Raw genomic sequence first — 72,089 nt, forward strand, 5'->3', positions numbered from 1 at the left:
TGTTTAGACTTATACACCATGTAATAGTGTGTTTAGACTTATACACATGTAATAGTGTGTTTAGACTTATACACATGTAATAGTGTGTTCAGACTTATACACATGTAATAGTGTGTTTAGACTTATACACCATGTAATAGTGTGTTTAGACTTATACACCATGTAATAGTGTGTTTAGACTTATACACCATGTAATAGTGTGTTTAGACTTATACACATGTAATAGTGTGTTTAGACTTATACACATGTAATAGTGTGTTTAGACTTATACACATGTAATAGTGTGTTTAGACTTATACACCATGTAATAGTATGTTTAGACTTATACACCATGTAATAGTGTGTTTAGACTTATACACATGTAATAGTGTGTTTAGACTTATACACCATGTAATAGTGTGTTTAGACTTATACACCATGTAATAGTATGTTTAGACTTATACACCATGTAATAGTGTGTTTAGACTTATACACCATGTAATAGTGTGTTTAGACTTATACACCATGTAATAGTATGTTTAGACTTAATAGTGTGTTTAGACTTATACACATGTAATAGTATGTTTAGACTTATACACATGTAATAGTGTGTTTAGACTTATACACCATGTAATAGTATGTTTAGACTTATACACCATGTAATAGTATGTTTAGACTTATACACCATGTAATAGTGTGTTTAGACTTATACACCATGTAATAGTATGTTTAGACTTAATAGTGTGTTTAGACTTATACACATGTAATAGTATGTTTAGACTTATACACATGTAATAGTGTGTTTAGACTTATACACCATGTAATAGTATGTTTAGACTTATACACCATGTAATAGTATGTTTAGACTTATACACATGTAATAGTGTGTTTAGACTTATACACCATGTAATAGTATGTTTAGACTTATACACATGTAGTGTGTTTAGGCTTGTACACATGTAATAGTATGTTTAGGTCTACAACATATAAACAACAAACTGCAATTGTGCCGTTTTATTTTGTTTTAAAAACGTTTTAACAACAACACGTTATACATTTGAGGAACAGGACTGTGCTTTTGTGAACACTGAGTTTAACACTATTTACATGTTTATATTTCATTGAGTCATGTGAAGAACACAATTCAAAAACAGATCAATCTGGCGTGAACCGGGTTATGAGTCCAATAAACCACGCCACAAATCATGTCCATTTATGACAAGACATTTGATTCCAGGAGGGGGAAGTCGGACTCTGATATGCGCTATTTACTTCAACTTCCGGTAGTTGTCCGAGGCTATTGTTGCTGAGACACGTACGCGCTTGAAACACGTATATTTTAAATAAGCAGCAATAAATGTGTAAAATAATAGTAGAAAAACTCTCAGTAATTCACTTCACATCCAGCCGAGCCGATAAAAATAGTTTATTTCATTTGTGTTGTTGTTTTAGGTTTGTAGCGTTAGCCGACAAGCTAACGTCACAAACAAGTTAAAACGTTGACCTAAACGCTGGATATAAGTGAATGAAACACATTCCTGTACAAATATAATGTCATTCTCCTCTTACCTTCGGCTGTGTTGAGTTGGAGCCGTTGTAGGTCTTGTGTTTAATCAGAGCAAAGCGATGAAGCTGAGAGAGTCCAGCAGCAGACTCCGTGTGGAGGAGGTTTGCTTCCGAAGTAGGTGGAGCTACACTCCGTCACATCCGGTGAGAAAATCAAACTATTTTAAAACGAGGATAAATTATTAATTCACGATATCTATATATATCTATCCAGATATATATATATGCATGGATAGAGATAAATATTTGAAATTTTATTTTTCATTTTGACTTATATATGTTGTTTTATCATTGTTCATTGTTTTATGTTGCACCGAATCACCAAAGTAAGTTTTTATGTTTGTGAATTCTGTTCATTGACAATGGTAATAAACCTTTTCAGATTCTGATCGGAGCAACTCTATGATAAACTGTACAAAGTAAACCGCAAACAATTAAATAATACATTATAAATAATACATCCATGTTACAGGTAGAAATAAGTGTAATCCTCATTCCCACAGGACCAGACTGAGGAAGACACCACCTACAGGAAAGGACCAAGCAGACGCCTGAACACATCTGCAAACTACTAGACATCTGCCTGAACACCACATACTTTCAGTTCCGGCGACATTTTGACGGATTCACGGCTGTGCCATGGGCTCGCCCGTCTCTCCCATCGTGGCCAACTTGTACTTGGAGCTTGAGAAGAAGACGCTGACCTCCTTTTCAGGCTCTACTCCAAGTCTTTGGTGCGGCGTCGTGGATGACACATTTGTGACATCAAGAAACAAGTGCGGTCAGCACCATGGTCAGCACTAGCAGATGCCGGAATGAAACATGCATAAACCATAAAACAACTTGAGAAGACGGAGGAGAAGTTGAAATAAATCCGAATTATGTCAAATGACTGTTGAAGTTAAATGATCTGCTGCTGCTGAAATACAGAGTGAAAGAGCTTCCACTTAGTCAGAATATTTAATGTCTTTCACTTGCATCTCTCCGACACAAAAACACGTTCAAACAGCGCCCCCGTGTGGCTCAGTGGCGCAATGGCATGAACACGACCGCAGACGCTGAGATCCTGCAGCAGAAAGAATCATGTCGACCTTTTGTCAGCGAAACGTATTTGATAAAGAAGATCAACAGAAGGACAATAATCTACTCCACAATCATCCACACGCTTCAATAGGAGTAAATAAAGACGTAAAACACTCCATACATTATGAGATCAAATAAATAGTAATAATAATATAATAATAATTATAATAATAACAACAACACTACTGCTAAGAATAATAATATAATTATCATAATAGCAACAACAACAATAATAATAAGAGTAACATTAATAACAAAAACACATAATGCCGAAGGACACAACGACAGGGACAAATCGAACCTCTGATCGTTGGGTTGCTGGGCAAGCGCTATACCGGGTCTGGACAGGTGTAAGGAGCACGTTGTTTCAGGAGCTCGTTCACACATTAAAACTACCACGTTAACCATGAGGCTGATATTATTATACTTCACATTCGACTCATTTCTCACTGTGCAGGGGTGATGACTGGCTCGCGTCAGAGGAGTCGGGGCTCCGGCAGTACTGAGCCGCGAGGCCGACGATTGCCAGGGCAGAGTTAAGACGCAGTTGAAGCTCCAGCACAGGTAGATTTGACCGCAGGGGTCCAACTCAGCGTCGGACGAGGAGTTCCCAGGGACGTACATCCTGCCGCGTCTGAAACAGAGAGTGAGATTGCAACGAGATGAGCGTTAGAACTGAAAACTGGCGGAGGGCGTCAGGGAATTAGACATACACCGATGCTATTCCTTAACACATAGAGAACACCATTCAACTTAGAATATGAAACGACACAGAAATATCAGACATTTGTGTGGCATGCATGGGAGAAAACGCGGGGACTGATCACGCAAGCTGTGGTAAGCAGCCTGCGTGATCCTCCTGCGTCTCACCCCGTTTTTTCCCATGCTGGTTGGTTTTATTAGATATTCTGGAATAGGCGGGTCACATTTCTCATTGGTCAGCCTCACATCAAGGCACTTGCTATTTTTCTGTAGAGATCAAGCCTGCAAGGGGGGGTGCAACTCCCCCCCCTGGGGCAAACATCCTTTGGCCCATCTTTACGATCCCTTCACAAATGCAGTTTGTCACACACCCGTTCTTCTCTTAGACTAATGATGCAGATAAAATATCACTATTATGCAGATAAAATACATCACAGAAATATAATCCTATATTCACATTTTATCACAGAGGGTTTGTCACCTTCAAAAGTTGAGATTATTTCTTTACATATATACATTAATACATATTAAGATGATTTTATTATTTTAACCCCGTTTGAACACTGCTCCTCGTCAAAAACACAAGCTCGTCTTCTCTGAGCCTCAAAAAAACGTTCAAATCTTAAGTTTGAAGTGTTAAAACATGTGACGCCAAAGGAACAAGAGCGAGTTCAAAAGGACAAAGAACGACACAAATACAATGCAGAACTTGCATTGCAACCCAGTTTCTTTAAGTCTTCAAATGGGTAAAAAAAAAAACATCCAATTGTCTCGACTTAGTTTTGACATAAAGTTTGAACATTTGAATGATCTAATCGCTGAAGATTTAAGTAACGTGGAAGAATCCAAGCGCTCACACTCACCTGTCTTGCTTCTCCTCGCTCTGCTTTTGCCCGCTCTGCTTCTGCCCGCTCTGCCTCAGCCCGCTCTGCTTCTGCCCGCACTCCAAAGACCTGCTGTGGAAGCCTTGTTCCCTGATTGGCTTCTGGTTCCTGTGGCTCGTCTCTCTTGCCAATCAAGCTCCGCCTCCTGCTGCCATTTAGCCAACGTCTGCGTCCGAGTCCCATGTCCTTCAGTCCGATTCCACAGCATGTTTCCCCCTTCCGAGTCCTTCCGAGTGGTGAAGGAATGTTGTTGACACTCTTTATTATTTCCACAGGTTTTAGGTTCATGTGGGACTTTCATGGTTTTGGTGGCTCCTTTAACTTGACATGGAGTGAACTCAGTGACTGTAAACGGGGAAAAAAGTGAATTCGTGTTGGCGTTGGGGTCGGACAGTCACTCGCTCTGCTTTGGGCTGATAACGTGTCGCGGTGCAAAGAAAACTCCAGCTGCACAGACATAATCTACTCTCACTACACAGAACGGATTAATCGTTCTTCTCGGGTTTGGTTGAGAACTCTTCAAAGACTTGTTAGATTTCAAGTAAGAAGCTTGTAGTCTCCTCTGTGCACATACTTAAACATCTCACATGGCCAATATATCAAAAAGGGCCAGGGTTTCTCAGAAGAGTTTTCTTTGTGACAATGTCGTGTTGCAAGGCCGGTTTATTGCCCAGAAAACACCCTGAAAATACATATTTAAGAATCACAGGGTTTTACAAAGACGTATAATCAGGTCAAAATGTCACAAAGAGCATTTTATTCTCTGTGAAACCAGAAGTGCGCCGTTAGCATGCTAGCTGTCGTTAGTTTTTACTGTGGCGGTAAATTCTGTTCAGAAAGGGGTGACTAGCACTTAAACACTCATCTGGGTGAATCATTAGGACGCTCTACTGACCTAGGTAAGTGAGCAATAACAGTTTCTAATGAACTGTCCCTGTTTTTAAGATGTATACATCAGGTACAGCCCGTCTAATTCTTTATTTTAACACAAACATAACAACAACACTGTTTTCAACACATTTGAAACTGGATTTTTCCGCATTTGGAGATTCATTAATTAAAGGCGTAATGGACGATTTTTCGGCGTTTTGAGAATGCAGGCGGAAGTGCGCATGCCACTCCCCCGTGTGGACTGATACAACACACACGTGTGTTTGTTTATTAGCGCAACGGAGCGCATCGCATCTCTCGTCTCCTGTAGATTTCTGTCCACTTCTGACTCAGCTCGAACTGTCTTTCTCCGTCTTCATTTTGCCCCGTACACTGAGGGAACTATATTATGATAGATCCATGCGCTTAGGCACGCGGAAACGTGGGGACGAGCCTGACGCGGCTGCAGGTGAGCGATAGGTGCGTTTTATGATTGATACGTGGCAGGACAAATGATTTATCCACGCCACGAGGAAATATGATTAAAAAAAATTGCTGAAAAAAATCGTCCATTCCACCTTTAACATATTATGACACACACTGAGCATTTTTTGATAATTTTAAGGTTTTACTGGGCAAAAACTCACGATGTGTTGAACACTTTCATCTACAGATATACAACAAACTATACTTTTTTGTGACACTCGACTATAATTTGATTTAATTAATAACGTAACATTTGGTTGTGTCATGTGTTGATGGATCATATTTTCTTCCGATAAAAGACATTGCTGCTTTTATTGTAAAATTATCCTTGAATCTAGTTTCGATTCCGTGTAAACGCTGAGCCTGAGTGTTCATCTAAGGCTCAGTGAACAAAGAGCTGTCATCTATAGACCAGGTCATCCACACAAACACGAGCTGCAGTCCAGAGCACTCCAAAGACCTGCTGTGGAAGCCCTGTTCCCTGATTGGCTTCTTTTTCCTGTGGCTCGTCTCTCTTGCCAATCAAGCTCCGCCTCCTGCTGCCATTTAGCCAACGTCTGCGTCCGAATCCCATATCCTTCAGTCCGATTCCACAGCATGTTTCCCCCTTCCGAGTCCTTCCGAGTGGTGAAGGAATCTTGTTGACAGTCTTTATTATTTCCACAGGTTTTAGGATCATGTGGGACTTTCATGGTTTTGGTGGCTCCTTTAACTTGACATGGAGTGAACTCAGTGACTGTAAATGGGGAAAATAGTGAATTCATGTTGGCTTTGGGGTTGGACAGTCACTCGCTCTGCTTTGGGCTGATAACAACGTGTCGCGGTGCAAAGAAAACTCCAGCTGCACAGACATAATCTACTCTCACTACACAGAACGGATTAATCGTTCTTCTCGGGTTTGGTTAAGAACTCTTCAAAGACTTGTTAGATTTCAAGTAAGAAGCTTGTAGTCTCTTCTGTGCACATACTTAAACATCTCACATGGCCAATATATCAAAAAGGGCCAGGGTTTCTCAGAAGAGTTTTCTTTGTGACAATGTTGTGTTGCAAGGCCGGTTTATTGCCCAGAAAACACCCTGAAAATACATATTTAAGAATCACAGGGTTTTACAAGGACGTATAATCAGGTCAAAATGTCACAAAGAGCATTTTATTCTCTGTGAAACCAGAAGTGCGCCGTTAGCATGTTAGCTGTCGTTAGTTTTTACTGTGGCGGTAAATTCTGCTCGGAAAAACTCATCTGGGTGAATCATTAGGACGCTCTACTGACCCAGGTAAGTGAGCAATAACAGTTTCTAATGAACTGTCTCTGTTTATAAGATGTAAACATCAGGTACAGCTCGTCTGAGCCTGAGCGTTCATTCGGTGTAAACACTGAGCCTGAGCGTTCATCTGAGGCTCAGTGAACAAAGAGCTGTCATCTATTGTGATAAAATGTAAATATATGATTATATTTGTGTGTTAAAAGTTATCTGCATCATTAGCCTGGGGGGAGGGAAAGGCATGTATTTCTAATAACATGTGTGAAGATGTTGTAGAAGCAGCCGTGAGGAATGTTCCTCCCATCCTGGGGACCAGATGGGTAGAACATTCACCAAGGTTTTTATCTCTAAAGATAATACCAAAGAGTCGTAAAAGACAAGTGCCTTAATGTGAAGCTGACCAATGAGAAATGTGACCCGCCTCCTTTTTATGTGTGATTTTAATAAAATGACTTGTAAGAGGGAGGAACGCTGAGAGTGATTTTGGAAAGTCGTTCAGGTTGCTTACAACATCTTGACTCGGCTAAGCCTTCCTCTCCCTTGCAAGCCACACAAAAGACTGACGTTTCTGTGTCGTTTAATATTCTAAGTTGAATTATGTTCTCTGACTGTTAAGTAATAGCATTGATTCATGTGTAATTTCTTGACATTTTAGTGGTCCTTCGAGCCGGATGACAAGCTGTTCTTCGTGGAGAGTGAACTGCAAATCGGTGAAGTCTGTGCACAGCTAAAGGAAGTCCACTTTTCCCGTGGCCACCCATCAGCGCCTCATTCTCCGCGAGGACAGCCCGTCGTTTCGAGTCAGCGGAGAACAGACGACAAAGAGGTCAGACAAATTTTGTGTGTGAAAAAGAGTTAGCCATAAAACGTTTTATGCATTTAGTTTGATATTTACTGGAAAAATATTGTAGGCAGTTAGGTATTACTGAGGAAATACCCAGTTTCATATTACTGAGGAAATATTGTAGGCAGTTAGGTATTACTGAGGAAATACCCAGTTTCATATTACTGAGGAAATATTGTAAGCTTATGGACGAGATAAGTTTCTCACATAAGCAGGGAGTTTAAATTGCTCACCACGAGATAAGTTTCTCACCGAAAGTGATTTAATGTATGCTTTGTGTACGAGTTTGTTACTGACATAAAGACGAGTGAATGTAAGCGCTGTGCACGGGCGTGGTAAGTAAGGAAGTGTGAATGTGTGAATGAGGATTAATAAGTGATTCACTAACGAGTGTGAGAATCACAATTAATCATACAAGGGTCACAAGGCGTTATTCTGAGAGATCTAAAATTTGCAGTCACGGGTGAATCTTAAACACCACGTTTATGTCCGGAGAAATCTAATAAGGAATTTCTCTAGAAGCTTGACATTAACCGTGACTGTAAAGCAAGTAGCATCTCTCTCAGACGACCGAGACCAAATAATGATGGAGCTAGAATTGTCACCCCAAACTGTAAGACCAAAAGACAAAAGAAAGGTCAAAAGAGATGAGGATCTGACAGATGCTGAATGGATGCGCAAGTATAATCCAGAAACTGTAAAATTTCTCCAAAAAATGGAGGAAGAAATACGGGTTTAATGGGACTTTAGGAGTAGAAGCGACAGAAAGATTAATGGGAGGGTTGATAACTCATGATGGCATGAAGGGAAGAACTAAACAAAACCCTGGAAAACAGATAATAGCCGCTCAGGCCTGGTTAAAAGAATCCAGATCACGAGCAGAAAGAAAGGAAATACTGGAAAAAAGAACCGGTATTTTTGCAGTTGCTAGAAAAGAAGATAATATTGGGGAAAATTGGCCGCAGCGACGACCCCCACTGCTGGTGCCGGGGGAGGAGGCGGGACCAGGACCAGGGGAAATCCAGGAAGCAGTAGAGGCACATTCACATGACGAAGAGAGTGTGTCAACTTTTAGACAACAGAAAAGAGCTCAAAATTGGGAAGCAAAATTACCGGTAGAACAAAGTCCTCCTCCATATAATACTTACCCAAAGCCAGTATCAAAATTGTATCCAGCACTACCTACGTTAAGTGTTCCCGTAGATTATGCCCCAGAGGGAGCAAAATTAGTGCAGGCTGATCCATTTAAGGAAGGATCGAGCAGAGTGTTGCGGGATCGTAAAAGTTTAAAGAAACCTCAAAGATACTGTGAGGAATATTCAACAGCAGAGGCATATCCAGCAATTGAAGTCCCAGACGGGGCGGGAGGGACGACATACGTGTATAGGTCATGGACTTTAGGTGACGTTAAGGCCGCTCTAGAGGGAGTAACGAAACCAAATGTACACATTGATAGATGTCTTAATGAATTATCACTCCTGATAACACAGTACAGACTAAATGAGGCAGAAATACAACAGGTCCTAATGCAACTTCTGGGCCTTCATTGGATACAATTAAAGGGGAATTGGGATCCGTTCAATGCAGGAGTAGCTAGACCATATAATGATGTACCGGGGGATGGGGCTACGACAATGGCCAGATTGCAAGAAGGAGCAGGAGGGGGAGTTTGGGGCAGGGCAAGGGCACATTTTACGAGGCCGGCGGATTACCTGAAGATGGCGCAAACTAAACAGGGGGATGGAGAAACAGTTCAAGAGTTTAGATGCAGGCTTACGGGGATATTTAAATATAACAGTGGAATCCCAGAAGACGCAGCGGCTGATAGCGTTTATCAGCAGCAGTTGAAAAGAGCAGTAATGGACGGACTTAAGCCCCAAATCCAATGGTGGCTGAAGAAAAATTATGTACATATGGCAACAGGAACACTCGAACAGTTCACAGAACAAGCAGTGCATGCAGAATCAGTGGAAAAAGAAAAACAGAAAAAAAGTAAATTAACAGAGGCGTATGTTATGGTGCCATTAGAAGAATGCGTTCAGACAAGCGTAGGAAAGAGGGGAGCAAGGGGAAAAACAGGTTACAGAGGGGGATATAGAGATAAGAAAAGAGAGGAACAAAGAGAGGAGGATTGGAAATTGGGAAAGTGTTTTCTCTGTCACAAAACTGGACATGTGGCGAATAAATGCCACAAAAAGAGGGACAGGAGAAGAACTGAGGAGGATAGTGAAGAAGAGGAAGAGGCATGACTAGATAGGAAAAGTGAGTGCAGGACAAAGGAGGGTGGCTTGGACAAGAAACAGACAAAGAATGAGGGGGACGAAGAGACAGAAATGTTTTTAAATTTAGAATATGTCAACTATAAACACAGGCCTGAAGTGACGATATGGGTAAATGGGAAATTACTGATATTCTTAGTCGACACAGGAGCAGAACGGACAGTGTTGCGAGACGTAGGTGTGACTGCACCAGGGGAGGCTGTAGTAAAGATGATATCAGCAAATGGACAAACAAAAAGAAATCCACTGAGTGTACCTACTAAATTTAGGTGGGAAGAGACAGGGGAAGAAATTTTAGCAACAGCTGTGATGGATTCAAAGTGTCCTCATAATCTTTTAGGAAGAGACCTAACAACAGCACTAGAAATGGCAATAGTGCCTCTGACAGACGGGACAATGACCGTTATAAAACACCCGTTACATGAACCCATCAGCGGAGCATATGTCACAGAAGGGACAGGATTGCCATACTATTCATGGACACTAGATTTACCTACAGGTGACTCAGGAGAAATAGTAACCACACTGTTGACATTGGCAAAAGAAAACACAACCAGCCCCCGTGACATTAGAAAGCGAGATCAGTTACAAATGACGTTGCGTTACAAAGCCACACCAGGACCAGACATGACTTACGACGAAGCTGTGAATAAACTAGGTCCGCAGATTATTACAATAACTAATCTGTATTATCATGAGGGAACCTCGTATTGCGATGTAGACGTGAGTGAAAACGTAACATTGCTAATGTCCTCCCAGGAAAAACGGCATCTGCCATTAACTAAAGCAAACAATGCCAGGTGGGAGGATATGGGACAGATAGTCAAAGATAACAGACGAGCTAATGGCTGGGAAAACACAGGAGAAGGGAGAAAGCAGATTAGCAAGAGGACAGGATGGACAAGATGTCCGTTATCTTTACGTATCACAGTGACAATTAACAGCAACACCACCTCAGGGGGGGGTTGACGTGATGGGTAATAGGAAAAGTTAAAATTAACAGGGAAAGAATTTGACATTCTAATGTAAATACCTGAAGGATTGTTGAGATTCAATCAAGAATTGAATAGATTTAAATTAGACAATATCATCTAAATTTAGACGTTATAGAAGTTATGAAAACCAGTGATAATAGGACTTAAACATTATAGGACTCAGGACGGAGGCAAGAGATGGTTAGACTGATAAAATGATGTGCCTTATGGACAAGGGGAAGGTTTATGATCGTTTTGATTTGTTAATACACATATAGACTTGTTAGAACAAACTAATACACAATGTTTGTAAAGCACCACATGAGCAGGTGTGAGAGATTGAGTTTGGAACTCACCTGAAGCACATATAGAAGATTAGCACATATTACATTAGATGTGTGACTTTATGCAGGCCACACAAACAGAGGAGATGTGAAATTGTTAATTCTGATGAAGAATTCTAAGTTGTGAACTGACCCTTATGGCCAGCTCAACGGGGGAATTATTGAGATAATTATTATTGTTTGATGTATTTGTATTGCACATACATACATACATACATACATACGCGCGCACACGTGGAGACCAAACATTTAGAGTTTGAAACTTTTAGAATTTGAAACATTTAGAGTTTGAAACATTTAGATTTTTGAACATTTGGAGTTTGAAACAAATGGTGGTAAAACAGATTTACAAGTTACAGATCGCAGAGGCAGTGTCGGATTACAGACACACAGGGTGGGAGCCCAGCGCCGTGGAGGGGGGGGCTCAGCCAGGGATGTGACCGCTGAACTGTGAAAGGTCAAGAGGTGACATTGCGGAGTTGGAGTGACAGACGCAATTCCATCTCTTCCTTGATTACATCCTGGATTGGTGAACGTTGTAAACTATCTGGATTATTTAATTTTGTTTAAATGTAGTAGTTTGAGAAATGGGAATTCCATATCTCAAAAAGGGGGGATATGTACGTGTAAACAAATATTACGAATCAATAATTACTAAAAAAAAAAAATTGTAAAACAAGAAAACTGTTTGTAATACACTGAATTGTCGAAAAGACTTTGTTTATTACCGCAGCAGAACGTGTTGGAGATGTGGTGTTTACAGAGACGATCCAAGTGGGACAGCCAGTGGACGGAGCCACACCGTGTCATCCTCACACCGACCATTGGAGGGACGAGAACATGGGTGCTCTCATGGGAAAGTGAGAGAAATGTCTGGACAACACAGCGCCGGACAACACAGCGCCGGACAACACAGCGCCGGACAACACAGCGCCGGACAACACAGCGGCAGATCCATAAGATCTACAAGACGCAGGACTTCGGTGTATTCTTCATTTTTGTATGCAGTGAACACAGAGGCCACAGCGCGTAAAGTGCTACACTCTGCTACAATGAACGGGAGCCAGAGACAGCAAAAAGACGTACGTGTTATCATCATCGCAGCGACGGCGGTAATATGGGTGCTGACACCTGTATTATGCATCGGACAGTCGGGACCACGTGAGAGAACAAACAGCAAGCCAAAGGTACTCTGGGCACCCAACCCATGTTCTAATAGATCAGCATCCACTTGGATGCCACAATTGTGTATACCTGTGAATGAAACATACATTTTTGAAATTCCATACGCAGATCTGAAATACAGGGGGAAGAAAATAACTGATCAAATTGATGTAGAAGAGTATGAAATGTATATGATGGTGGGGCAGCAAGATAGTAGCTGGGAAAACACAATGGCATATTCAGGAAAATCATGGGAGCCATACGCTACTACAGCCGCCGCACAAAGATGGAAAGGTAAAATAGAAATGGCTCAGACTAGTGGTAATGTGTTAATAACGGTAAATCTACACAATCATCAAAATAAGACAGAATGTGAAGTATTCAGACTGTATTGGTGGGTTCCAGGACCAGCTCTGGATCCATTCTGTCATATTCTTGTATGTGTTGTAGCGATCTCAAGCAATCAGGCCCAGGCTCAGACACTAGACACAGTAGGAAGGGCAATGCGGGGATCCATAATAGTTACCAATAAAAAGCAATTAACGCCAGACACCTTTCTATACATGGCAACGGGTGCACATATTGCAACAAATATGTGGATACAAGAAGCATTAGCAGTGGCAAGACCTCTGCGAAAGGATTGCATAATATGCATGACAGTACGACCACAGTTATTATTAGTAGATGCGATAATAGTAAACACGACATGCGTCCAACACCTAGCCAACAGAACCATGAATAATAAACTATGTGCCAATTATGACAGAGCATTTCCAAAATTGACAAATAATATGCAACCGCCATTGTTTACATTACCTAAAAGCGCCTTTTTTGTCTGCTACAACATAACTACATGCAAAGTTAATGAAATATGCCTTAAGATGGGAAATGTACCAGTTCATATGTGTAACCTAACTGTGCAGATAGCGGGAGGAGGTCTCTTGGATACCCAACGCCAGGATGTATGGTGGTGGTGTGGGGACACCGTGCTGAGAGGACACTTGGAAGCAAAGGGAGTAGGACTCTGAGCCTATGTATCGCTCTTGTGGCCAGCCGCAGTCATAACAAGCATCACCCAGAACCATACTGAAAGGTCAAGGCGAGACGTTAGTGGACAATCTGGTATGCTCCCAGTAGCACCTGATACTACGTATATAGATCCTATTGGGGTACCCAGAGGAGTCCCTGATGAGTATAAGCTGGCTGACCAAATAGCAGCAGGGTTTGAGGGCCTTCCGCTTGTCTCTGCGATATTTCCCATCACGCCGCACAAAAATGTGGACAGAATTAATTATCTGTCTTTCCAATTACAAAGGTTGACTAATCTGACTCACAATTTAGGACTTGCTCTCGGGTCACAGTTGCATCACACCGCTTTAATGGCGTGGCAAACTCGAATGGCAGTAGACATGTTATTAGCTGAAAAGAAAGGAGTTTGTTCGATTTTCAAAGGTCAATGTTGTACATTCATTCCTAATAATACAGGTAAAAACACTCCGTCACAATTGAGAACTATGTCTAGAAAAATGAAAGAACACACTGGAATAGACAATAAAATCTCAGAATAGTTAGAAAGCTGGTTCGGCAGGTGGACTGGTATCGTGGTTCCGGTACTGACCTCACTGTTGGTAATAATTGCCTGTTTTGTGTTTTGTGGATGTTGTTGCATACCAATGTGTAGACACACTATAGAACGTACAGTGGAAGAAGCGATCACAAGCCGAGGGCATCATAGTTATGCCTTAGTAGCTATAGAAGAAGATGAAACTGACAAGTATTAATGTGCATGACCCTTTGAGTGTAAAATGTATTATGTTCACACCAATATGAAAAACATGTTGAAAACTGAAAAGAGTGATGTGTTCGGATATGAGAAAGTGGGCTAATGCTTTGATAAACAGGAGGGAAATGTGATAAAATGTAAATATATGATTATATTTGTGTGTTAAAAGTTATCTGCATCATTAGCCTGGGGGGAGGGAAAGGCATGTATTTCTAATAACATGTGTGAAGATGTTGTAGAAGCAGCCGTGAGGAATGTTCCTCCCATCCTGGGGACCAGATGGGTAGAACATTCACCAAGGTTTTTTATCTCTAAAGATAATACCAAAGAGTCGTAAAAGACAAGTGCCTTAATGTGAAGCTGACCAATGAGAAATGTGACCCGCCTCCTTTTTATGTGTGATTTTAATAAAATGACTTGTAAGAGGGAGGAACGCTGAGAGTGATTTTGGAAAGTCGTTCAGGTTGCTTACAACATCTTGACTCGGCTAAGCCTTCCTCTCCCTTGCAAGCCACACAAAAGACTGACGTTTCTGTGTCGTTTAATATTCTAAGTTGAATTATGTTCTCTGACTGTTAAGTAATAGCATTGATTCATGTGTAATTTCTTGACATCTATAGACCAGGTCATCCACACAAACACGAGCTGCAGTCCAGAGCACTCCAAAGACCTGCTGTGGAAGCCCTGTTCCCTGATTGGCTTCTGCTTCCTGTGGCTTGTCTCTCTTGCTAACCAAGCTCCGCCTCCTGCTGCCATTTAGCCAACGCCTGCGTCCGAATGGCCACCCGAGTCCCATATCCTTCAGTCAGATTTCACGGCATGTTTCCCCCTTCCCAGTCCTTCCAAGTCGTGCTCTCACTGCACAGAACGGATTAATCGTTCTTCCCGGGTTTGGTCGAGAACTGTTTAAAGACTTGTTAGATTTCAAGTAGGAAGCTTTTAGTCCCCTCTGTGCACATACTTAAACATCTCACATGGCCAATATATCAAAAAGGGCCAGGGTTTCTCAGAAGAGTTTTCTTTGTGACAATGTCGTGTTGCAAGGCTGGTTTACCGCCCAGAAAACACCCTGAAAATACATATTTAAGAATCACAGGGTTTTACAAGGCCAAAAGGGCCAGGGTTTCTCAGAAGAGTTTTCTTTGTGGGCGTTCCCTCACATGAGTGACTGTTTACTTCCTTCACGCCCCTCACAATCCTGTCTTCATCAGACCATTCTACACACAACTACACACTAATGCCCGCTCTAGGTCACTGCAAACAATATCTCAAAACAGACAAATGCAAGAAAAGGTTCGGAGTGGCTCTAGTGCCCTCTCGCAGTTGGAAACACTGGACATGGTTTCCTCTATTATGCCAATTATAACTATGACAAATCACAAATATAAATATTCCATCCGTGAAACTATTAATCAGAGACATTTCATTCATGTCCCACGTGGGAAGACGATGTGTTGTTCTTCAGAAACCAAAGTGAAACTTGCTGTGCTAAAGGTCAGGTCTTTATGTAACAAATCATTTCTAATCAATAATTTTATTTCTTCTCATAATCTTGATTTTATGTTTTCAACAGAAACATGGCTTGACGAAAACACAGGTAATCTATTTCTTATAGAATCTGCTCCACTCATATAATTATTATAGCTGTGATCTTGGTCCTGTTTTCTTGTGTACTTCAGTGTTTATTCAAAGTCATTGGTAAGATGGTATATATGTGTGTGTTCAAGTGACAGGGCCAGATACAGACGCCTTGAGCAGGACACAGACTGCACATTAGAGAAATAAAACCTTAGGCCATTCGAGGCATAAAAGAGAATGGAGGCAAATTTAACCATTTTATCTATTTTATAGATTGTTTAGAATTTACTGATTAAAAGGGGGGAAAGTATAATAAATTTAATTGGGCAAAATAGACACTAAAGCTTAGCCTATGGCATCTGCCTGTCCGTCAGAGGGAGTCAGATCTCTCCTTCACTCTGGAACTCCTCCAGGTTTATACTTTTTCCCCAAAGAGGTTTAGTAAGTTTTCCTGGCCGAGAAGGAGGGTCTAAGGACAGAGGACGCTGGGACATTTGTCTAAGGACAGACTGGGAAATTGCCAAGTCCCTACGAACGTTGATTAACCTTTTTTTTTTCACTGTGGCCCCTCGAGGAAACTGCTGTTTAAAAATAGATACATGGAATTGAATTGGATTAGCTTTACATTCGGGTGTTGAGATCCATAGAACAGCAGCATGAGCACACTTGATTATTTGTATTATTTATTTGTATTATTAATTTTGTATTATTCATTGTTAATATATTATTCATTGTTATTATTTATGTTTATTATTCATGTTTAATATATACATTTACTATTTTTTCACAAGAGCAGAGATGGATACAAATATGACGGATGGAACAGAATTTTAAAGCAAAACGTGAGAGGAACAAAAAGACGACGACATTGAATTATGCTCATGCTGTAGTAGACACAACACCGAGGGTAAAAAGGAGTTGATGCTTTGATGATCGAGCCGAGGTGGGTTTTGAATTTGTGTGGTCAGTTTTATGGACGCAGTAGTTCACCAGGCTTGGGCCCGTTTCACCAAAGCTTCAGTTTCACACGTTTCAGGTTCTAGATGTGTGAAAAAAGTCAACATATTTACTCTAAAACACCATGCACAAGACCAATGTGGCCACTGCACGCGCACGTTTGTGACATGGACTGGCCACTAGAGGGAAACAAAAGCTCATGCAATTCTATTCACAAACGTTTCTGAAATTGACCATGAAAGAATAGTTCATGGAATAGTTCATAGAATAGTTTTTATTCTGATTTTTAATGGCAAAAACACAATTCTTTTATTTCTAAAATCCACGGACACAATTCACCCACAGCCACTGAGATTATTAAGAATTTAACACACAAACGCCATTCATTCACTTTCTGTGTTTTAACATTATGTATGAAAGTTCCAATAATGTTTAGTTATGAAAATTATTGCGTATTTAAATTTGTCTTTAATTTGTTGACAATACACTGAAAATTTTATTTTGTGTGACGGCTTTGTTTTTGTACATGAAACAAAACTTGAAAACGGCAATACTAAAATAAACTAGTTTATGGCCAGTTTTACAAAACCAAACCTTCCTTTCTTTCTCTGGATCCGTATAATTTGATGAATCGTCCCAGAGTTCTTTTCTTTTCTGACATGTTGAGGTGTAAAGTTCTGAACACAGTGGAACTTGAAATCGTTTTTGCTCCTACAAACTCGCAGATGTGCACCAAACCCGTCAAAACTCTTCACAATCTCGACCTTCCTTGCGTCTCGCTCAACCTGGGACACGTTTCTCAAGAGCTGAAAAACAATTCATTCCGAAACTGTCGACATTGAATTGAAATGGGGACTAATTTCAAACCCAAAACTAAAAATATGCGACTGGATTTGAATTTTTGTGTCGATAGCAATGTCAATTTTATCACTCAAATGCAGAATATTTGTCCTGTTACGAGTGATGAATCAAAATCTGCACACACGCAACACTTAAAATATTAGAATTTATTCCCCGAGGTGAACAGTGGTCACAATTTAAACACACAATAATGCACAAGAGGACTACAAACCTATTGGACCCTTTCCAATACACGTCTTTTTAAATCTATATATACATCTCATTTAGCACCAGAGATGATGCGCCAACAGAAAACCACATGGGAATGATGATTGCTTAAAACGTTTCCACATTTTAACATCTGTGATAGTGTGGATTGTCTTTAATCAAATTGGCCAGCAGGTGTCACTCCGCGCTATAAAAAAAACCCTCTACCACTTCCTCTTCCTCTGCTTCTCCCACTTCCGCCTCAGATTGGGCCGTGTCGACGCCCTGTTCTCCTGTCCTCAGGTAGTTTACAATCCACTGGTCCATATTCACCTGCCGACAGTCAAACATAGATCTGACTCGTCTGCATCATTGTTATTGGACACATTTTCACTGCGTATCAACTGACCTAATGGCAGCATGTAGAGGTTGAACAGAACGGGTCCCAGGACTGACCCTTGGGGCACTCCACAGGTCAGGGGCATGTGAACCTTAACCAGTTTAGGGCGGGGCCAGTGATGCCCACCCAGTCCTCTAGTCTCTGTAAGAGGATCCCATGATCGACAGTGTCAAAAGCACCACTCAGATCTAACAGAATTAAGACTGAGGCTTTGCCCGTGTCAGTGTTCAGGAGGGGGACATTTGTCACCATGACAACAGCAGTCTCAGTCACCATGACAACAGCAGTCTCAGTCACCATGACAACAGCAGTCTCAGTGCTGTGATGAGCTCTAAAACCTGAAAAACATATAATGAGTCGTTTATTAAGAGGAAATCTGTGAAAGGACTTTGGCCCAAAATGTCAGATTAGAGATGGACTAAGTACTGCCACTCCCACTGACCCCTGTCCCCTGACCCTGATCCCTGCTCTTCTTTAGGAGAGGCTTCATGACCCCTCCCCTTGACCCCTGACCCCTCCCCTTGACCCCTCCCCTGACCCCTGCTCTTCTTTAGGTGAGGCTGTATGAGCGCAGTTTTCAAAGACATTGGGAATGTTCCAGATTGAAGCTTTAACTATGTGAGTGATGCTAACAAACTGTTCAGCACAGACTTTATAAATCTGGAGGTGACACATGGAGCAGCTGTAGATGAACTCAGACTGTGATGATCTCACGGACAGTTTTGTCAGTTACAGGTGCAAAGTGAGTCAGCTCTAAACTTATATTCATCTGAAACTGAACATATATTTAGATGAAACTAAACATATATTTAGATGAAACTAAATATATATTTGTATTGTACAAAAATAGATCCAATTGTCAATAAAAGTATTTTGAATAAACTTTATGACATTTAAACAAAAAAAAACAAAAATAACATGAAGTTGAATTGAACATTGAATTTCAGCCAAAAAAACATTTTTTGACACAAACAATAACAATAAGTTTAACTCTTAAAGAATTACAACTGATGATTCTGATTTATCACAATTAACAAACTTTAAACTCATATTTAATAAAACACAAAAGGCTTTTATCTGCAAACGAGACCTAAACCAGCTCTAAACCAGCTCTAAACCAGCTCTAAACCAGCTCTAAATCAGCTCTATACCACTCATTTACCGTCATTTAAAGAAGACAAAATTAACTTTAGAGATAGATGTGCAGCTCTGAGTTCAGAGCTCAGGAGGATCTCAACAGGTTTAACTCCAGCTCCACTTCGGGCGTCTCTCTAGCGCCCCGTGTGGCCCTGACCTGAAACAACAAGACACAGCATTTAGGTCACAAAACCAGGACTAAACCAGGACTAAACCAGGACTAAACCAGGACTAAACCAGGTCTTAAGACTCCAGTACCTTGCAGTAGTAGAAAAGATAAGATAAGATAAGATAAGATATTCCTTTATTGTCCCACATGGGGAAATTTCATTGGTGCAACGCAGGTAGATCCAGAGGTAGATACAGAAGAACAGATCACTTATAGGAAGTCTGAAAAACACTTTCAGTAGAAGATCTCCTATAAATAAATAAAAAACTCCCATAGACAAATAAATACATAAATACATAAATACCATTGCATGTGATCACGACAGTAATTGCACATGAATATGTGTCACGACAGCACATAGATTGCACATGAATTTCACAGTAATTGCACATATGACAGAATTGCACATCAGTATTAGGTTAGGACAGTATTACGAGTGTTCAGTACTAACAGTTTTTGTTATAAAGTCTGACAGCAGCAGGAAGGAAAGACCTACGGAACCTTTCCTTCACACAGCGAGGGTGGATCAGTCTCTCACTGAAGCTGCTCTCCAGAGCGGAGAGAGTGTCCTGCAGGGGGTGACACTCATGGTCCAGCATAGATGTGAATCTAGCCAGGACCCTTCTGTCCCCCACCTCCTGCACCGAGTCCAGAGCACAGCCCAGGACAGAGCTGGACTTCTTGATGACTCTGTCCAGCCTCTTCCTCTCCCTCTCTGTGATGCTGCTGCTCCAGCAGGCCACACCGTACAGGAGGGCTGATGCCACCACAGAGTCGTAGAAGGTCTTCAGGAGTGGCCCTGTCACTCCAAAAGACCTGAGTCTCCTCAGGAGGTAGAGCCGACTCTGGCTCTTCCTGTACAGTGCGTCTGTGTTATGAGTCCAGTCCAGTTTGTGGTTCAGATGAACACCCAGGTACTTGTATGAGTCCACTCTCTCAATGTCCCGTCCCTGGATGTTCACTGGTGAGGGGGCAGTGGAGTGGCGTCTGCGGAAGTCCACCACCATCTCCTTGGTCTTCCCCGCGTTGATGAGGAGGTGGTTCCGCTGACACCAGTCCACAAAGTCCTGCGCCAGTCCTCTGTACTCCGCGTCATCGTCGTCCGTGATGAGTCCGATGATGGCAGAGTCGTCAGAGAACTTCTGCAGGACACAGCTGTCCGTGTCATGTCTGAAGTCTGCAGTGTAAAGGGTGAAGAGAAAGGGCGCGAGGACAGTGCCCTGGGGCGCCCCCACACTGCAGGTCCGAGTGTCAGACACACAGTTCCGGGCTCTCACAAACTGGGGTCGGTCTGTGAGGTAGTCCAGGATCCACTCTGCCAGGTCATACTCCACACCAGCCGTCTCCAGCTTGTCCCTCAGGAGCAGCGGCTGGATGGTGTTGAAGGCGCTGGAAAGATCGAAGAACAGAATCCTCACAGAGCTGCCAGGCTTTTCCAGGTGAGAGAGAGAGCGGTGCAGCAGGGAGATGACGGCGTCCTCCACTCCGATGCCAGAGCGATATGCAAACTGCAGCGGGTCCATGGCTGAGCTCACGGTGGAGCGGAGGTGATCCAGGACCAGCCGCTCCAGTGTCTTCATCATTCAAAAGTAGAAGGACGACTATGACGATCAACAGCAGAACGACCAGGACTCTGAAGATCAAGTGTGAGTCTGAAGCTGCAACACAAAAGAACTCTAACATGAGACTGTGACTCTAACATGAGACTGTGACTCTAACATGAGGCTGTGACTCTAACATGAGGCTGTGACTCTATCATGAGGCTGTGACTCTAACATGAGACTGTGACTCTAACATGAGACTGTGACTCTAACATGAGACTGTGACTCTAACATGAGACTGTGACTCTATCATGAGGCTGTGACTCTAACATGAGACTGTGACTCTAACATGAGGCTGTGACTCTATCATGAGGCCGTGTGACTCTAACATGAGACTGTGACTCTAACATGAGACTGTGACTCTAACATGAGACTGTGACTCTAACATGAGGCTGTGACTCTAACATGAGACTGTGACTCTAATATGAGGCTGTGACTCTAACATGAGGCTGTGACTCTAACATGAGACTGTGACTCTAATATGAGACTGTGACTCTAACATGAGACTGTGACTCTAACATGAGACTGTGACTCTAACATGAGGCTGTGACTCTAACATGAGACTGTGACTCTAATATGAGGCTGTGACTCTAACATGAGACTGTGACTCTAACATGAGACTGTGACTCTAATATGAGGCTGTGACTCTAATATGAGGCTGTGACTCTAATATGAGGCTGTGACTCTAACATGAGACTGTGACTCTAACATGAGGCTGTGACTCTAACATGAGGCTGTGACTCTAACATTAGGCTGTGACTCTAACATGAGGCCGTGTGACTCTAACATGAGACTGTGACTCTAACATGAGACTGTGACTCTAACAAGAGACTGTGACTCTAACATGAGGCTGTGACTCTATCGTGAGACTGTGACTCTAACATGAGACTGTGACTCTAACATGAGGCTGTGACTCTAACATGAGGCTGTGACTCTATCGTGAGACTGTGACTCTAACATGAGACTGTGACTCTAACAAGAGACTGTGACTCTAACATGAGGCTGTGACTCTAACATGAGGCTGTGACTCTATCGTGAGACTGTGACTCTAACATGAGACTGTAACTCTAACAAGAGACTGTGACTCTAACATGAGGCTGTGACTCTAACATGAGGCCGTGTGACTCTAACATGAGACTGTGACTCTAACATGAGACTGTGACTCTAACAAGAGACTGTGACTCTAACATGAGACTGTGACTCTAACATGAGGCTGTGACTCTAACATGAGGCTGTGACTCTATCGTGAGACTGTGACTCTAACATGAGACTGTGACTCTAACATGAGGCTGTGACTCTAACATGAGGCTGTGACTCTAACATGAGACTGTGACTCTAACATGAGAATGTGACTCTAACATGAGACTGTGACTCTAACATGAGGCTGTGACTCTAACATGAGGCTGTGACTCTAACATGAGACTGTGACTCTAATATGAGACTGTGACTCTAATATGAGACTGTGACTCTAACATGAGGCTGTGACTCTAACATGAGCCTGTGACTCTAACATGAGACTGTGACTCTAACATGAGACTGTGACTCTAACATGAGACTGTGACTCTAACATGAGACTTTGACTCTAACATGAGACTGTGACTCTAACATGAGACTGTGACTCTAGCATGAGACTGTGACTCTAACATGAGACTGTGACTCTAACATGAGGCTGTGACTCTAACAAGAGACTGTGACTCTAACATGAGGCTGTGACTCTAACATGAGGCTGTGACTCTAACATGAGACTGACTCTATCATGAGACTGTGACTCTAACAAGAGACTGTGACTCAACATGAGGCTGTGACTCTATCGTGAGACTGTGACTCTAATATGAGGCTGTGACTCTAACATGAGGCTGTGACTCTATCGTGAGACTGTGACTCTAATATGAGGCTGTGATTCTAACATGAGACTGTGACTCTAACATGAGACTGTGACTCTAACATGAGACTGTGACTCTAACATGAGACTGTGACTCTAACATGAGACTGTGACTCTAACATGAGAATGTGACTCTAATATGAGACTGTGACTCTAACATGAGAATGTGACTCTAACATGAGACTGTGACTCTAATATGAGACTGTGACTCTAACATGAGACTGTGACTCTAACATGAGACTGTGACTCTAACATGAGGCTGTGACTCTAACATGAGACTGTGACTCTAACATGAGACTGTGACTCTAACATGAGAATGTGACTCTAACATGAGACTGTGACTCTAATATGAGACTGTGACTCTAACATGAGACTGTGACTCTATCATGAGGCTGTGACTCTAACATGAGACTGTGACTCTAACATGAGACTGTGACTCTAACATGAGACTGTGACTCTAACATGAGAATGTGACTCTAATATGAGACTTTGACTCTAACATGAGAATGTGACTCTAACATGAGACTGTGACTCTAATATGAGACTGTGACTCTAACATGAGACTGTGACTCTAACATGAGACTGTGACTCTAACATGAGGCTGTGACTCTAACATGAGGCTGTGACTCTATCGTGAGACTGTGACTCTAACATGAGACTGTGACTCTAACAAGAGACTGTGACTCTAACATGAGGCTGTGACTCTAACATGAGGCCGTGTGACTCTAACATGAGGCTGTGACTCTAACATTAGGCTGTGACTCTAACATGAGGCCGTGTGACTCTAACATGAGACTGTGACTCTAACATGAGACTGTGACTCTAACAAGAGACTGTGACTCTAACATGAGGCTGTGACTCTATCGTGAGACTGTGACTCTAACATGAGACTGTGACTCTAACATGAGGCTGTGACTCTAACATGAGACTGTGACTCTAACATGAGACTGTGACTCTAACATGAGACTGTGACTCTAACATGAGACTGTGACTCTAATATGAGGCTGTGACTCTAACATGAGGCTGTGACTCTAACATGAGACTGTGACTCTAACATGAGGCTGTGACTCTAACATGAGGCTGTGACTCTATCGTGAGACTGTGACTCTAACATGAGACTGTGACTCTAACAAGAGACTGTGACTCTAACATGAGGCTGTGACTCTAACATGAGGCCGTGTGACTCTAACATGGGACTGTGACTCTAACATGAGACTGTGACTCTAACAAGAGACTGTGACTCTAACATGAGACTGTGACTCTAACATGAGGCTGTGACTCTAACATGAGGCTGTGACTCTATCGTGAGACTGTGACTCTAACATGAGACTGTGACTCTAACATGAGGCTGTGACTCTAACATGAGGCTGTGACTCTAACATGAGACTGTGACTCTAACATGAGACTGTGACTCTAACATGAGGCTGTGACTCTAACATGAGCCTGTGACTCTAACATGAGACTGTGACTCTAACATGAGACTGTGACTCTAACATGAGGCTGTGACTCTAACATGAGACTGTGACTCTAACATGAGACTGTGACTCTAACATGAGACTTTGACTCTAACATGAGACTGTGACTCTAACATGAGACTGTGACTCTAGCATGAGACTGTGACTCTAACATGAGACTGTGACTCTAACATGAGGCTGTGACTCTAACAAGAGACTGTGACTCTAACATGAGGCTGTGACTCTAACATGAGGCTGTGACTCTAACATGAGACTGACTCTATCATGAGACTGTGACTCTAACAAGAGACTGTGACTCAACATGAGGCTGTGACTCTATCGTGAGACTGTGACTCTAATATGAGGCTGTGACTCTAACATGAGGCTGTGACTCTATCGTGAGACTGTGACTCTAATATGAGGCTGTGATTCTATCGTGAGACTGTGACTCTATCGTGAGGCTGTGACTCTATCGTGAGACTGTGACTCTAACATGAGACTGTGACTCTAACATGAGACTGTGACTCTAACATGAGGCTGTGACTCTAACATGAGACTGTGACTCTAACATGAGACTGTGACTCTAACATGAGGCTGTGACTCTAACATGAGACTGTGACTCTAACAAGAGACTGTGACTCTAACATGAGACTGTGACTCTAACATGAGGCTGTGACTCTAACATGAGGCTGTGACTCTATCGTGAGACTGTGACTAACATGAGACTGTGACTCTAACATGAGGCTGTGACTCTAACATGAGGCTGTGACTCTAACATGAGACTGTGACTCTAACATGAGACTGTGACTCTAACATGAGGCTGTGACTCTAACATGAGCCTGTGACTCTAACATGAGACTGTGACTCTAACATGAGACTGTGACTCTAACATGAGGCTGTGACTCTAACATGAGACTGTGACTCTAACATGAGACTGTGACTCTAACATGAGACTTTGACTCTAACATGAGACTGTGACTCTAACATGAGACTGTGACTCTAGCATGAGACTGTGACTCTAACATGAGACTGTGACTCTAACATGAGGCTGTGACTCTAACAAGAGACTGTGACTCTAACATGAGGCTGTGACTCTAACATGAGGCTGTGACTCTAACATGAGACTGACTCTATCATGAGACTGTGACTCTAACAAGAGACTGTGACTCAACATGAGGCTGTGACTCTATCGTGAGACTGTGACTCTAATATGAGGCTGTGACTCTAACATGAGGCTGTGACTCTATCGTGAGACTGTGACTCTAATATGAGGCTGTGATTCTAACATGAGACTGTGACTCTAACATGAGGCTGTGACTCTATCGTGAGACTGTGACTCTAACATGAGGCTGTGACTCTATCGTGAGACTGTGACTCTAACATGAGACTGTGACTCTAACATGAGACTGTGACTCTAACATGAGGCTGTGACTCTAACATGAGACTGTGACTCTAACATGAGACTGTGACTCTAACATGAGGCTGTGACTCTAACATGAGACTGTGACTCTATCGTGAGACTGTGACTCTAACATGAGACTGTGACTCTAACATGAGGCTGTGACTCTAACATGAGGCTGTGACTCTAACATGAGACTGTGACTCTAACATGAGACTGTGACTCTAACATGAGGCTGTGACTCTAACATGAGGCTGTGACTCTAACATGAGACTGTGACTCTAATATGAGACTGTGACTCTAATATGAGACTGTGACTCTAACATGAGGCTGTGACTCTAACATGAGCCTGTGACTCTAACATGAGACTGTGACTCTAACATGAGACTGTGACTCTAACATGAGGCTGTGACTCTAACATGAGACTGTGACTCTAACATGAGACTGTGACTCTAACATGAGACTTTGACTCTAACATGAGACTGTGACTCTAACATGAGACTGTGACTCTAGCATGAGACTGTGACTCTAACATGAGACTGTGACTCTAACATGAGGCTGTGACTCTAACAAGAGACTGTGACTCTAACATGAGGCTGTGACTCTAACATGAGACTGACTCTATCATGAGACTGTGACTCTAACAAGAGACTGTGACTCAACATGAGGCTGTGACTCTATCGTGAGACTGTGACTCTAATATGAGGCTGTGACTCTAACATGAGGCTGTGACTCTATCGTGAGACTGTGACTCTAATATGAGGCTGTGATTCTAACATGAGACTGTGACTCTAACATGAGACTGACTCTATCATGAGGCTGTGACTCTAACATGAGACTGTGACTCTAACATGAGGCTGTGACTCTAACATGAGACTGTGACTCTAACATGAGACTGTGACTCTAACATGAGGCTGTGACTCTATCGTGAGACTGTGACTCTAACATGAGGCTGTGACTCTATCGTGAGACTGTGACTCTAACATGAGACTGTGACTCTAACATGAGACTGTGACTCTAACATGAGACTGTGACTCTAACATGAGGCTGTGACTCTAACATGAGACTGTGACTCTAACATGAGACTGTGACTCTATCATGAGGCTGTGTTGCTGTACTCACCTCCCACATAGAGCTGGAGGGTGTGGCTCTGGGAGGAGAAGGCGTGGTCGAACACCTGCAGGTGGTAAACACAGGTGTAGTTTCCTTTGTGGGCGGGGTCAGTGTCAGAGAACAGGAAGTGTGCAGAGTGATTGACAGCGGGCAGGGTGTGGTTCTGAGTGGGAGAGAGGAGCTGGAAAGAGCCTCCTGGGAACTGTGGCTCCACAGAGCATTTGACCCTGAACTTTGACCCCAGCAGCACCCGGACCCCCTGTGGCAGGGTCTCGGAGGCCCCCTGCGGCAGGGCCTTGGAGGCCCCGTCTAACACAGACAAGGAGATGATTGGACGATTCAGTAAGTCTGTGGAGAGGGAGGATGAAGAGGTTTAATTCTTGACCCGACTGAGCCCGAGTCCAGGGTCAGAGGTCACATTCTGGCTGCAGTGTTCTCTTTTCCTGTCGACACAAATGTTTCACTCCAAAGTAAATAAAAGGTCAAATGTGTGAAGTGAAGGTCAAAGGAGCGAGAGAAGAAGAACATGAGGCTCACTAAAGGTTCATTCATTTCTCTGGGTCAATGATGTAAGGGACCCATATGTCCCCAAAAGACCTTTGAAAGACACTGATGCAGAAAGCAAAGGACGGATCAGGAATGTACCAAAGTGCCTTTCCTTCTTAGATCAGCACCTCTGATGAAGGACAGCAGGGAACGTTTCTCAGGATTAAGTCTTTTATGACTTTATTTCACATCTAAAGTGACTTAAAGCTGACTGTGTGATCTAAACTTGTGACTGAATCATGTTTTAGTTTTTAGTTTGAAATGTGTTCATGTCGTACTTCATGTACTTCCTCATGACCTGCTCATGACCTGCTCATTGACGATGTTGCAGTTTGTTGTTATGGTCACATGTCGTTTTCGCTGATTTAAGTTAAATTTGTCCAAACTGAGAATAAGTTTGACCAAGAGGTAAAGTCACTCCCACTTTAGGCCACACCCCAGATAAAAAGACCAGACGAGCCCGCGCTCGCTCTCTTCCCTGTGGCTTGATCTGAATCAGGACACACCAGGTCGTGGACCCCGGGGGGGCCCCTCCCCCACTAGGAGGCTCCATTGTCTCCAAAACTCTACTTCCGGCAATGGCTGAAGCTACATCTTTATCAGAGATGCACAAATCAATGGACCTTGGACTCATCAAACTCTTCGAACGCTAAACCTGCTCAATCCAAACTTAATTCTTAACATCAGCATTTCTTTAACTAAGTCCAGCCACAGCCTGTGTAACCAAACGTGTAAATAATTACTTTTATATCTTTGTTTATTAAACCACACACATTCATCCTGGTTTATGGAGCCTTTGTATTGATCTTTATAGAATTATAATTGTCGGTCAATGAGTCGTGTTCTCCCCTTCAGAGAATGAGACTGAGTATTTAAGTAACAAGCTTCAGATGGAGCCACTTCTAATATAAATATGAACATTAACGACCTCAGATCCTACACGTGTCGTCCACAATGTGATGACTCGTCCCAGAGAATATACATTACATCTTGTGTAAATGAGGAGAATACGAGTATGTTAAACTCTACAATGATCAGAAGAAGTTCAACATGTGGAGCCCAGTTCAGACTTTGGAAGAACAAATGTATTATTTTAGTGTTAAAAACCCTGATTAAAAGTCTGTATTGTTTGTTTTAAGGAAATTAATATTGAAAGGATTTTTTTAATTCCTTGTAGTAAAACATCATCAAATAAAATACCTGAATTCATGTGTTTGGGGGGATTATTGTGATTATTATATTTATTTATGTCTTATCGTCGAGCTCAAGAGAAAACCTAAAAATGTATCACACTTTCACTTTTACCTGAACACAACACCTCCAGACCATAAGAAGAAGAGAAAGAGTCTGAGCTCCTGACACACTCTGTCACTGTAGACTCCTTCACACAGTCAGGGCTGATGTTCCACACACGACTCTCTGGAAAATCACTTCTGGCTCCTCCAGAAACAGCAGAGCCACAGTCCAGGTCTCGACACACAGCAGCTGTGTGCACCAGGTCCCAGGGGTCCCAAGGGTCCCAAGGGTCCCAAGGGTCCCAGGGGTTCCAGAAGGCCCAGGATTCCCAGGGGTCCATGACGGGGTGCCTGCTGTCCCAGCCGTCCAAAGGGTCCATGCGGTCATTGGGGTATGGGAGGCGAAAGGTCATCCCTCGTCTCCACTCTCCTCTGTGTTTCACCTCCAGAGTTCCAGCACAGCGACTGGCTCCTCCCACCAGCCTGAGCGGCTCTGAACAGACAAGAGACAGAGTGAGCTCTGAAGCCCCGCCCTTTTACCTGAGCAGCTGGAGCCCCGCCCCTTTACCTGAGCAGCTGAAGCCCCACCCCTTTACCTGAGCAGCTGGAGCCCCGCCCCTTTACCTGAGCAGCTAAAATACAGATATTAAAATGAGTTGTTTTGCTTCTAACTTTGACGTTTAAAAAGCTGAATTGTGTCTTAAATGTGATCCTTGTGTGATCAAAATAAACCAGGACTGAACCAGGACTAAACCAGGACTAAACCAGGACTTAACCAGGACTAAACCAGGACTTAACCAGGACTTAACCAGGACTTAACCAGGACTTAACCAGGACTAAACCAGGACTAAACCAGAACTAAACCGGGTCTAAACTGGGACTAAACCTGGACTAAACCGGGTTTAAACCAGGACTGAACCAGGACGAAACCAGGTCTAAACCAGGTCCAATCCGGTCTGAGTCTGGTCTTTGAAAGTTTCCTGTTTTTGACAAATCTTTATCTCTTCATCGTTTGTGGTTTTCCTCGTTTAAACCCAGAGCTCGGCCAGAATCTAATGTATAAGTTCTAGTTTGTTAAAGCTAAAGTACTACATGTGTGTAAAAGTACTACGTGTGTAAGAGTACTACATGTGTGTAAGAGTACTACATGTGTGTAAGAGTACTACATGTGTGTAAGAGTACTACATGTGTGTAAGAGTACTACATGTGTGTAAGAGTACTACATGTGTGTAAGAGTACTACGTGTGTAAGAGTACTACATGTGTGTAAGAGTACTACATGTGTATAAGAATACTACATGTGTGTAAGAGTACTACGTGTGTAAGAGTACTACATGTGTGTAAGAGTACTACATGTGTGTAAGAGTACTACATGTGTATAAGAGTACTACATGTGTGTAAGAGTACAACATGTGTGTAAGAGTACAACATACTACATGTGTGTAAGAGTACTACATGTGTGTAAGAGTACTACATGTGTGTAAGAGTACAACATGTGTGTAAGAGTACTACATGTGTGTAAGAGTACAACATGTGTGTAAGAGTACAACATGTGTGTAAGAGTACAACATGTGTGTAAGAGTACTACATGTGTGTAAGAGTACTACATGTGTGTAAGAGTACAACATGTGTGTAAGAGTACTACATGTGTATAAGAGTACTACATGTGTGTAAGAGTACTACATGTGTGTAAGAGTACTACATGTGTGTAAGAGTACTACATGTGTATAAGAGTACTACATGTGTGTAAGAGTACTACATGTATGTAAGAGTACTACATGTGTGTAAGAGTACTACATGTGTGTAAGAGTACAACATGTGTGTAAGAGTACTACATGTGTGTAAGAGTACAACATGTGTGTAAGAGTACAACATGTGTGTAAGAGTACAACATGTGTGTAAGAGTACAACATGTGTGTAAGAGTACTACATGTGTGTAAGAGTACTACATGTGTGTAAGAGTACAACATGTGTGTAAGAGTACTACATGTGTATAAGAGTACTACATGTGTGTAAGAGTACTACATGTGTGTAAGAGTACTACATGTGTATAAGAGTACTACATGTGTGTAAGAGTACTACATGTATGTAAGAGTACTACATGTGTGTAAGAGTACTACATGTGTGTAAGAGTACAACATGTGTGTAAGAGTACTACATGTGTGTAAGAGTACAACATGTGTGTAAGAGTACAACATGTGTGTAAGAGTACTACATGTGTGTAAGAGTACAACATGTGTGTAAGAGTACAACATGTGTGTAAGAGTACAACATGTGTGTAAGAGTACTACATGTGTGTAAGAGTACAACATGTGTGTAAGAGTACTACATGTGTATAAGAGTACTACATGTGTGTAAGAGTACTACATGTGTGTAAGAGTACTACATGTGTGTAAGAGTACTACATGTGTATAAGAGTACTACATGTGTGTAAGAGTACTACATGTGTGTAAAAGTACTACGTGTGTAAGAGTACTACATGTGTGTAAGAGTACTACATGTGTGTAAGAGTACTACATGTGTGTAAGAGTACTACATGTGTGTAAGAGTACTACATGTGTGTAAGAGTACTACATGTGTGTAAGAGTACTACGTGTGTAAGAGTACTACATGTGTGTAAGAGTACAACATGTGTGTAAGAGTACTACATGTGTGTAAGAGTACTACATGTGTGTAAGAGTACTACATGTGTGTAAGAGTACTACATGTGTGTAAGAGTACTACGTGTGTAAGAGTACTACATGTGTGTAAGAGTACTACATGTGTGTAAGAGTACTACGTCTATAAGAGTACAACATGTGTGTAAGAGTACTACATGTGTGTAAGAGTACTACATGTGTGTAAGAGTACTACATGTGTGTAAGAGTACTACATGTGTGTAAGAGTACTACATGTGTGTAAGAGTACTACATGTGTGTAAGAGTACTACGTGTGTAAGAGTACTACATGTGTGTAAGAGTACAACATGTGTGTAAGAGTACTACATGTGTGTAAGAGTACTACGTGTGTAAGAGTACTACATGTGTGTAAGAGTACTACATGTGTGTAAGAGTACTACATGTGTGTAAGAGTACTACATATGTGTAAGAGTACAACATGTGTGTAAGAGTACTACATGTGTGTAAGAGTACTACATGTGTGTAAGAGTACTATGTGTGTAAGAGTACTAAATGTGTGTAAGAGTACTACATGTGTGTAAGAGTACTACATGTGTGTAAGAGTACTACATGTGTGTAAGAGTACTATGTGTGTAAGAGTACTACATGTGTGTAAGAGTACTACGTGTGTAAGAGTACTACATGTGTGTAAGAGTACTACATGTGTATAAGAGTACTACATGTGTGTAAGAGTACTACATGTGTGTAAGAGTACTACATGTGTATAAGAGTACTACATGTGTGTAAGAGTACTACATGTGTGTAAGAGTACTACATGTGTGTAAGAGTACTATGTGTGTAAGAGTACTACATGTGTATAAGAGTACTACATGTGTGTAAGAGTACTACATGTGTGTAAGAGTACTACATGTGTGTAAGAGTACTACATGTGTGTAAGAGTACTACATGTGTATAAGAGTACTACATGTGTATAAGAGTACTACATATGTGTAAGAGTACTACATGTGTGTAAGAGTACTACATATGTGTAAGAGTACTACATGTGTATAAGAGTACTACATGTGTGTAAGAGTACTACATGTGTGTAAAAGTACTACATGTGTGTGTGGATATTGATCAATTATTGTCATGTCTGTGTCCTATTTATCATGTGTCACAATGATCTCACTGCACATGTGTCACAATGAACTTTCTGTGTATTTGAACTTTCTGTGTATTTTCTGATCATCTGTGGACTCGTCTAACAATCTTAAAGTGACGTCATAGTGAAGGTCAGGCCATTTTATCAGACCCAAGCAACAGCTTTATAAAACACAGCTAAATCTTGTGAAGAATTGAATCTCAGCTGCAGACGAACAACATGCCGCTGTTTTGCCTGTTTTTCCCTGTTTTCATCAAATAAAGACTTTGAGAACGATCTTTGCCTCTCGCAGTCTGTACGAACTAAACTTCGACATGTGTAAAAGTACTACATGTGTGTAAGAGTACTACATGTGTGTAAGAGTACTACATGTGTGTAAGAGTACTACATGTGTGTAAGAGTACTACATGTGTGTAAGAGTACTACATGTGTGTAAGAGTACTACATGTGTGTAAGAGTACTACATGTGTGTAAAAGTACTATGTGTAAGAGTACTACATGTGTGTAAGAGTACTACATGTGTGTAAGAGTACTACATGTGTGTAAAAGTACTATGTGTAAGAGTACTACATGTGTGTAAGAGTACTACATGTGTGTAAGAGTACTACATGTGTGTAAGAGTACTACATGTGTGTAAGAGTACTACATGTGTGTAAGAGTACTACATGTGTATAAGAGTACTACATGTGTGTAAGAGTACTACATGTGTGTAAGAGTACTACATGTGTGTAAGAGTACTACATGTGTATAAGAGTACTACATGTGTGTAAGAGTACTACATGTGTATAAGAGTACTACATGTGTGTAAGAGTACTACATGTGTGTAAGAGTACTACATGTGTGTAAGAGTACTACATGTGTGTAAAAGTACTACATGTGTGTAAGAGTACTACATATGTGTAAGAGTACTACATGTGTGTAAGAGTACTACATGTGTATAAGAGTACTACATGTGTATAAGAGTACTACATATGTGTAAGAGTACTACATGTATGTAAGAGTACTACATATGTGTAAGAGTACTACATGTGTGTAAGAGTACTACATATGTGTAAGAGTACTACATGTGTATAAGAGTACTACATATGTGTAAGAGTACTACATGTATGTAAGAGTACTACATATGTGTAAGAGTACTACATGTGTATAAGAGTACTACATGTGTATAAGAGTACTACATATGTGTAAGAGTACTACATGTGTGTAAGAGTACTACATGTGTATAAGTACTAATTTGGTGAATTGTGAGAGCTCGGCCAGAAACTGATGTTTGACATGATTTAAGTTAATTTATTTATTTATTTAACCAGTGTGAGTTAAACCAGTGAGTCCTTTTGACCTGAGTTGTGTTCAAGGCCGTTTTTTCCAAGTCGGATGTGGGATCTACACAGTTTCCGAGGTCACGTGAACGCAGCATCTCTGAGTGTGTGACTGTGGCAGAGTGGTTATCCTCAGTGTGAGTGTCTTTACCTGCTGCGATGTTGTTTTCAGACAGGACCCCTGCACAAAGAAAAGTCATGACACAGGATGGCGGTCGCATGACACAAAATGGCTGCTGTTTCCGTCAGCTACACACACATTTTATCAGTTTGATGGAAACAGGAAGCTCACTATCGCTCTGATCACACTCTGAAGTTTGACACACGTTTATTCACATTTTCACCTTCTTAAGACATATTTTCCTTCATAAAACACGTGAGCAACATTTAAGGACTAAGATTCCTCGGTGTTTTTCCTCCTTCAGCTTCAGCCTGGCCCAGAATGTGCTCAGTGTTGTGCAAAAGAAGGACAGAGTTTTGGGGCTGTGTGTGAAACATGAAATGTGAGTCCTGTTTATGAGAAAGGACTTCAAGCAGATGGAGTCAAGTCAACGGCAACAAGAGTTTGATCCGAGCACAAAAAGGTTCAAGTGTTTGAGACGCTGCATGTCCCACATAAAGGATGAAACGTGGTATTACTGGCCCCGGACAGAACAACATGTCATTCTTTTAGTTTTGCTGTTATTTAGACAAATGTGCAGAAAGTCCCACTCTTCCTCTTCAGCTCATTTTAGGACCACATGGGATTTGATGAGCTCCAAACCTCCTGTGGAATCTGACTTCAAACATGTCAAACGCATCATCCCGACACATGCAAGAGAAAACAACTATTTTAATGTTAGGAACAAACAAACACATCATTTGACACATTTCATCAAGTCAAGTCCAAACGCTGTGATGAAAGAAGCTGAAAAGACAATAATGTGCAGGTCTAAAGTGAGGCTGCTTTAGACTCATGTTTGAATCAAACAGAGACAAACAGAATATTCACTATTTACGATTGTGATCAATGTGAACTATGACTCCCACAATGTCCCTCTGACAACACAAGAAAATGTCTGTATTTTTCATGATTCCACTTTTGAGGTGAAAATATGTGTTTATGGAAGTCAATGTGACATAATGAGGCTTTAAGAGCGACGAGTGTGAGGATCTGTGTGTTTTTATGAACAAACACCAGGAATATATTTCATCCTCCCGACATTAGAAATAACATGTTTTTAAAATGTTTCCAGGAAGTTAAAGACAGCGACTCTCACAGCCACAAACCAAGAGAAAAGAAGTGTCACTTTCCAGAAAAGAAGAAGCACAAAACCAGGAGCAGTGTCAAAGCCATGTCCAGGAACCAGGACTAAACCAGGACTAAAGCAGGACTAAAGCAGGACTAAAGCAGGACTAAACCAGGACTGAAGCAGGACTAAATCAGGACTAAACCAGGACTAAACCAGGACTAAACCAGGACTAAAGCAGGTCTAAACCAGGACTAAAGCAGGACTAAAGCAGGACTAAAGCAGGACTAAACCAGGACTAAACCAGGACTAAAGCAGGACTAAAGCAGGACTAAACCAGGTCTAAACCAGGACTAAAGCAGGACTAAACCAGGACTAAACCAGGATTAAAGCAGGACTAAAGCAGGACTAAAGCAGGACTAAACCAGGACTGAAGCAGGACTAAAGCAGGACTAAACCAGGACTAAAGCAGGACTAAAGCAGGACTAAACCAGGACTAAAGCAGGACTAAACCAGGACTAAAGCAGGACTAAAGCAGGACTAAACCAGGACTAAAGCAGGACTAAACCAGGACTAAACCAGGACTAAAGCAGGACTAAAGCAGGACTAAACCAGGACTAAAGCAGGACTAAACCAGGACTAAAGCAGGACTAAAGCAGGACTAAACCAGGACTAAACCAGGACTAAAGCAGGACTAAAGCAGGACTAAACCAGGTCTAAACCAGGACTAAAGCAGGACTAAACCAGGACTAAACCGGGACTAAAGCAGGACTAAAGCAGGACTAAACCAGGACTAAAGCAGGACTAAACCAGGACTAAACCAGGACTAAACCAGGACTAAACCAGGACTAAAGCAGCACTAAAGCAGCACTAAACCAGGACTAAAGCAGGACTAAACCAGGACTAAACCAGGACTAAACCAGGACTAAACCAGGACTGAACCAGGTCTAAACCAGGACTAAACCAGGACTAAACCAGGACTAAAGCAGCACTAAACCAGGACTAAACCAGGACTGAACCAGGTCTAAAACCGGTCTGAGTCTGGTCTTTGAAAGTTTCCTGTTTTTGACACATTTTTATCTCTTCATCGTTTGTGGTTTGTCTCGTTTAAACCCAGAGCTCGGCCAGAATCTGATGTTTGATACGATTTCAGTTTTTATTGAACCTTAAGACACGACACAAAAGAGAAACATTTATTTATTTATTTTAAGAGCTAAACCAGTGAGGAGGCACGAGTCCAGTGTTTTTCACAATTGAAAGAGTTCTCAATCTGGTTAAATAAAGGATAATAATGACTTAAATAAAATATTTTTTACTCCTACTGTTGAGTATGATTATTGTTTTTGTGACAAATACATTTTGATTGATTGATAGATGTTCTTGGACATTTTCAGCGTCACTTTTAGAAAACTTCTCTCTGATTGGACGTCACGCACGAGTCAAAAGTCTGTCATCAGACATCAGCCTCAGCTCAGAGCGTCTGAGGACAACATGGAACCGCAGGCTCATTGGACCAGTTCATCTCTGAAGAAAACATTGACTTCAGTGGTTTACACCTTTTTACTTCTGTCTCAGTGACCAGGAACCACGCCCACAATGTAGAGTTTATGACAGTGAAACGTGGGAAATGTTGTGTTTACATTTGAGCGTTGGTCTTTCTGCTTTAGATCCAACATGGCCGACATTTGTTTGGGCGGACGGCCAGTTTCATGCCCTAAATATGTGACATCGTGACCTTTTTTACACATGAAGTCTATGAAAACATTACACCATGAAAAAGTTTTAATTTAAGAGTAATAAGTAATGACCGTATCAATAAAGTCACATTAATAATGGTGGTTTAGGCTGGTTTTATCGTTTACGGTGGTAAAATGTAAAAGAAGTAGAATAAAGAAAAACAGAAGGTGTTTTTGTTTTGATCTGGTGTTTGAAGAAATGAGAGAGAATGAAAAAAGCACAAAATCCTTTCAAACAGAAACACAAGAACAGGACAAATTAAGACTTTATTCAAACACAAAAAAATGTCTCAAATCAGCAGAACTCATGGAGTAAAAACAGGAATGGAAACAGCAGACGTTCCAAAAATCATTTATTGATGGTACATTTAAAAAAACAACAAGTTTCGTGTGTTTTTAGGAGCTTCTTTGATATTTGATTAAATTATTACTCAAAATCTACTTTAGTCCCAAACTGTTGCTTTGATCTGTTTGTTTTACAATATCATATGTTTTTGTCCTCTTTTTGGAACAGATTTCCTTTATAACATTCAATGATAATAATATTCATTTTAATAAAATATAACATTTATAGATCTATTCATTTGATTCATTTTACAAGTGATTTTTTTTTTACCTGAAAAACATCACGATATTTGACTCTTTTCATAAACGTTTTAAAGCTTTGACTCGAACAAAACCCTGTGCGCGTCACCTCAGCTTGAAAACCACTGCACTGGCACACTTTGTACCACCAGGGGGCGCTCTCACTGCACTGGCACACTTTGTACCACCAGGGGGCGCTCTCACTGCACTGGCACACTTTGTACCACCAGGGGGCATTCTCACTGCACTGGCACATGTAAAGGATTCTATATATTTAAGATATAATTATCAATTTTATATAGTTTTATGTCATAATTTCTAAACATTTGATAAAGAAAAAATGAAACAAGTGAAGTTCAAATTCAAGGTCCATTTTTGCACAAACTGTCGACAAAGAAGTCTGAAAAATGCAACAAAATAAAGTATGAAAAGTGAATAATAAGAGCCAAAGTGAATAAAAAGAGCCAAAGTGAATAAAAAGAGCCAAAGTGATGGATGGTTGAGACATGTTTTCTTGATGTAAATATGTTTTCTTTATATTTATAATAACTCTGTTTCTCCGTCACAAATAAACTAAAGTCACATTATTCTCAGAAAGTGGAGCTGTTATTCAGACTTTAGATTCACATGACGAGTTTGTTCATACGTCTGATATTTCAATGTCAGTGAAACAAATGAAACGGCTCTAAATTGTGTCTCTGTGCAAAGTCAAACCAGCAGCACATTTGTCTCCTTCTGATTCAAACCATCAGAACGTTGTGTTTGTGTCGTCAGAGTTAAAGCAGCTTCATGACACCTACGTCGAACGTGCGCCAGGAATTCAGAATCAAAACGGGCTTGGCGCGTTTAAAAGATGAGGAGAATGAGTCAAAAATGTCCACGAGAAACGAAAAGAAACTATAAGCGTTTAATGTGGGTGTTTTTGAACGTACGACAGAAATACAGGCTGTGATTTGCGAAATAAAAGGCGCAAAATGGACACGTGCGTTTGAAAACATGCTCATTTTAAACGTCTCGCCTCGTTGGTCCCCTCGGACAGTCTCTGGTCCCTTCATCGGGGACGATCCCGAGACCCTGTCGGACCAAACCCGCTTCATGCTCTCTTAGACCCTGTCGGACCCAAACAGACTCCGCAGGAACGGCCGCGACGCTTCACGTTTCAGACTCTTCCGATGCTTGATCCGGGTTCTTTCCCCGTTGTCCTTCCACAAACGCGCTCGAGAAACGCTTGGCCTTTGTACATGACGACAAACCAAACTAAAGTCCTTTAGCGAGGCGCAAACGGGATGAAAGTGCTTCGTTCTTCCGCTGGGCTTGGGAAAGTCGGAATGTTTGAGATCGCTGACGTTCTGGGTCTTTCGGTTCCGGAAAACATCGCCGGAAATTGTCTAAAATTGGAAAATCGGCTTTTGTCGATCCTGGTTTTCCTCGTTTTTTGTGCGGAAAATCCCAGAATGTCATAATCCCACGTAAAGTCCTCCATCGCGTTCAGGTCATTCCCAGAGAATCCTTGATCCACAGAAGGTGCCGCAGTGGCAGAGTGGTTAGCATTCCGAACACAACGCTTGCATATTCTCCCCGCGTCTGCGTGAGCTCCTCTGGTTTCCCCCCCACGAACCCAAAGTCCTCTGAACCTGCTCCTCACGCGTTAGACCCGGAGACACTGAGGGGCGGGGCAGAAGACGAGGACGCTACAGGGACAACGGAACACTAGGGGGCGTGCGCGAATGGCAGAACTATGGGCAGCAAAAGCCACAACTCTCCAGGACCAGGTCAGACGCTGACGCCAGTGGCCAGGCCAGGTCTAAATTCTGTGCCCCCTGGTGGACAAAATAATACTACTGATTACAGAAGAACATTCACACTGTTCTGCCATTTGCTGCTGAATGTCTCTCACATCTTGAACTCGACACGTTCTTCTCGTGGTTCTTTCTCCAACATTGGTCCCTTCCACTTTGCCGGTGTGTTTTGGTGGGCGTTTTGCTGCAACCACGCGACCATTCGTCCAAAATCACCGCGCAGCGTGGGTTTGGGTCACAAATGGTCAGCCGTGAGTTGGAGCGACCTGGCCCGTCCCCTAGAGGGCACCGTGTCTCCGGGTCGTGTACGTCAGCCTCGTCGGCCTCTTTACGGCTGCCCGTTTCACTGGCTGCAGTTGCTCGCGGCGGATTTGGCGTCGTCGTTGGCCGCGCCGAACTCCGTGACGCGGCGCGCCAGCGGGTTTGTGCTTTTGAGCAGCTCCGCCGCTGAGACGCGAGCGCCGCAGGTGGACGACTTGTTGCCTTTCTTCTGGAGCAGGGCCATGAAGTTCTCGTTCCTGGAGCTGGAGCGCTGGCTGGAGATCAGGGTGTAGCTGCGCAGGTCGGCGCTGCACGACGAGCTCTTTACGGGCGACGAGAGGTTCTGGCGGCTCCCGAAAGAGTCCGATGGTTCCTTACGCCCGAGGACTTTCCGCTTGGACCTGGACACAGAGAACAAGATATAGTTAAAGAAACATACAAAGCTCTTTGCTGGTTTCTAGTGGCAAACGACACCAAGAGTAGATGATTGTTTTACACCACGCTCGCTCTAAATGTTCATCCAAAACGCTTCCCTCTAAGTCTATGATGATGAAAGCCAATGTAACGTGTGTGGTTCTGGTTCTGGCTCTGTTTCTGTATGTGGTTCTGGTTCTCTGTGTGGTTCTGGTTCTGTGTGTGGTTCTAGTTCTCTGTGTGGTTCTGGTTCTGGTTCTGTGTGTGGTTCTGGTTCTGGCTCTGTTTCTGTATGTGGTTCTGGTTCTCTGTGTGGTTCTGGTTCTGGCTCTGTTTCTGTATGTGGTTCTGGTTCTCTGTGTGGTTCTGGTTCTGTGTGTGGTTCTAGTTCTCTGTGTGGTTCTGGTTCTGGTTCTGTGTGTGGTTCTGGTTCTGGCTCTGTTTCTGTATGTGGTTCTGGTTCTCTGTGTGGTTCTGGTTCTGGCTCTGTTTCTGTATGTGGTTCTGGTTCTCTGTGTGGTTCTGGTTCTGTGTGTGGTTCTAGTTCTCTGTGTGGTTCTGGTTCTGGTTCTGTGTGTGGTTCTGGTTCTGGCTGTTTCTGTTTCTGTGTGTGGTTCTGGTTCTTTGTGTGGTTCTGGTTCTAAGATAAGATAAGCCTTTATTGGTCCCAATTCCAGTGTTGCAACACAAGTAAGTACAGAAGTAAAAGAACAGATAACTTTTAGAAGACTTTAAAAAACACTCTTAATAGAAAAAACTCTTATAAAACTCTTATAAAAAACCTCTTATGCTCATAATTAAAAACACAAAAAAAAACACTCTTATTTACAGCTGTTATATGGACAGAGAATATTGCACATGTCAGTATTGCACAAGGGTATGACGGTATTGCACATGGGTATGACAGTATTGCACATGGGTGTCAGTATTGCACATGGGTATGTCAGTATTGCACATGGGTATGACAGTATTGCACATGGGTATGACAGTATTGCACATGGGTATGACAGTATTGCACATGTCACTATTTCACATGAGTATAACAGTATTGCACATGTCACTATTTCACATGGGTATGCCAGTATTGCACATGGGTATGACAGTATTGCACATGTCACTATTTCACATGGGTATGACAGTATTGCACAAGGGTATGACAGAAAAGCGCTATATAAATAAAAGTTATTATTATTATTATTATTATTAGTATTGCACATGGGTATGTCAGTATCGCACATGGGTATGTCAGTATTGCACATCGGTATGACAGTATTGCACATGGGTATGACAGTATTGCACATGTCACTATTTCACATGAGTATAACAGTATTGCACATGTCACTATTTCACATGGGTATGCCAGTATTGCACATGGGTATGACAGTATTGCACATGTCACTATTTCACATGGGTATGTCAGTATTGCACATGGGTATGACAGTATTGCACATGGGTGTCAGTATTGCACATGGGTATGTCAGTATTGCACATGGGTATGACAGTATTGCACATGGGTATGACAGTATTGCACATGTCACTATTTCACATGAGTATAACAGTATTGCACATGTCACTATTTCACATGGGTATGCCAGTATTGCACATGGGTATGACAGTATTGCACATGTCACTATTTCACATGGGTATGACAGTATTGCACAAGGGTATGACAGAAAAGCGCTATATAAATAAAAGTTATTATTATTATTATTATTAGTATTGCACATGGGTATGTCAGTATTGCACATGGGTATGTCAGTATTGCACATCGGTATGACAGTATTGCACATGGGTATGACAGTATTGCACATGTCACTATTTCACATGAGTATAACAGTATTGCACATGTCACTATTTCACATGGGTATGCCAGTATTGCACATGGGTATGACAGTATTGCACATGTCACTATTTCACATGGGTATGTCAGTATTGCACATGGGTATGACAGTATTGCACATGGGTGTCAGTATTGCACATGGGTATGTCAGTATTGCACATGGGTATGACAGTATTGCACATGGGTATGACAGTATTGCACATGTCACTATTTCACATGAGTATAACAGTATTGCACATGTCACTATTTCACATGGGTATGCCAGTATTGCACATGGGTATGACAGTATTGCACATGTCACTATTTCACATGGGTATGACAGTATTGCACAAGGGTATGACAGAAAAGCGCTATATAAATAAAAGTTATTATTATTATTATTATTAGTATTGCACATGGGTATGTCAGTATTGCACATGGGTATGTCAGTATTGCACATCGGTATGACAGTATTGCACATCGGTATGACAGTATTGCACATGTCACTATTTCACATGAGTATAACAGTATTGCACATGTCACTATTTCACATGGGTATGCCAGTATTGCACATGGGTATGACAGTATTGCACATGTCACTATTTCACATGGGTATGACGGTATTGCACAAGGGTATGACAGTATTGCACATGTCACTATTTCACATGGGTATGACGGTATTGCACATGGGTATGACAGTATTGCACATGGGTGTCAGTATTGCACATGGGTATGACAGTATTGCACATGGGTATGTCAGTATTGCACATGGGTATGTCAGTATTGCACATGGGTATGACAGTATTGCACATGGGTATGACAGTATTGCACATGGGTATGTCAGTATTGCACATGGTTATGACAGTATTGCACATGGGTATGTCAGTATTGCACATGGGTATGACAGTGTTTGTTGTAGAGTGTGACAGCAGCAGAAAGACAGACTGAAACGTCTCCCTCACACAGCGAGGGTGGATCTGTCACTGAAGCTGCTCTCCAGAGGGGACAGAGTGTCCTGCAGGGGACAGAGTGTCCTGCAGGGGACAGATTGTCCTGCAGGGGGCGACACTCATGGTCCAGCATAGATGTGAGTTTAGCAAGGACCCTTCTGTCCTCCACCTCCTGCACCGAGTCCAGAGCACAGCCCAGGAGGGAGCTTTGTCCAGCTTCTTCCTCTCTGTAGCGGGGCTCTCCCTCAAAAATATGGCGAAGTCAGATTTCAAGTGCTCAGGTGGATTTATTGTGCCAAACCAAAGTGCAAAAATAGTGTAACAGTGCAAAATATATACAGTGAGCAAAAAAGGTCCAAAAATCCCAAAACATATATTTACAGAGTTCCAACTATGAGTTCAACTTTAACTCGTTCTCTCTTTTAACTCTCTCTCTTTTACTCTCTCTCTCTCACTGTTTCCTTCTCTGATGTTGGGGACAGACTCCTCCCACAGCCAAGAGCGGCTCGCCTTTATTCCTCACTTGCCCCTCCCACTGAGCAAAATAACTATATAATTCAAACCCCAAATAAACTGACAATAAACTGTTGTGGCCTCTTCCTACAACATAATACATCATTAATTATATACACATGTTCAAAATAAAGCAATATAAACACATAGAATACCCGGTGTCACATGGTCAGCACCACGGCGCGAACAACGCGCATTTAAACTTCCAGGAAGTCCTGGCTCGGTTTCGACCCAACGCGACGCATCGGCGGAGCGCGGCTTCGTGACAAAACAGGCAACAATTGACGTGTGTGTGCTTAGACTTAACCTAACGCGCGCAAGTGTGCAGCCTGTGGATTAGTGACGGAGGAGTGCGGGGAAAGATGCGTGTGTAGCGTCTGATGCGAATGAATGAAACAGAGGGAAACGCGGGGAGCGGGGAATGTATGAGTGTGTGTTGGAAAGTGCGCGCGGGCATGACGACCGCGCGGTTGCTCAGCAAATAAGCGGCGACACCAGTTAAAGACGGACTGGCTCCGTCACACTCTCCCTCTCTGTGATGACCACACCTACAGGAGCTGATGCACCACAGAGGAGGAGAAGGTCTTCAGGAGTGACAGGAGCGGCCCTGTCACTCCAAAAGACCTGAGTCTCCTCAGGAGGTAGAGCCGACTCTGGCTCTTCCTGTACAGTGCGTCTGTGTTATGAGTCCAGTCCAGTTTGTGGTTCAGATGAACACCAGGTACTTGTATGAGTCACTCTCTCAATGTCCCTTCCCTGGATGTTCACTGGTGAGGGGGGCGTGGCCTCTGTGGAAGTCCACCACGATCTCCTTTGTCTTTCCCGCATTGATGAGGAGGTGGTTCCGATGACACCAGTCCACAAAGTCCTGCTCCAGTCCTCTGTCCTCCGCATCGTCATACTCCACACCAGCTGTCTCCAGCTTGTCCCTCAGGAGCTGATGGTGTTGAAGGCGCTGGAAAGATCGAAGAACAGGATCCTCACAGAGCTGCCAGGCTTTTCCAGGTGAGAGAGAGAGCGGTGCAGCAGGGAGATGACGGCGTCCTCCACTCCGATGCCAGACCGATATGCAAACTGCAGCGGGTCCATGGCTGAGCTCACGGTGGAGCGGAGGTGGTCCAGGACCAGCCGCTCCAGTGTCTTCATCAGGTGGGACGTGAGAGCCACTGGCCTGAAGCTGTTGAGGTCTTTGGCGCGCGGTGTCTTGGGCACAGGTACCAGACAGGAGGTCTTCCAGACCTGTGGTACCACCCTCAGCTTCAGGCTCATGTTGAAGACATGCTCCATAACTCCACACAGTTCATCTGCGCAGGACTTAAGGAGCCTGGGGCTGATGCCGTCAGGTCCTGCTGCCTTCCTCACTTTAATCCTCTTCAGCTCACTCCTCACCTGTGCTGCTGTGACAGTCAGTGGTTGGCAGGGGGACTGTGTGCTGGGGGGATGGGTGAGTCCAGGTGGAGAGGTGTGAAGAGGAAAGGGTGTGGGCCATTGTCCAGCTGTGGTGTGTGGTTCATGAAATCGTGTGGACAAGAATAAAATCGATTGGACGATCACAGCGGCTGTTGCCGGGCTGTTGCTAGGGGAGTGTCTCATATTCACAGCACAGGATTCATCTGCTTCATCAAAGGGCAAAGCTCTGGTCAGAAGAACAATCTGCTCGTCTAAAATACTTCATGTTAGTTCCCATTTTGAACCTGCTCGAGTATCACAGCCTCAACCCAAACTCAAAGAATTCAACATATGATAAATGAAAATATACTGTAAAGTATATGTAATATACTGAAAATGATGTATTTGAAAACATAAAGAGGCTGTTCTGAAATGTGAACCTGTTAGTTCCAGTTCAGATATAATGTTAAAACATTTATTCAGGTAAAAACACCACAGCACTTCCTGATTCTATTTATAGAGTTTTATTTTCAGAGACGCAGGCGAAGTGCAGCGTTAGCATGCTAATGTTTGTTAGCATTACTCGAGACAGAAAAACTGGCTTTGGGCTCAAAGACTCATGAAAAGTGCTTTTAGACTCGGTGAGGTGAGAGAGCGATACGTGTGGAGATGTTTAACGAGTTTAACGTGTTTTTCACATTTCAAAGCAGTAAAAATCAGGTGCAGCCCCTTTAATTACTGGCTCTGCACAACTGCACGCGGCCACCTCAGACTTAGCGTCAGTACTTCCTGTCCAGTTATAAATACTGTAAGATCAGGCAGTGAGCTGCAGGTGGATCCAGGTTAAAGACATCACACATGAGCCGACGTAATATAGAAATTAAAACAATTAAACAGTCTTTATTATTTATTATATTACTCTTACTTTATTGTGAAATTTATTAAAAGCTAGCATTGCCTGTAGGAGACTGTTAGCTAGCAAATGCGTTGCGGTGGAGTGCGTACCTATGTTCCCTGGTACCTATGTTCCCCCCTATGAACCGGGGAACTATGGTACCTCATATTTAAAAGGTCCCGGTATTCCCCGGTGCATTCCGTGCATGTTGCTGAGTGTTGGTTGTTGTCTAGAATCTCCTGGGGTAAACGGGCGTTAGCGTGCAACAGCGTGCGTTAGCGTGCGTTGGCGTGCGTTAGCGTGCCTTAGCGTGCCTTAGCGTGCCTTAGCGTGCGTTGGCGTGCGTTGGCGTGCGTTAGCGTGCCTTAGCGTGCCTTAGCGAGCCTTAGCGTGCCGTAGCGTGCGTTGGCGTGCCTTAGCGTGAGTCAGTGTGCGCATTAGCGTTGCTCGGACCTGTGGATGATGGTGAACAGGTCTTCTGTGGTGTGAGAGGAGCTGCTCAGAACGTCCTCAGCTTCTTCTGAAACCTGCAGCTCGTCTGAAACCTGCAGCTCTTCTGAAACCTGCTGCTCTGCGCTCTCACTCATGGCGCTCTCATCTGGAAACAAACATGAGCACAAAACTGTTATTGATCACATTTACCTGAATACAATAGTTTACTGTTAGTAACAATGGGTGGAGGTCAGACAGCATCTGCTTTTGCTGGAGAAAACATAGGTCTCCATCGAGGGACAAAAGTCAACATATGAACAGAATTTATTTTTATATATGTATAATTTCATGCTTTCTTGCCACCTGAGATTCTTGCACGTTTGAACAAAAATTATGCTTTTATAACACTTTTATCAAAATCCACACACTGTATCTGGGACATCAAACTCCTACACCTGAAACAGTTTATGGATACCTTTGGAAAAGAGTTCCGGCAGCAGGAGAAAAGCTATCACAAAGAAATGGATGACACAGAATGAATCCATTTCTAACTTATGAAATGGAAAAGATGACCTACGCCGGTTTTGTTTTATTGTTCACGCTTTGTAACTGATTCAAAAGTAAAAGTAATCTTACCCAATCCAATGTCAGCGGCGGACATTTTGTGGTCCAGCTCAGAGAGGGAGGAGTCCAGAGACAACTCCTTAGACCTGTCCTCCTCCCGGTCCTCAGGGTGCTCTTCAGGGTGCTCCTCAGGGTGCTCTTCAGGGTGCTCCTCAGGGTGCTCTTCAGGGTGCTCCTCGGGGTGCTCCTCAGGGTGCTCCTCATGGTGCTCTTCAGGGTGTTCTTCCTCTGGTAAAGGCTCTGGAATGTGTAGGGTGCTCGCACGGTCTTCAAGCGGTGGAGCACCCAAAGGAGACCGAGCACCCAAAGGAGACTGAGCACCCATGGGACCCTCGGCCTGCGTGCTCGGGCGCTTGCTGGAGGAGTAGCTCGATGTGGGTTTAACACACCGGGGTTTCTTGGGGACAGGAGGAGGGACCTGCAGAAGATTTAAACATTTAAAGGAGATTTCATCAAGGCGACACACTATTTAGCAAAGAAACGTATTAATCAACGTTATATATTCACATTCTACAGCTTCAGTGTTAAAACTTCTCAGTCGATACCAATATTTACATTTAATAATTCACAATAATAAGGCACAAACATCTATTTAAAGTAGAAGTAAAGCTCACTTTTGACTTATAAATAAATAATAACAATAATGATTTGTTGCCATATTGTAGCATTTATGTTCTTCTATTTGTCCTTTAGCCATTAGTAAAATATAAGCGCCAAATATCGGCCGTTTATTCGTTTAAACGAAAAAAATAACCGCTGACTAGTCGACTTCTCGAATCATCGTTAGCGACAGCCCTTCTCTCGATCGCTAAGTCTTCCATACCTTGGGTTTCTTCTTGTCCACGGCTTCTGCCCCACAGGAAGTGTTGGCTCTAGGGGGCAGTGTTCTGCTCTTGTCCTGGAGCTCCGGAGCCTCTTGGGTGCAACAGGGCGACGGCAGTGATCCGCCGTCCCCCAAACGCAGCTCCTGATCGGGGTCAAAGTCCGGCTCCAGCGCCGGGTCTTCGAGCAGAGGCTGGGGATCGGGCAGTGGCGGTAAATCGTACAACGAATGCAAAATGGACTGGTTTTCGTAGTTTGCAGTCACGCTTGAGTGGACGTCCGGGCTCGCTGGGATTTGCGGAGGCGTTTTCTTGGGTTTGGGTTTTCTCATGACTTTGTAGATATTCCCGAGCGGGACGGGGCGATCGACGGGCGAACCGGGCGGCGAGTCGGTGGACAGCGACGTGGACGATGGTGACGGAGGCTTGAGCTGCAGATTCATGGGCCGTCTGGGTAACGGCGGCTTCATTGCGACCGGCGGTCTGGGTTTGGGCAACGTCGGTGGCGGACTCGGATTCTCGCCGACATCTCGACCGCGCTCTTCTTCGATTGTGTCGGACGCGCCATCGGGACAATCCTCGAGGTCGCCGCGGGACACCGATCGAAGCCGAATGGTTTTCAGTTCGTTTTGCGTCACCACGGGAAGCGCTTGCGACGAGCTCGGGCTCATCTTGCCGGGCTTTTCCGCCGTTGATGTGTCCGAATGCCGGCGATTCGCTCTCTGCTTTGGTTTGAGAGAAGATAACTCTAGGTGCGCATTCCCGGGCATTTCGAACGACAATCTCGACCGCGCCGCCGGATCTTTTGGCGAAGGTAGGGACGATTTTCTTTCAGGTATTTTGGGGCGCATTTTACATCCCATTATCGTGCCCGTGCCGAGCTGGTGGGACACCGTCGGCGTCGGAGCCTCGGACTGGCTCGAGTAACCGCTGGAGGGCGACATGAGTCCGTGCGGTCTGAAGGGGGAGGAGGCTTTGTGGTCGGCTTCCATGCAGAGCAGCGACGGGGAGGTGGCTCGGGAGGTGGAAGGCGACTCGCGCAGAGACTCGGCGCTGCCTCGCACTCTCATACATTCGATAACGGTGGTTCCTGTGGCCGAGCTCGAGCCGGAGAGCGACCTGAGCGAGAAAGAACTATATTCACTTTGGCAATAAGGTGCTACATAAAACCATGAATAAGTAAAGTAAAATATAAACTATGATAAAATAAAAGGCAATAAGGTTTTAGAATAAAAATAGACCTATGTACTCACCCAGAACACAACACAATATTAGACCCTCCTACCACCAGATCTAAACTGGGTCTGAGACTTTGGGGGTCCAAACTAGGGCAAAACAAGCCCTAGAAAAGGAGTACACAACTGACTCTAAATTCAGCAAATATATAGACTCTAAAGGATTCTGCGTAGCACCTGAAGGAACTAACCCCTCAGACGTGGCCCTGTACTCGTCATTTCTTATACATTTTCAAAGACATATTCCATAAACCCATCTCAAACTGATACAGCTCCATTCATTAGCGCCAATGCATTGTCCATGGGAGAGTTAGCATTAGCGTCATAGTTAGCATTAGCTTCACAGTTAGTGTTAGCCTCAGAGTTAACTCGTCTCAATCCTGGTTCTGTTGGACCTCAGCGCAGCGTTAGCGTACTAACAGGAACTAAAAGAAGAGAGCACATTACGCCGGTGCTGGAGTCTCTTCACTGGCTCCTGTCCAGTTTATAATCAAATTTAAAATTCTACTCCTGACCTACAAAGCCATAAATGACATGGCCCCATCCTACCTCAAAGATGCTATAGAACCATCTCATCCAAACAGAGAATGCTGGACATCTGGTGGTGCCAAGAGTCTGTAAAAGCACAGTAGGAGGTAGAGCCTTCTGATGGTCCCAAGAGTCTCTAAAAGCACAGTAGGAGGTAGAGCCTTCTGATGGTCCCAAGAGTCTCTAAAAGCACAGTAGGAGGTAGAGCCTTCTGGTGGTCCCAAGAGTCTCTAAAAGCACAGTAGGAGGTAGAGCCTTCTGGTGGTCCCAAGAGTCTCTAAAAGCACAGTAGGAGGTAGAGCCTTCTGGTGGTCCCAAGAGTCTCTAAAAGCACAGTAGAAGGTAGAGCCTTTTTCACTGTCGCCCTCCGAGGCAACTGCTGCTGTGATTTTGGGGGTTACAATTCACCAACTGTTAGAACATTGTCCTCATTGTGTGACAAATGTAAGTTTATCTTATTTTATCTAGAGGTCTAAACTACAGGGTGAACAGCTTTTCCACATATCAAATACATGTTCTCACCTGTAGGGGTCGTTGTTGTTCCTCCACTCGCCGAACTGCCAGTGGTTGGTAAACTCCGTGTCCTGGTCAGGCGCTTGTATCTCCAGACTCGGAGGCCTTTCCACTCGGCTCTCCTCTCTGCCGTCTCCTCGCGAGTTTTTACCCGAACTCGGTATCAGGAAGTTGGGTTTAAAGTCCGGGTACTGGTCCCGGGGGATGTGCAGGCTTTTGGGTCGTCCGTCGCGGTACAAGCCCCTCCCGTGATGAAGCCTCCCGTCCGCCTCGCCCAAGCTCTTCATGAGCGAAACACTTCTCACGGGCGGCGGAGGTTTGCGCTTGGACTTTTTCAGCGAAATCGACCTGGAGCGAAGTCTCAACCTGCTTTCGTTGCTGTAATCCGAAGCCGCGACTGAAATTGTGTCCGTCGTGCTTGCGCTGTCCTCGGAACTCCCACTCGGGTACAGCAAGGCGTAGTTCTCCCCCGCGCCCAGATAGCTCTCGTGTCGTTGGTCGCCCGTTCCATTTCCCGTCGGCAAACGTCCGTCGAATCCAAAGGAATCGGAATCGGTCGGCGTGGAAAGCGAGCGCTCTCTGAATTTGAAAGCGTTGGCGGCGGCGATGGAGCGCGCGGATCTCTGGCGCCCTCGGGTGCCCTCACTCCCCTCCGTCTCGCTCCGTTTCCCGATCGGGGGTCTGGATTCGGGGTTCACGGACTGGATGCAGCCCCCGATCACCGTGTGTTGCTTCGGGGGAACCGCCGGGCCCTTGGGCGCCGTGGCGTTGTAGTTGTTGTGATGGCTGTAAGGTTTGTTCCAGGCACCGGGGGCAAACGTGGAGCCTTTAGGGCCGTTCCAGGAGCAAAGAAGCCCAGAGTGGTCCATGGCTCCGGGGGAAAAGTGGTCCGAGTGACGCTGCTCTGGAGGAGAAATGAGAACGAGACATTAAGAAAACGGAACCTTTATTTGCTCGTTTTATCTAAGCAGCAATTTAGCCTTTAGCCTTCCATTTAGCCTTCACTTTTGAGCAATGAATTTCAAACGCTTATCTACCACTGGAAAAATATTTGTGCCGAAAAGTGTTCTCAGGATTTTTGAGTCTTTGTAACTTGTACGTTGTTTGTTGGAGTGCTTGTTTTTGATGCTTTACTGTGCACTCAACAGTGTGTGCTCGTTTTGCAGGGCACAGGGGCAAAGCTACTGTCACCAGATCTGCTCGGGACAAAAGCCTGAAACGTGACCCTGAAACCCCCTGAAAGAGCAGGTCGACCCCCAGGCGCTCTCACCCGGGCTCAGGGCGGCTTCCAGGTCGGAGCGAGTCTTCCTCAGCGGCGCCCCCTGGTGGAGAGTGTCCGTGACGGGCTCCAGTGAGCGCGGCTGGTGCGGCAGGTCCGCGGGCGAAGGGCAGGGCGAGTGCTGCAGCAGGTCGACCCCGTGGAACCTTCTTCCTCCTCCACTTTCACCTGGACACACAGACAGACAACATGTAAAGAAAATACAATCTGTTCAGCCCTAAATGACCAGGACCTATTTCCCTGTCTCCTCTAGGTCCCGTCCACTGCCTGCTTTGGGCCCTCTTCTGGGCTTCAGCCACCTCCCCTCCGCCCTCCCTCTGTCTGGCGCCGGTGGAGCTCCTTCCTTTGCATAAAGCAGTGAATGGGTTTGTCCTTTTTGTTCATTCATATTGATCTTTATCTCTAGGTTTGTTACTTTTGTTTACCTTCAATTCAGTCTGCCCCAGGGCAGCTGTGGCCACAGTAGTATCTTACACCAGAGTCTGGAGTGAGTGAAATGTGCATCGTAAAGTGCTTTGGGTGTCATGGAAGGCTCAATGTAAAGCCAATGATTCATTCATTCAACTGGGCGTTGCTGCTTCATTATTATGCATTGCATGTAAAAGCTTCTCTGGAATAAATTATCAAAAATATACAGTCACATGATATTTTTCACTAAAGCAAACATGTGAAGTTGCTTTGGGTACTTTGCCTTGTGTCAGTGATTTGGCTTTATATTTCTGTCTCAACCAAATGTGTTGATTTGATTCATCTCCACTTCCGTCGATACGGTTCAGAAAAGCAGAGTGAATGCGCCGCTGCCTTCAAACCTAAAATAGAAGTGTAAATGTCCCAAACCCTCGGCTGGTTCCTGCTCTCGCACCATTCACAAAACACAACCAGCTCCTGCGCTTTTTCTGAATCGAGGCAGAAGCAGCCGTGACCACGTGTTCATTCACTCTCTCGTTCCATTCTAAACACTCTCCTCCTCTTCAGACCTTTCTCTTTTTTCTGCCGTATTTTCCGGGGGAAGAGCGGTGTTACCATGGCAACAGAACCACGACTTGTTCTGCTCCTCACTCGGCAGCGCGACACAAACCGGCCTGTGATCAACCCAAGAGAGCTCGTTATGATCGTTATGACGTCTTTAACGAGTCGGAGCACATTTTACCGTTATTATCGGACTATGAGACTTTGTGCTCGATATTAACATGAAATTAAGATAAGATAAGATATTCCTTTATTGTCCCACATGGGGAAATTTCATTGGTGCAACGCAGGAAGATACAGAGGTAGATCCAGAAGAACAGATCACTTATAGGAAGTCTGAAAAACACTTTCAGTAGAAGATCTCCTATAAACAAATAAAAACTCCCATAGACAAATAAATAAATAAATACATAAATACCATTGCATGTGATCACGACAGTAATTGCACATGAATATGTCACGACAGCACATAGATTGCACATGAATTCCAACAGCAATTGCACATATGACAGAATTGCACATCAGTATTAGGTTAGGTCAGTATTGCGAGTGTTCAGTACTAACAGTTTTTGTTATAAAGTCTGACAGTTAATTGTTATCCGGATGGTTTTTCAAAAATCGAGACGTTTCAGCTGACATCCAGAAGTTGTTTTCAATGAGAAACGAGAGGTTTGAATGGTTCTCCCACACGGCAGCCTCGACGGTTCCTGATGGGCCTTTGACTCGTTAGACCTCCGGAGTAAAACCAAACAGCCACAGCACAGACGACAGCGTCAACACAGAAGACACTCAAGCTCAGGTTTACAATCAGTCCAGCACTCATTCACCACTCGTTCGAAGGCAGCGAGGTGAAGACTTAGAGGGGGAGACGACATGGTTGGAAAGAGTACAAAAGGTTTAGAGCAAGTCCGTCCCTTGGGCTTTTCTACACTTTCTACAGTCAAATAGAAAAGACCGTACACTTTCATACCACTTACAGGAGGGTACTGATTTGACTTTCTTCCAAGCGCTCAAGCCAGTCCGAGGCTCGCAAAACGACACGAGGTTTAGCCGTTAAACAGTCGTTAGGAGAGAACGACCTGAAGCTGTGCCATAACAACCAGTGCGGATGGACAATCTACACCAGCAATGTCATGACGTAATTCAACTTTTCATCTCGAAATAGGAAAATGTAACGTAACACGGTCACTTAAACAATGAACATCACATCCGGGACCTCAAGGGACGATCCGTGAAGGACAGGGACCAGTTTCTCGTCGAACTGGAGGAATACAACACGATTCACGATGTCAAACGTGGATTCTACAAAGACGCGGTGTGAAGCTGACGAGACTGTGAAGGGAAGCGACCTCACCACTGCAAAGGCTGCAGACACGGCTCGTTATCGCTCTGGCTCGTTATCGCTCAGCATCGTCCAAAAACCCGACGCATAACGAGTCCTCCGTACCTGTGACGTCGAGCGGGACGACCGGCGCCGGGGTCGGCCTGCCGTGGCTCCAGCGCGGTTTCTCGGCCACGGGAGGAGGCCCCGAGGTGCTGTTACCGCTCCAGGCCGGCGGGGGGCGCTCCGGGCCGCGGGGCGAGGCGTTCACGACGGACCGGAGCCCGAACACGGAGGAGGAGGTCTCATCGTCGTACAGCTGCTTGGACGCCGGCTGCAAACAGAGGCAGACACGTGATCTCCTCCAGGACCAGATGAAGACCACATGATCATCAGCTCCACTTACATGAACTTCAGCTCCACCTACGTGAACATCAGCTCCATCAGCTCCACCTACATGAACTTCAGCTCCATCAGCTCCACCTACATGAACTTCAGCTCCACCAACATGAACTTCAGCTCCACCTACATGAACATCAGCTCCATCAGCTCCACCTACATGAACTTCAGCTCCATCAGCTCCACCTACATGAACTTCAGCTCCATCAGCTCCACCTACATGAACTTCAGCTCCACCAACATGAACTTCAGCTCCACCTACATGAACATCAGCTCCATCAGCTCCACCTACATGAACTTCAGCCAGTGGGTTCCTTAAGGACAGAGATTATATGCATTTAAGCTTCTGACCCTGTTCTCACATGTTCCTCGTCACAAACTCGACTGGAGCTTCATTCACACTAAAGTCTTCTCCCCTCCGAGCCTCACAAACACTACGCTCTGAATCTCCACCATAACTGGCCTTTTCTCCATCTGTAACTCTGACATCTGTAACTCTGACGTCTGTGACTCTGACATCTGTAACTCTGACATCTGTAACTCTGACATCTGTAACTCTGACGTCTGTGACTCTGACATCTGTAACTCTGACATCTGTAACTCTGACATCTGTAACTCTGACATCTGTGACTCTTGAGAATCTTCTTTTTATAGTCATGTTGATCGTGTTGTTGATTGTGATGTTGATGGTGTTGTTGATGGTGTTGATGTTGTTGTTGATGGTGATGTTGATGGTGTCGTTGATGGTGTTGATTGTGTTGTTGTTGTTGTTGTTGATAGTTTTGTTGATTGTGTTGTTGTTGTTGTTGTTGATGGTGTTGATTGTGTTGTTGATGGTGTTGATTGTGTTGTTGATGGTGTTGTTGTTGTTGTTGTTGTTGATGGTGTTGTTGATGGTGTTGTTTGTGTTGTTGTTGTTGATGGTTTTGTTGATTGTGTTGTTGATGGTGTTGTTGTTGTTGTTGTTGATGGTGTTGTTGATTGTGTTGATGGTGTTGATTGTGTTGTTGATGGTGTTGTTGTTGTCGTTGTTGATGGTGTTGTTGATTGTGTTGATGGTGTTGATTGTGTTGTTGTTGATGGTGTCGTTGATGGTGTTGTTTGTGTTGTTGTTGTTGTTGATGATGGTTTTGTTGATTGTGTTGTTGATGGTGTTGATTGTGTTGTTGTTGTTGTTGTTGTTGGTGGTGTTGATTGTGTTGTTGTTGTTGTTGTTGGTGGTGTTGATTGTGTTGTTGTTGTTGTTGTTGGTGGTGTTGATTGTGTTGTTGTTGATGGTGTTGTTGATGGTGTCGTTGATGGTGTTGCTGCTGTTACCAGGAAAATGAAGTCGTGTCTTTTGCCGGAGCTGGATCCTGGAGAACGAGGAGACCCTGGAGACCGGGTCAGGGACGTTTCCTCTGAACTGGACGATGGCAGACGAAAGGTTTGTCCTGGTTTGGAGTCACACAGCTGCTCCTCGAAGTCTGCCACACAAACACCACACACACAGACGTTTGAACACCAACGAGACGTTAAACCTCTGAGGGAATCATCTCCGGGACTAAACCACGAGTACTAGAGTTTGACCCTCGACACCGATCATTTCAGACTCATTCAAAAGCGGTCATTTTGAAATACGAGACACGTCTCAAAATCACCTCCAGAATTGTTTTAAACCAAATAAATCAAATCTATAAATGCATTTTCCACGTTATTTCCACATTTAAACACAAGCAATTCAATCCAAACAATCCAGTCCAAACCAAACAAAAGTGCCAAAATGAGCAGAAACTTCATTCAAAATCACGCACAAAATTGACTTCAGATGCTTTTTAGAACAAAGAAATGACAGAACTCTAACGTTACAAAGCAAAGAGAGTCAAACGCAGACTAAACTTACTTTGTCACATTATTTCCAAACTAACACGTTTCTCCGCTGCCTGATCCGCGCTCCTGCTGAAGTCTGAGCGTCTGCAGTGAAAACAACAGGAGCCAGGCCCTGATTGGTCCACAGGCCTAAAGGTATGTTAAGCCCTCCCCCTGCCCTCGTGCCTCGGAGCCAGACACCACACAAAACACACAAAACCTCTCATGTGTCACAAACCGAGACCAGCACAAAGCTCTGACCACTTCAGTCTGATTTACTTAAAGGATCAGCTCACATTTGTCCTGGTTTGGACCTGGTTCAGACCTGGTTTAGACCTGGTTTAGTCCTGGTTTAGTCCTGGTTTAGTCCTTGTTTAGTCCTGGTTTAGTCCTGGTTTAGTCCTGGTTTAGTCCTGGTTTAGACCTGGTTTAGATGGTTTAGTCCTGGTTTAGTCCTGGTTTAGTCCTGGTTTAGTCCTGGGTTACTCCTGGTTTAGTCCTGGTTTAGTCCTGGTTTAGTCCTGGTTCAGACCTGGTTTAGACCTGGTTTAGTCCTGGTTTAGTCCTGGTTTAGATGGTTTAGTCCTGGTTTAGTCCTGGTTTAAACCTGGTTTAGACCTGGTTTAGTCCTGGTTAGTCCTGGTTTAGTCCTGGTTTAGTCCTGGTACGTCAAACTTTGACGAACTCCTCCTAGGGCGTTTTGCCCACCGACTTCAAAATCGGCGTACGTCCTCTGGACAAGTGGGGCATCTAAAGTTATTCAATTTTTTGAGATACCTTTTACGGTCTATGTGCGGCGCAGCCGCAAAGTTGGACAACTTATTTTGGAATATTGCAGGTCTAAAAATTGCTCCCATTTGATCAAAACCAGTCCGATTAGGACCAAATTTGAATCAGTTGTTAAACTTTCTAGTTTGGACCAGTTTAGGCTGACAAAATTGAAATGGCAGTGATAGCGCCCCCTACAGAGTGACCTTTAAATTAACATTGAAGGTCAAAAATTAGTTTTACCAAAATTGTCTAAACTTTACCCAAAATTCTATTTTGTCGTCCCGATCACAAAAGCCAATCACAAAAATGCCTAATTTTTTACGGCGTTGTCGTAGCGATGACAGAAACCTCCCATGTTATCCCTATGGGAAAACCACCAAATCTCTCAAATTACCACATTTTTATGTTTTACACTTTAACGAAGTCCTCCTAGTGCGTTTTGCCCACCAACCTCAAAATCGGTGTACGTCCTCTAGACAAGTGGTGCATCTAAAGTTATCCAAATTTTAAGGATAACTTTTACGGTCTCTGTGCGACGGAGCCGCAAACGTTTCCCAGAATTCTGACTATTTGGCCTTCAGAGTGGCCTATAAACAATAGAGTTTTTCCAAATGACATGATATTTTGCACAAAATTCTAATTTGCCATCCTGATCATACAAGTATGAGAGCCAAAGTCATATTTTGTACGGCGTAACCGTAGCGATGACAGAAACATCCCATGTTATCCTTATGGGAAAATCGCAGAATCGCTCAAATCACCACATTTTTACGCTTCACACTTTAATGAACTCCTCCTAGGGCGATTGTCCGATCAAGTTCATATTTGGGGAATATCATCTACACAAGCGGGGCATCAAAACGTATCCATATTTTGATTTCAAGTGCTACGGTCTCTGTGCCGTGGAGCTGCAAATATGTCAGAAATAGGAAAACAGCGAAATCTCTAAAATGACCACATTTTTACGCTTCACACTTCAACGAACTCCTCCTAGGGCGATTGCCTGATCAAGCTCATATTTGGGGAAAATCATCTACACAAACAGGGCATCAAAAGTTATCCATATTTTGATTTTAAGTGGTACGGTCTCTGTGCCGTGGAGCTGCAAATATACTGTCACAAATGGGAAAAACGCCAAATCCTTGAAATGTTCACATTTACGCTTCACACTTTAACAAACTCCTCCGTGGGCAATAGCTCGATCAAGCTTTACTTTGGGAAAAATCATCTACACAAGCGGGGCATCAAAAGTTATCCATATTTTTATTCCAAGTGCTACGGTCTCTGTGCGGCGGCGCAGCAAATTTGACTGACACTTGTGTTCATTTGCACTGGATTGGCCATGTCCAATGTGTCGCCGTCTGTCAAGTTCTTTTTTAATTCAAGACACAATAAGGGCGCCATCTTTATCAAGTCGAAAGCGCAGAGTCGGAAGGCCGGCGGCCCGCGAGGGCCGTTGGATGCCGCTTGCGGCTTTAATATTCTTTCTTCTTCTCGGGACCAACCCCCCTATTTTTCACCCAGTGAACATTGACGAAAAGTCACAAAAATTTGCACGCCTCTAAAAATCGTGCCTCTCTACATTCTGGCTATTTCCCTTTTCTAAAATTAAAAAAATTGGCGCGTCAGCGCCCCCAAATGTACCAAAAATGCATTGAGAGATGGGAAATGACCCAAAAAAAATCTGATCGTAGAATCATGAAATTTGGCGCAGAGGTAGATGGTGACAAGAGAAGTAAAAAATATTATTACGGCAACGCCGTCCGCCCAACCAAATGTCGGCCATATTGCTTCAAAAATGGCTAAACATGACTTCGGAGTTTTTCCAAACGTCGTACTTTTACGAACTCCTCGCAGGGCGTTGGCCCTAAAAAGCTGAAATTTGGTGAAAATGCTACTGAGGAGTGGGACATCAAAAGTTATCCAAATTACATTGATACCTCTCACGGTCTCTGAGCGGCGAAGCCGCAAACTGTAGCTAGAATTTCAGAAATCTCCCATATTTAAAATTTCTGCCGTTTGCGCAGATAAAGTCCGAATTGCGTCAAATTAGAATCAGTTGTTAAACTCTTTGCCCTAAACCTACTTGAAGTGAAATAAATTCATTTGGCGCCACAGCGCCCCCTACAGATTTTATATGGAGGTTAAATGTTTAGTTTTGCGAAATTATATGAAATTTGACACACAACTCAATTTTAGCATCCCCATCAAAAAAGTCAATGACTCATGTCATAATTGTTATGGCGTTGCCGTAACGATGACCGAAACCTTTCATGTTATTCCAATGGGGAAATCGCCAGAACATGTTTACACTTTAGACTTTCACAAACTCCTCCCAGGGCGTCAGCCCTATTAACCTGAAATTTGGTGAGACTCATCTTCAAGACCATCAAAAGTTATCCACATTTTCATTCAAAGAGTCACGGTGTCTGTGCGGCAAAGCCGCACATTTTGCCAAGAATTCAAAATAAAATTGCTTTTTGATGGTAAAACAAAGGGGAGAAGATGTGACAGCGTCACAGATTCAGCAGTAGGCGTAATAAAAGGACAATTGGGGCGCGTTAGCGCCCCCTCCTCTTGCGGCGTGGCGGCGGTGTGGCGGCGGTGTGGCGGCGGCGTGGCGGCGGCGTGGCGAGGGCCGATCATTGCCGCTTGCGGCTATATTTTTTCTTGTTCTTCTTCAGCGCTTTGATCTCTAATTTGACCCCCTGAACATGCTCAAAAACTCACCAAACTTTGCCCAAAATTCAGAATCGGCGAAAAATTTTATTTTTTCTGGGCCATTTTTTTTTTCGTTAAAAAATGGCGCGACAGCGCCACCGACAAAAGTCAAAATACATTGCGCCTATGGGAGACGCCCCGAGGTCAACTTTGGCGTAAAGCTACGAAATTCGGGACACGCATTCCTCTCGTGAGGATAAACAAAAAAAATCATTGTGGCCACGCCCCCAAACTTACCCTATGGCCGCCATCTTCCTTTGAAAATGAAAACAAGCTGAGTTAGCCATTTTGTTTACGTCAAACTTTGACGAACTCCTCCTAGGGCGTTTTGCCCACCAACTTCAAAATCGGCGTACGTCCTCTGGACAAGTGGGGCATCTAAAGTTATTCAATTTTTTGAGATACCTTTTACGGTCTGTGTGCGGCGCAGCCGCAAAGTTGGACAACTTATTTTGGAATATTGCAGGTCTAAAAATTGCTCCCATTTGATCAAAACCAGTCCGATTAGGACCAAATTTGAATCAGTTGTTAAACTTTCTAGTTTGGACCAGTTTAGGCTGACAAAATTGAAATGGCAGTGATAGCGCCCCCTACAGAGTGACCTTTAAATTAACATTGAAGGTCAAAAATTAGTTTTACCAAAATTGTCTAAACTTTACCCAAAATTCTATTTTGCCGTCCCGATCACAAAAGCCAATCACAAAAATGCCTAAATTTTTACGCCGTAGTCGTAGCGATGACAGAAACCTCCCATGTTATCCCTATGGGAAAACCACCAAATCTCTCAAATTACCACATTTTTATGTTTTACACTTTAACGAAGTCCTCCTAGTGCGTTTTGCCCACCAACCTCAAAATCGGTGTACGTCCTCTAGACAAGTGGTGTATCTAAAGTTATCCAAATTTTAAGGATAACTTTTACGGTCTTTGTGCGACGGAGCCGCAAACGTTTCCCAGAATTCTGACTATTTGGCCTTCAGAGTGGCCTATAAACAATAGAGTTTTTCCAAATGACATGATATTTTGAACGAAATTCTAATTTGCCATCCTGATCATACAAGTATGAGAGCCAAAGTCATATTTTGTACGGCGTAACCGTAGCGTTGACAGAAACATCCCATGTTATCCTTATGGGAAAATCGTAGAATCGCTCAAATCACCACATTTTTACGCTTCACACTTTAACAAACTCCTCCTAGGGCGATTGTCCGATCAAGTTCATATTTGGAGAATATCATCTACACAAGCGGGGCATCAAAACTTACCCATATTTTGATTCTAAGTGCTACGGTCTCTGTGTGGCGGACCCGCAAATATATGTCAGAAATGGGAAAACAGCGAAATCTCTAAAATCACCACATTTTTACGCTTCACACTTTAACAAACTCCTTCTAGGGCGATTGCCCGATCAAGCTCATATTTGGGGAAAATCATCTACACAAACGGGGCATCAAAAGTTATCCATATTTTGATTTTAAGTGGTACGGTCTCTGTGCCGTGGAGCTGCAAATATACTGTCACAAATGGGAAAAACGCCAAAGTTCTTTTTTTATTCAACACACAATAAGGGCGCCATCTTTATCAAGTCAAAAGCGCAGAGTCGGAAGGCCGGCGGCCCGCGAGGGCCGTTGGATGCCGCTTGCGGCTTTAATTTTTATTATTTTTCTTGTTCTTCTTCAGCGCTTTGATCTCTAATTTGACCCCCTGAACATGCTCAAAAACTCACCAAACTTTGCCCAAAATTCAGAATCGGCGAAAAATTTTGTTTTTTCTGGGCCATTTTTTTTTGCGTTAAAAAATGGCGCGACAGCGCCACCGACAAAAGTCAAAATACATTGCGCCTATGGAAGACGCCCCGAGGTCAACTTTGTCGTAGAGCTACGAAATTCAGGACACGCATTCCTCTTGTGAGGACAAAAAAAAAATATTATTGTGGCCACGCCCCCAGACTTACCCTATGGCCACCATCTTCCTTTGAAAATGAAAACACGCTGTGTTAGCCATTTTGTTCACGTCAAACTTTGACGAACTCCTCCTAGGGCGTTTTGCCCACCGACTTCAAAATCGGCGTACGTCCTCTGGACAAGTGGGGCATCTAAAGTTATTCAATTTTTTTGAGATACCTTTTACGGTCTGTGTGCGGCGCAGCCGCAAAGTTGGACAACTTATTTTGGAATATTGCAGGTCTAAAAATTGCTCCCATTTGATCAAAACCAGTCCGATTAGGACCAAATTTGAATCATTTGTTAAACTTTCTAGTTTGGACCAGTTTAGGCTGACAAAATTGAAATGGCAGTGATAGCGCCCCCTACAGAGTGACCTTTAAATTAACATTGAAGGTCAAAAATTAGTTTTACCAAAATTGTCTAAACTTTACCCAAAATTCTATTTTGCCGTCCCGATCACAAAAGCCAATCACAAAAATGCCTAAATTTTTACGCCGTAGTCGTAGCGATGACAGAAACCTCCCATGTTATCCCTATGGGAAAACCACAAAATCTCTCAAATTACCACATTTTTATGTTTTACACTTTAACGAAGTCCTCCTAGTGCGTTTTGCCCACCAACCTCAAAATCGGTGTACGTCCTCTAGACAAGTGGTGTATCTAAAGTTATCCAAATTTTAAGGATAACTTTTACGGTCTTTGTGCGACGGAGCCGCAAACGTTTCCCAGAATTCTGACTATTTGGCCTTCAGAGTGGCCTATAAACAATAGAGTTTTTCCAAATGACATGATATTTTGAACAAAATTCTAATTTGCCATCCTGATCATAAAAGTATGAGAGCCAAAGTCATATTTTGTACGGCGTAACCGTAGCGTTGACAGAAACATCCCATGTTATCCTTATGGGAAAATCGTAGAATCGCTCAAATCACCACATTTTTACGCTTCACACTTTAACAAACTCCTCCTAGGGCGATTGTCCGATCAAGTTCATATTTGGAGAATATCATCTACACAAGCGGGGCATCAAAACTTACCCATATTTTGATTCTAAGTGCTACGGTCTCTGTGTGGCGGACCCGCAAATATATGTCAGAAATGGGAAAACAGCGAAATCTCTAAAATCACCACATTTTTACGCTTCACACTTTAACGAACTCCTCCTAGGCCGATTGCCCGATCAAGCTCATATTTGGGGAAAATCATCTACACAAACGGGGCATCAAAAGTTATCCATATTTTGATTTTAAGTGGTACGGTCTCTGTGCCGTGGAGCTGCAAATATACTGTCACAAATGGGAAAAACGCCAAATCCTTGAAATGTTCACATTTACGCTTCACACTTTAACAAACTCCTCCGTGGGCAATAGCTCGATCAAGCTTTACTTTGGGAAAAATCATCTACACAAGCGGGGCATCAAAAGTTATCCATATTTTTATTCCAAGTGCTACGGTCTCTGTGCGGCGGCGCAGCAAATTTGACTGACACTTGTGTTGATTTGCACTGGATTGGCCATGTCCAATGTGTCGCCGTCTGTCAAGTTCTTTTTTTATTCAACACACAATAAGGGCGCCATCTTTATCAAGTCAAAAGCGCAGAGTCGGAAGGCCGGCGGCCCGCGAGGGCCGTTGGATGCCGCTTGCGGCTTTAATTTTATTATTATTATTTTATTATTATCTTATTTTTATCTTTATCTTTTTATTTATTTATCTATTTTATTTTTCCCCCTCCATTCCCTATTAAGATATGAGAGGAGTTTTGTTAATAAGAGTTTTTTGTTTTGTTCATAAGAGTTCTTCTATTAAGAGTGTTTTTTTGAAACCTCCTATAATCTGTCCTTTCCTTCTGTATCTACTGCGTTGTAACAACGAAATTTCCCCTTGTGTGGACATTAAAGGATTATCTTATCTTATCTTATCTTACTTTGAAGCTCTGAGTGGAGCCCCTTGAGAGAAGAACACAGCTATTTGTGTTTTTATATAGTCCATTAATTACATTTCTAAATTTAATACCAAACCCAAAATGTTCCAGAGCAGAAATTATAAAAGGCTATAAAAGGTTCTACTGTATCAAAGCCCTTGTAAAAGTCCAAAAAGAAAATAAACATATCATCTTCTATTAGGTCTCTCTATTCGATTAAATCCATAACCTTTTATTGTCTTATAGTGTTATGAATTGACCTGCCTTTTAAAAACCCTGATTGCGTCTCCACAATGATACTTGAAAGCCCTGATTTAAGAGGAGAAGCAAAAATGTACGTTCAAAGTGTGATAGGTCTTCTGTTTTCAATGATTCTGGCATCTTTGTTAGTTTTTGGAATGGAAATTATAACCCCATATTTCATAGTAGTTGGAAGTGAGCAGGTTTTAAAAATGTATTTAAAAAAAGAGGGGAATCATCATAGGGAATAATCATGGCTTAGCTATTTGCAGATTCAAAATATTATTTGCTTTGGATAGGCATATTAGTACTAATAACTAAATCAGACAAATCAGTTATGTTCTTGCCACATAGTTCTCGTGGAGAGAACTATGTATGTCATGACTTTTGATTTTGGGCTCCATGTCTTGCCATCTTCGACTCGTTTGATCGCTTGTAGCCACTGAGTTTGTATTTGACCTTTTACTACTGGTATAATGTAGAAGGAAACATTTTCTTCTTGCCAAGCGTGATTTGAACATCCAAAAACTGAGCAACTTTTGGCATCAATACTGTTTTAGTATCCAAGATCGATCAGAATGACAGCTAGCTTACTCGGTAGTCAAGGTGTTGTGAGGGGGAAGTGACCCGGATGTTGTGACGTCACGTGAATCTATGTATTACCAGGCTTTTAGATAGAGGGCCGTCTTCCCGTATTTTGGAATGGGTATTTCAAAATGTGGACAGGCATTTTCGAGTGCATTTTATTAATGAATCTTTGAAAAAAAGGGATTATTGCAGTGTTTACCAGATCACCGTCCGTGCGAACGCCGTAGTGTAACTTTTCTGCTCGCGCCGCCCACGGCGCTCGATAATATGGAAAGCCAATATGATCACACCCCGCCACTTAGGGGCGGCGTAAATTAAGAGAACGCCGAGCGCCGTCTGGCGTAAATTACGGCGCTTGTTTACGGCGCACAGCATAATGTCAGACGGCGTTAAAAGTAGGGCTGCAGCTATCGATTATTTTAGTAATCGAGTAATCTATCCATTATTACTATTATTCGGATACATTTAATTTAAGTAATTTATAGCTTTATTGGCCGTTTCTTGAAAATATCCATCCATCTTCTTTCGCGGGGGCAGTAGTCTAAGCAGGGACTCCCAGACTTCCTCCTCCCCAGACATTTCCTCCAACTCCTCCGGGGGATCCCGAGGCGTTCCCAGGCCAGCAGAGAGACATAGTCCCTCCAGCGTGTCCTGGGTCTTCCCCGGGGCCTCTCCCAGGAGGCATCCGAAACAGATGCCCGAGCCACCTCAGCTGGCTCCTCTTGACATGGAGGAGCAGTGGCGCCGCTGCAGCCTGACGATGGGCATGATCTCTGCCCTGCTTGTCTTGGAGTGGATCATCTTCGGGAGGCACTCTCCGATGATGCTTGCTCCAACTGTTCGGTTATGCCCCGGTCTGTGCGCGTGGCGCGCTTGGCGGCTTTCGAGGACGCTTTAGACTGGTTGTCTGTGGCGCCTCCGAGTCAGTTACCAGCTGGCCAGACTGGGGGCCTCAAGCGGCCGTCCACGGCTACTCAAGGCGGCCCCCCATTTAAGAAAAAGAAGGGCCCCGGGAAGTTAGCGGCTCAAGTGAGCACACTGACATCTGAACTGGCCCAAATGCGGGCAGTTATCCAGACTCTCCAGACTGATGCCAGTCGTGTGGTGGCACAACGGCATGAGGGGCATGGCACAGCCTCAGTATATGATGACGTCATATCTGTGGCTGCTTCAGACACGCAGTTTCAGCTGGAGTCTGACCTTCTGAGCTCCAGAGTTTCAGAATCTGGCTCACTGGCCTCTGCCGGCTCTCAGGCCGACAGTGATGACACTGTCACAGCGGCTTTGCGGACGGCACTTTCCCGCTTAAAGCTGGATGTTCCGCGGGATGAGGCGGCACCCTCGAGCGCCTTCTTTCGGCGCCAGGCTGCAGTCCCACTTTGCAGTTCCTCCCTCGGAGGAGTACATTAAGGAACTGCATGCCTGTTGGACAGACCCAAAGGCATTTTCGAGGCCTACTTCAGATGGCAGGGTTTTGGCACTGATGCAGGATCCTCAGAAGCTTGGCCTGGGACATATGCCGGCAGTGGAGCCGGCTATTGCCTCCCTCATCGTCCGCCCAGAGGAGACTTTACGGACTAATGCCCGGTGTCCACGACCACAGTGCCGTGTTACAGACGACCTTCTGTGTAAGGCGTACGACATGGGAGCTCGTATGGGTCGCATTGGGAACTCATTGTCTCGTTTAATGCTTGGCCTGTCGGTTTCCCTTGAGACGGTGCCAGTGGACCAACCAACACATGGGCTGGTTGATGCCTCCTTGCAGGCTTTTGCCCTCATGTCAAGGGAACTAGGGCGACTGCTCTCTACATTAGTGCAAGCTCGCCGCCAAGTATGGCTGGCACAGTCTCCGCTCTCTGAGGCCAGTAGGAAGACCTTGAGGGGTGTTCCAGTTCTTCCCGGTGAACTATTTGGCCTGGCCGCCCTGGAGGCTCTAGAGCGCACGGCCCAGGCTTGCTGTACACGGCAACAGTTGGCGGGGCTTCATAGGCGGGGGTCTCATCGACCGGCTAAGGCTGCCCCTTCCGTTTCTTCACGGAGATACACACCACCACCCCATCATGACTCAGACTTGCAACAGGCCCCAAGATTTGGATTTCGTCCGTCCTGTGCGTCCCGTTCCTCACAGCCCGGCCGTGGCCCCCACAAACCCGGGCGGGGTCGAGGGGCCTCCAGATGAGGCCACAGGGCCGGCAGTAGGACATTTTTCCCCAGGACAGCTGGAGTACTGGACGGCTCACTCCCCCGATATTTGGGTGCTGGCCACGCTGTCCGAAGGGTATCGTCTACAGTTCCTCCGCCGGCCTCCTGTTCCTGGTCGGATCCGAATGACAGTTATTCAGGATTCGGCCAAGGCGCAGGCGCTCTCTCAGGAGATTCGCACCTTGCTGGACAAGGGGGCGATAGTTCCTGTGGATCCCCTGCTGGATCCAGGGGGCTTTTATTCCCGTTATTTTTTAGTACCCAAGAAGACGGGCGATTTACGCCCAGTTCTGGACCTCAGGGGTCTAAATATGTTTTTAAAGGTACTCCCTTTCAGAATGTTGGCGGTCAGACAAGTGCTCCAGGCGATCTCCCCAGGCGACTGGTTCACAACAGTAGACCTGAAGGATGCATATTTTCATGTCCCCATTGCACCGCCACATTGGAAGTTTCTCCGCTTTGCTTTCCGGGGAGAACACTTCCAGTTCAGGGTCCTGCCATTCGGGTTATCTCTGTCCCCTCGAGTGTTTACAAGGTGCGTCGCTGCAGCCTTGTCCCCCTTGCAGGCCCAGGGGTTGCGGATTCTGCCCTATCTGGACGACTGGCTCATTTGTGCGCCCAGCCACGAGCAGGCGCTTCAAAATACAGAGACTGTGCTCAGGCACGTGGCCAACTTGGGGCTGCGGGTGAACTTGGCAAAGAGCTGCCTTGTGCCGTCACAGGTAGCAATTTTCCTCGGCATGGTCCTCGACTCCCATACAGCGACTGCACGCCCTTCGCCCAAGCGGGTGGACAATATTTTGGGAATGTTGCGGGACTTTCGACAGGGGAGTTCTCTTCCCTACGTCTTGTTCCTAAAGCCTCTTGGGCAAGCTGACTGCGGCCGCAACGGTGGTTCCTCTGGGGCTGCTGTCTTTGCGCCCCCTTCAGATGTGGCTCAACAGCCTGCACCTGGACCCCACACGTCAGGATCACAGGCGGCAGCGGCTACCCGTATCTCCCCAATGCCGGGTGTCTCTATGCAGGTGGCGGAACGAGGCCTTTATGACACAGGGCGTTCCGCTGGGGCCTCTTCCTTCCAGACGGGAGGTTGTGTACACCGACGCATCCCTCCTAGGCTGGGGTGCGACATGGCAGGCACGGATGGTGCAAGGGTCATGGTCCCAGAGGCAGAGCAGGCTGCACATCAATGTGCTGGAGTTCTTGGCTGTCGAGCTAGCGCTGCGCCATTTCTTGCCACACCTTCGCGGCCGTCATGTCATGGTACGGTCCGACAACACCAGTGTGGTTTTTCACATAAATCACCAGGGCGGCACTGGGTCGGTGACCCTGTTCAGGATTGTACAACGGGTCCTGACTTGGGCTACCCCGCGCCTTGCCAGTCTGAGCGCTGTTCACATTCCAGGGGTTTGGAATGTGTCCGCGGACTTCCTGTCTCGCCATCGGCCGCTGCCGGGGGACTGGCAGCTTCACCCGGAGGTGGTGAGGGACATTTGGGAGACCTTCGGCAGGGCACAGGTGGATCTTTTTGCCTCCCGCGACGCGACACACTGCCCTCAGTGGTTCTCGCTGTCGGACAGGGCCAGCCCACTGGGTCAGGACGCACTGGCTCACGACTGGCCGAGGACGATGCTTTATGCATTTCCCCCATTCCCCCTGATTCATCAGACGCTTCTCAGGGTCTTTCAGGAGGGCCACAGTCTCCTGCTTGTGGCCCCGTTTTGGCCAGGGAGGACATGGTTTCCTTTGCTGCGCAGGCTCTGCTGCGGCACAGCGAGACGTCTCCCCCCCAGGCGGGATCTCCTCTCTCAACTAGGGGGTCAGATTCTGCACCCCAATCCCGAGCGCCTGAAGCTCTGGGTATGTCCGCTGCAGGGCCCGGCCTGACCTTCTCGAGGTACGCCGGGGAGATTGGGAACACAATAAGCAATGCTCGTGCCCGGTCTACCCGTCTTCTGTATTCCTGCAAGTGGAAACTGTTTGACGCCTGGTGTTGCAAAAGCGGGGAGGATCCAGTGCATTGTGCTGTGTCAACGGTGCTCGCATTCCTGCAGGTGCTACTTGGCCAGGGGCGCTCTCCATCTATCCTGAAGGTATACATTGCCGCAATTTCTTGTGGGCATGTGGGGTGGAATGGTTTCTTGGTTGGCCGTAACCAAGATATTTCCCTTTTTCTAAAGGGTGCTCGGCGTTTGCATCCGCCGGCCCGGTCTGTGGCCCCGGCGTGGGACCTGTCCCTGGTGCTGGAGGCGTTGCGATCCTCTCCATTTGAGCCTCTGTCGCAGGTTGACCTTAAATGGCTGTCAATGAAGACGGCATTCCTTCTGGCGATGGCCTCTGCGAAGCGGGTGAGTGAGCTCCAGGCTTTGTCCGTGGCAGACTCCTGTTTTCGTTGGCACCCCGACAACTCTGGGGTTTCCCTTTGGCCGAAATATAGATTTTGTTCCAAAGGTGATTTTGTCGGAGGGGCACAACCGGCCGCTACAACTTGCACGTTTTGGTGCGGGATCTGCCGCCGAACAGCTGTGTCCTGTCCGTGCGCTTGAGGCATATGTGCGTGCTACAGCGTTGATACGCAAATCTGAGAGCCTGTTTGTTTGTTTTGCCGGCCCGCGCAAGGGCCAGGCTCTGTCCAAACAGCGTGGATTGTTGATGTAATCACGGAAGCCTATACTCGACAAGGGCGACCGTTGCCGTCCGGGGTGAGGTGCCACTCCACAAGGGGGCTCTCAACTTCGTGGGCCGCTATGAACGGGGTGTCCTTGGACGTGATCTGTGCGGCGGCCTCTTGGACATCCCCGAATACATTTGCAAGATTCTACAGAGTGAATGTGGTTTCTCCACAACCGCTGGAACAGGTTCTCCGGCAACACTCTTCTGCGTCCCATTGAGGTATGGTTTTGTCTATTCCTCGGGACCCTGCTGGTAGTCGTCATCCAGTGCTTTATGCACCGCCTCTGGCGGTCAGTAGGGATGAAATAGAACGAAAGTTACGACTGTAACTACGGTTCTATGAATCCCGGATGACCGCCAGAGCATCCGGTCCCTCGGAATTCTCGTGCTTTGCGAGAAGGTTTCCAGGGACTGAGCTCCCGGTGTCACGTGACTATATAGACTCACGTGAGCCACCGTTGGTCAAAGGTGACTTTTTTGTTATTAATTCTCGACCTGTGTATGCGCAAGGATGATCATCCAGTGCTTTAACATGCACTGTCCTGACCAAATAAACAAATGTAATTATAAGTATATAAATAATGTTCTCTTATTTTTGATTTATTTATTTGTGTGTGTATGTGTTTGTGAGAGTGTGTGCGTCTACATGTGTGAGTGTGTGCGCGTTTGCATGTACGTGTTTGGGTATATTTGTGTTTTTGGGTGGTGTTCTCCTCTTATTTTTTATGAACCAGTATTATTGCTTCTGTATGATGAATACATGTCTTCACCCTGTTTTGAAAATTGACTGTGTGCATTCTTTGCCCACAAATGTATACCATGCAAAGTTGACTAATGGGTCCTTCGGTGTGACTGCCTGCCATAAGAAATTACAGCTCCGAAATGACATGACTGAATGTTAAATGACATGACTGAACTCGTCACACCTGTTTGTAGATTAAACAGACGCAGAATAAAAAACAAATCTACATTTACTCAGCTGAAATATTTTCAAAGTATTTTTTTTATTTTTATTTTTTTTGCCATGTTCCACTTGACGAACAAATCTAAACTCAGCCTCATCAAGTGCTTGGACACAAAACCCAAAGCATACATTTTAACTCTCCCCTTTTCTCTCCCTCAGCCTTGAATGAAAGCAAGAATTTCAGGGCTTCTTTTTAATTGACCTCCCCCCCACTTGCCAAAAACCCTCTTGGCACAAAAGGGTTTCTTTTCTGCAATAATACAAAGGTTAATAACCAGGTCCTTTTCTTGCCCCCTCCTCTGGCAAGAGGAAAAAGGAGGTACCATTAATCCAGAGCAAATCAGAATGACCTTTGAACCCTTTCGGCTGTATTTTTTCTCATGGTTCTGGTTCTTTGGAGGGGCCAGATCAGAGGCTGACCCGGCCCGCTGCCTTTCCTCTCCTGACAAATCGCTGCTGAGCCTCTTTTGTCTGCCACACTTTGATCTAACCTGCCTGTCAGTCGCTTCAGAAACAAGTGCCTTACAGTTCCAGCACAGCAAACAAATTAGAAACTATTAATGTCCTGTCTCAGATTCTCCTTTTCTCTGGCCATTTACCCTTGGAATTTCCTTAAATGCTAAACCATAAACATTTATGCTGTTATGTCTGATATTAAAACACTAGCTAAACAGAACAGTATAGTATGTCACTCCTACTTTCTGTTTGGATACTGGAGCGTCAGGCAAGAAACAGGTTTGAAGCAAATTCACTCTCCATCTAGTTTATTGGCAAACTCACAGACATTTATTGCATGTTTCTCAAATGAGGAAGACCTTTTTCAAACAAAACAAAATGAGGTGGCCCTGCAAATGTGTGGAAAAAAGTGCAGGAATCAACTGGAAAACTCGTCTGTCTAATGGCCAAAAGGAAAGTCTCTACCTGATTTTCCAGTTGAGCTTTTAGCAATATTTGCATGTCTGATTTGGATTTTACATATATGTTGGACATGCGCAACAGACTGCGGCACTGTTGGGCACTGTCAATCAAGAAGGTTTACTTTCTGAAGAGACAGAAATATCCACATAAATGTTTTTTGAGGATTAGCCAGAGCACTTTACTTTATGAGTGCATGCACACTGATTAGCTTGAAAACTCAGCTGTTTTTTAAAATTATAGGTCATATATTTTAGCATATTTATATAAAACAGATTATTAATTTCCTCTTAATTCGCAGTCTATGTTTTGCGTTTTAATAATCTCACTGGGGTTTATTTTTGTTATGGTCAGCACGCGACAGAAGCTAATTTAGATCTTAAAACACTAGTGGGGCTAAATCAGGGTTTACGCTTCAGTCCCCATGTGCATGTAGCCCTACTTAGCCTGATTTGCTGCTCTTTTTCTCATCTTTCACATGTTGCAAGACAGGCTTGGGACCTGGGATTTTACAGTTTTTAGTTCTTGTTGTGTGGACACTAAAATGTGACATGTGACACATTTTTAACCAAGCTGATGACTTATAACTTTCATATTTGTTGAATGTGAAGAGAGCCCTTGCAGAAGGCGAGCATGGGAACATTGTGATCCATGTGTGAGTGAGGTGATGGGGCCATGTGCAGCAGACTGGATGATGCTGACCAGTGGATGAGTTGGCAACATAAGCAAGAGCTCATTGTGGCTGTGCAATGGGATGTGGAGGCGCAGTTCGATGCCTTGGCACGGCTTGAAGCAGCACCTTTAAGCTGCTCATTTTTACTCAGACCTATTGATCCTTCATTATATTAAAAGAGGCACGAATTATTTAAGGCTCCACAAAAAGTTTTCACCTGCTGGGACTGCTGCAGTACAATCAAACTGATGCTCAGACATATATTTAGATAGAAGTTATTATGTAACGTACGTGATGAGAGAGGCAACAACTAGTGTGCAACAGGTTAACTTTTATTTCTGTGAACACAGATAAAACCATATTGATGAATAATGGTTTTACTGTACTGGCTTTACACAGCTTCTGACTAAACAACGTTAATTCTGCGTGAGGCAGAAAAGGCTAATATTTTAGTAATTACACTAATATAAACATATGTTACAAAAGAAAAACAGGTTCATGAAAATAGCCTTGAATATGTAACACACACATATTTTTCTAATTATTTATACCATTGAAATAGGTTTTGACATCAAATCAAATCAATTTATTTTTGTAAGGCCCAAAATCACAACAACAGTTGCCTCTGAGGGCCACAGGGAGAAATGAATCAACAATGTCTGTGGTGGCGATGAAGTCAGACAATGTCTGTGGTGGCGACATCACATGTATTGTCCGATTTATTAATAGTAGTTTTGTTTAAGAACCTGTACATTATACCATCCACCTGGGAGATGCTCGCTGTAGTTAGCATTTAAGCCCAGCTAATATTTGAATAAACAAAAATATTTAAAAATATAATCCTGCCAAACAAAACACTGCCTTATACTTATTACAGACATATCCAAAGCAGTGTTCTTTGATTATAATGGTTACCTATACCATTAGCATCACTTTTGTACAATAAAGTCAGCTTTTGTAGACATTTTGAATACTGCGAAATACCAAACCAGTGGTGGGCCGCCAGGGCCGGCAAGGCCTTCTCTGCTAGCCAGAGAAGGCTAATCAGAATATAATTTTAAAATATATATATTTTCCCACAAATATGTATAAATTATTCCC

The 72,089-nt window shown here is 44.0% G+C and overlaps 1 protein-coding gene and 1 pseudogene across 1 annotated transcript; one reads left to right on the forward strand and one right to left on the reverse strand.

Annotated features, from left to right (window-relative positions):
- Positions 1 to 37,159: 37,159 nt before the first annotated feature.
- On the reverse strand, positions 37,160 to 55,111 carry nhsl2 (NHS-like 2). The gene is made up of 9 exons (XM_072458734.1): positions 55,096 to 55,111; positions 54,844 to 54,992; positions 53,254 to 53,461; positions 50,829 to 51,005; positions 49,568 to 50,462; positions 47,285 to 48,401; positions 46,474 to 46,879; positions 45,859 to 46,003; positions 37,160 to 39,826 (listed from the first exon to the last, which is right to left on the reverse strand). The coding sequence occupies exons 1-9, from the start codon at positions 55,109 to 55,111 to the stop codon at positions 39,508 to 39,510; spliced, it is 3,432 nt and encodes a 1,143-aa protein (XP_072314835.1). The 3' UTR covers positions 37,160 to 39,507.
- Positions 55,112 to 65,044: 9,933 nt separating this feature from the next.
- On the forward strand, positions 65,045 to 67,650 carry LOC140371564 (uncharacterized; annotated as a pseudogene).
- The last annotated feature ends 4,439 nt before the right edge of the window (positions 67,651 to 72,089 follow it).

This window comes from Eucyclogobius newberryi, unplaced genomic scaffold, assembly GCF_026437365.1.
Source record: "Eucyclogobius newberryi isolate DKJ021-1_F unplaced genomic scaffold, fEucNew1.0.hap1 SCAF_22, whole genome shotgun sequence".
Taxonomy (NCBI): domain Eukaryota; kingdom Metazoa; phylum Chordata; class Actinopteri; order Gobiiformes; family Gobiidae; genus Eucyclogobius; species Eucyclogobius newberryi.

What these genes read in the sequence shown, in the direction of transcription:
- nhsl2 (XM_072458734.1), bottom strand. An exon ending in CGTCCCGCTCGACGTCACAG is followed by an intron (nt 51,006 to 53,253) that starts GTACGGAGGACT and finishes CTGTGTGTCCAG; the next exon opens with GTGAAAGTGGAGGAGGAAGA. An exon ending in CGCCGCTGACATTGGATTGG is followed by an intron (nt 46,004 to 46,473) that starts GTAAGATTACTT and finishes GTTTGTTTCCAG; the next exon opens with ATGAGAGCGCCATGAGTGAG.